General features: G+C 46.8%; 2 protein-coding genes across 2 annotated transcripts; both read left to right on the top strand.

Annotated features, from left to right (window-relative positions):
* Positions 1-12,423: 12,423 nt before the first annotated feature.
* Positions 12,424-42,723, top strand: CADM3 (cell adhesion molecule 3). The gene is made up of 9 exons (XM_052637358.1): positions 12,424-12,639; positions 32,838-32,978; positions 33,500-33,652; positions 34,351-34,488; positions 34,837-35,007; positions 37,418-37,508; positions 37,936-38,105; positions 41,105-41,230; positions 42,546-42,723. The coding sequence occupies exons 1-9, from the start codon at positions 12,558-12,560 to the stop codon at positions 42,662-42,664; spliced, it is 1,191 nt and encodes a 396-aa protein (XP_052493318.1). The 5' UTR covers positions 12,424-12,557; the 3' UTR covers positions 42,665-42,723.
* A 3,726-nt stretch (positions 42,724-46,449) lies between these two features.
* ACKR1 (atypical chemokine receptor 1 (Duffy blood group)) lies at positions 46,450-48,007 on the top strand. Its single transcript, XM_052637714.1, has 2 exons — positions 46,450-46,561; positions 46,986-48,007. The coding sequence occupies exons 1-2, from the start codon at positions 46,541-46,543 to the stop codon at positions 47,955-47,957; spliced, it is 993 nt and encodes a 330-aa protein (XP_052493674.1). The 5' UTR covers positions 46,450-46,540; the 3' UTR covers positions 47,958-48,007.
* Positions 48,008-71,232: the final 23,225 nt, after the last annotated feature.

Here is a 71,232-nt window from a genome sequence, read left to right as displayed (position 1 = left end):
TATGGCCAAAGTTATGGTTTTTCCAGTAGTCATGTAGTTCTGTGAGGGCTGGACCACAAAGAAGACTGAGTGCCAAGGAATTGTGGTGCTGGAGATGACTCTTGAGAGTTCCTTGGAGTGCAAGGAGATCAAACCAGTCAATCCTAAAGGAAATCAACCCTGAATATTCATTGAAGGACTGATGCTGAAGCTCCAATTCTTTGGCTAGTGAACAGCTGAATCACTGGAAAAGACCCTGATGCTGGGAAATATTGAAGGCAGGAGGAGAAGGGGATAACAGAGGATGAGATGGTCAGATGGCATTACCGAGTCAATCAATGGACATGAGTTTGAGCAAATTCCTGGAGATGATGAAGGACACGGAAGCCTGATGTGCTGCAGTCCATGGGGTCAAAAAGATTTCGAATACAACTTAGCAACTGATCAACAACCTAGACCCAAAAAAACGCTTTCTATTCAGACAATGGGCACAGAGCAATACTGTATTGCACACCAGGTAGAACAGAAATATTCTGCACACATCTGCTCTAAGGTGAAGGGGCACAGAAAGAGGTAACTAACATGGGTTGAATTCTTAGCTAGGAGTTTTGCATAAACGTCTTCATTTAATCTTCATGACAAGATGGAAAATAACAAAGTGGAACGCTTAACAAGTGAAAAGATTGATCTCAAATAAAGGAAGTGGCACAGTTGATATTCAAGCCCAGGAAAGTCCAACTTCAAAAGCCATGCTTTGTCCTGCACTATGCTATAAGAAGTCAGGAATGGCTCCTTGCAGCTGGACCCAGAGCCTGTTTAACTTCCTTAGAAGGACACACAGCCACTACTGGCCTCCTTCATCCACACCACACTAACCAGGGTTTCAGGTGATAAGAGGTAGTGGGGTACTAGTCCACAAAGAAACCTTCAGACTGGAATCTCTGCTGGCAAATCTCATTAAGTGTCACCTGGCCAGGGAACGCTACTGGAGGGGTAGCAAGCTCCGGAATTTCAGGGCTTAGAAAGGTCTTAGGACCAACATGGATCACAGATGATCATGAGTCAGCCAAGGAAGACAGCTTAAAAATCAAGGGGAGCAGAACAATATACAAGAGAGCCTGGAACAGTGTCTGATGTTCAACTCATAAACATCAGCCACGGCCTCTCTTACCTCCTGGGACCTGTTTTGAACTCAACTATCTAAGAGGAAAGAATCAGGGAAGAGGTTCTGAAATGGTAAAGGAATTGGCAGAAGGTTAAGAATTCGGACACTTTACCTGACATATAGGAGGTTGAGGAGCAATTTACTAACAGTGTTGCAGCCTCTAGAGAGACGTGTCCTAAAGGCTAGGAAAGAGAGAGGTCTTCTGTCATGAACCAGAGGGAAAAGCCTTATATGATAATAGGAGGTTCTTGGTTGTAAAATCAATGTGTCAAATGAAAGAATGTGGACACTCTTCTCCAAATGTGATGAAGGAGAGCGTCCTCTTCCATGAATTCATTCAAACAACACTTAATAAGCACCGATTACGTGGCAGCAACCTAACGTGCACCGTCCTTTCGGTTTCTGCCAACACATCTTGGCAGATAAATTGACAGGGTTTCTTTCCTCATGAAGCTTATATCTACTGGGAGAAGGAATACAGACAACAAATAAACCAATGATAAATTATTTTTAAAAACAGCAGAAAACGCTAACTGATCAGAGAAGGAATCCACTTCAGTATTCTTGCCTGGAAAATCCCATGGAGAGAGGAATCTGGCAGGCTACAGTCCAAAGGGTTGCAAAGAGTCAGACACGACTGGCAACTGAGCAGAGGAGCTAATGGATTACAAGGGAATGGGAAGGCTTCTCCGAGGAGGAGACATTCAAACTGAGATGTGCAAGCAAGAGCAGCTTTGTATAGAGCAGAGAGGGAAGTTTAAGATCAGGAGGACCAGCCAGTGCAAAGGATTAGGGTGGGCATGAGCTTGGGTGTTAGAGATACAAAAAGGACAAGCTGGGAGTGACAGTGTGGCCAAAAGGTAAGACGAGGTCAGAGACATAGGCCAGGGCCAGATTGCAGAGGGTTTTACAAACACCGAGAGGAAGGGTTGAGGAAATTATGTGTTGAAAGATTCGGTGATATGTTTTGGTTTTAAAACTTAACACAATAGACTATTTACAGATACAGCTCTCTCCGGAATTAGTGAGTTCCTTGTAAGGATCCACAAGCTGTGGTGTGCTGTTTCTCAGGAAAGTCAGGACTGAGACCTCTTCTGGGAGCCCTTAGTAGCAGTGAGGTCAGGAATTTATATTATTACCCTATGGAATGAGAAACTCCAGGATACCTGTGTTATTTTTAACCAGTGCCCCCACCTCAGGGCTTCCTTGATATCAGGACTTCTCTGGTGGCTCAGCTGGTAAAGAATCCACCTGCAATTCAGGAGATTCCAGTTCAATTCCTGGGCTGGGAAGATCTGCTGGAGAAGACATAGGCTACCCACTCCAGTATTCTTGGGAGTACCAGCTCAGCTGGTAAAGAATCCGCCTGCAATGCGGGAGACCTGGGTTCGATCCCTGGGTTGGGAAGATCCCCCGGAAAAGGGAAAGGCTACCCATTTCAGTATTCTGGCCTGGAGAATTCCATGGACTGTATAGTCCCTGGGGTCGCAAAGAGGACTGAGTGACTCTCACTTCACTCTCCACATAAGTCTTATGATCAGGCACAGGTGGATGTATCAAGTTTCTCTGGATGACCAAGAACTCCATCAGTTAATGTGTAACTTGTAGGAAGTTACCAAATTTCCTGAGCCTCATTCTTCACCTGTAAAATGGAAATGCTAATACCTATAAGATACAGGGCTAGCGTAGAAGACTACAGTGATGTAAGCATATGCAAAGTTCCAGGCACGCAGGAGGCGCTCCATGGATATCGAAGGATTGTGTGACCAGTCACCCTTCAGTATCCACAAGGGACTGGTTCAAGGCCCCCGCCCCCACCCCAGCATACCAAACCTGCAGATGCTCACGTGCCTCACAGCTGGCCTCCGCATGGTCAGGTTCTGCATCTTCCTATACAGAGGGCTAACTGTATGTTTGTTGGGAAAACTCCACATGTAAGTGGACCAGGGCAGTTCAAATTTGTGTTGTTCAAGAGTCAACTGTATATGAACTCCATGCATGAATGAAAAGCTAAATATATACACCCAATTCATTCTCTGCAATCCTGTTTTGAGCCTGCAGAGAGCTCTCTTACCACCAGCAGAGAGCCCGGATCTCAAAGAACGGAGGTGAGATATGGTACCAAAACCTAGTCTCCACCCGCTGCCTCCTACTTAGCCTTTCCTCTTCCCTCCTGCTCAACTGGCCTAGTTATTCAGACTCATGACTACCCCATCCCTTCCCACCCCTTCCTTCCCCTAAAACGAGAAAGAGCATGCTCAACTTTTCTTCCTCTCCAGCCTGGCCTGAAGATGACCCCAACTGCTTGCTGGGGAGATGGTCTGAGTAACGGTTGCCCTTAAATGCAGGCTGTTTCTGCCAGGAACTGTATGGAGACCAACCTCATCCCAGTTTGTCTGGATTTTTCCAATTTCAGCACTGAAAGTCCTAGAAAATGCCTCTGGCAAGCTGGGACAGCTGGTCAGGGTACCTAACCCCTTCTGCATACAACTTAACGTTGCTTGGCGCCACTGCTTGGGTCTGTATCCTCCACAGCATCGTCTACGCATTGTCTACATATTGGCCTCTGGGTCCAACTACAGCAGCCTGGGGTTGTCTCCACACTACCTACAGGATCCGACAAAACCACCCTCAGTGGGTCCTACTCAATGTCATGGAGCTGGCTTGGTGGTCCCCAGAATGGTCAGGCTTCTGAGTCAGATGCTGTGTAGCCTCCAGTCCACCCATCCACTACGGCCGGAGTTACCACTCTACAGCGCAAATCTGGCCCTGACATTTCCCTGCTAAAACCCTTCCGTGACTCTTTGTCATCAGGATAAAGAGCAATCTCCAACATAAACTCCCTTCACAATCTAGCCACAACAGACTATTCTGTTTCTTGTTTTGGACATGCTATTCCCTTTCGTAATACCTTTCATCCTTTTCACAGTTGGCCAACTCCCTGGTCATTTATTAAGGTTTTCCATAAATTTAATCCCTGCCTCTTCCCCGATTCTAAGATGCCTTATATATCGCTGCACTGTAGCATTTATCACACGGTATAGCGATTCTGCACTCGCCTATCTTTCCTACTGGACTATCAGTTCCTTGAAGGTAGGTTTCATGACTTACTTATTTTTGTATTCTCTAGAGGCCAGCACTAGACATGGCATCTTTAAAATATTCACCCTTACTTTATGATTCTAAAAAGAAAGCCATTAGTGTCAGTTTGGTCTTTATAATCATGGACTTTGCATCCATAAGTATTATCCTATCCCTGACCCTTGCAGGATTCCTCTTAGATAAGATAAGGCTCAAAACCAGGGTGGGAATTGGAGATGGGGTAAGAGCATCCACTGATCATTTCGTTTTGTAATTATAAAAATGAAACCTGGGTTTATAGATTTTTTTTATAGACTGCAACAGAACAGCTGGGTCAAAACAGCCACTTTGAACTAGCACCGTGCACTGCACATAAAAGCTCAATAAACTATAAATGCATGAATGAGTGATGAAAGAGTTCTATTCTGGACAAATGATTTTTTTGTCTTCTTATACTTCAGTGTGACTATAAAATGACAAAACCCTTATTTGATTTTGTTTGTACTAACAAATAGATCAGAATGCCACTGCTCAGAAATTTTCTAGGACTCTGGGAACTGCCTTCAGAACCAACATATTAGTCAACCTTTAAGCCATTACTATTACTTAATAGGCAACTCTCGTCTTTGTATTACCCAGCATGAACTGTCACTTATCCATAAGGCTTGGATCCCAAAGGCCTTTGGCAATTTTCAAAATTAAAAGCTAACCTCCAAGGATGGAAATTTTCCACAACTGAAGATAGGCAAAAGGAAATGGCAGGCTCTAAGTCAATTCCAAGAATTAAGAAATGTTATCTTAAATAAGTGGATGAAAATATGTGTATTAGAGTCATTCACCTAATTTGGGACACACTGTATCTATATGAACACATACAAACTCAGGAAATATACCAACAAAATTAGATTATATACATGTTTTTGTTTCTGAAAAAAAAATTGATCAAGCCTGTGTGTTTGTAAATATATCATTGCAGCTTAATTCAATAGAATTAACTGAGAATCAACTACTTTTTCTCTTTCTAAGCTAAGCACTGGGAATAATAAGATTCATGAAATATCATTCTTGCCCTCCGTGAGCTCACAAAAGAGAAAAACATGTAGACAAACTATCACAACACAGAGGGAAAGGTGTAACAGTGGAAGGATATAGTCAATACAATGGTAGCACCTAGCAAGGAGTGATTAACTCTGTATAGGAGGCTTCACAGAGTCAACGACACCTAATCAAAGTTTGGATGAATAAACACAAGCACAAGTTTCATCAGGCTTAATGAGATGGGCAATGCAGGTATAGAAAATGGTATGCGTAAGGACACCGAGGCATGAAACAACGCAGAGAGCTCGGGAAATTACAAGCCCTTTGATATTGCTGGGACCCAGGATGTAAGGGGATGGGTGCAGAGATCGTTCGTTGGAGAGGCCACAGATATCCATGCACCCAAAATGTGTATTTTCATTTGTGGATGATTATACGTGCCTACTGTCTTTCCAATATACATCAATCCTCCTGTAGCCGAAGCAACAGTGGCACACATACTTATTACCTGATTTTCTTTTTGCCTGAATTCATCACATAAAAGTTCCCAGGTCTGCACTCATATTTGTTCTATTCCCCTATTGCGCTCTCCCCTTTCACTCATTTCCCCCACATTTGCTAGCTATCTTGCTCCTTTGTATAGTCTCCTCCCATATCGATCTGGGTCCATCTGTAGTCTTATGGGTCATCCTCCTTTCTAATATCAAGCAACTCCCCTTCTCTCCTTTAGAACAAAGCTCATGTGACCTCTTCTCTAACAAGCCTCCTTGGCTAAGTCTAGTGGTTAAAAATTGACGCTGTGTAGTAAGACCGATCCGTCTTGGAAACCTGTGTCTCTCATTCAACATTTTTGTGATTTTGGCTTCTCTGGGCCCTGCTGTCCTCATCTGTAAAATAGGGGTGAAGGCATACCACACACGGGGAACTTGTGAATATTAAAAATGACAATAAAGAGTTTAGCATGGAACCTGGCAGATCCTTAGCCTTTAATAATTATTGTTCATGATAAATTCAAATTGTCTAGAGAGCTTCATGCTTAAGTCACATGCATATATACGATGATTTCACTGGTAGGTGTTTATTTTGACTTTAAGTGCTTTCCCGATGCACTGTGGGAGGTAGGACTGCTGTGCTGCAAAACTCCAATGGGAACAATGCCCCCAGGGGTGGCTCAACATGGAAAGTCTGGGGAGGAGAGAAGCCTTTTCCTTTTAGTTTCTTTCCATAGTTTGATTATTTTAACTCTGTAAACACATGACTTTAACGTTTTAAAGTGGCAATGGGATTTCTGGGCATGGAGAATTTGGGCTTTTTGTTGGCTTGTTTGGTTTCTATTTTGTACCACTATTTATTTTTTTTTTAAGCTTAACTAATAATACACTCTCAAGACATTCAGTAATTTAGAAGTTATTCAAGTCAAAATTAGTTAGGATTTTGGGAAAAGCCCAATCAGAAAGCATTTGTTAGCAGAAAAAGAAATGAACACCAACAGTAGGTTTGGATTCACTGTTTACAAATTACATAATCTCATTAAACCTTTGTTTCCTCATATCTGTAATGCAGCTAATAATCTCAACCACATTAGGGTATTTCAGGTATTAAATGACATACCGTGCAAGTAAAGGACCCAGTGCAGTCTGACGTACAACAGATTCTCCAAAAAATGGTATGTGCTTAGTTGTCAGTTGTGTTCGACTCTTTGTGACCCCATAGACTATAGCCCACCAGGCTCCTCTGTCCATGGGGATTCCCAGGCAAGAATACTGCCATGCCCTCCTCCAGGGGATCTTCCCAACCTAGGGATTGAACCCAGGTCTTCTGCACTGCAAGCAGATTTTTTACCAGATGAGCTACCAGGAAAGCTTCCCTCACTCCCCTTCCCCCCAAAAAATGGTACCTACGACCATTTTTATTATGTATAAGTTGCTGTCCCAAATTGGTGGCTTACAACAGGTTAGAATTAAGATGCTGCTTAAAATTAACAATTAAATTGGAGTTGGTATTAGGATTAGTAGTTAGAGTCTATAAAAGATTAGGGTTAGGGTTGAAATTGGAATTCAATTAAGGTTAGAATTAAAACACATACAAAGGTTTTTATTAAGGATAGGGTTAATTAAATCTGGATAATAGAAATAAGAAGCAGTATGAGGAATCTTGGGTTACTTGGGTGGAAGATTAAAGAGGAAAGCAAATGTGGAAACCTGTGTAGAATTTACTGATAAAGAAAAAGTCATACAGAGGCCAAGGGTTAGAGGGCAAAGCAGAACTGAGCCAGGGTTCGGAGGTTTTTTCCTGCAGGTGCTCTCACCCCCCCCCTCCTAGATGAATATGTAGTATTCACCCCACTCAGGCCAAGTTCCTGCCCTCCTCCATCCCCAAGAGGAGCCACGTGGAGAAAGGAATGCCCAGAGCCCACACAGCTGCATCCAGCCCAGAACCGGTGCCAGAGCCACATTCCTCACCCCCAGCCACCCAGGCTATTGCTGAGTGGACAAGGGCACCCAGGAGCCAGCCTTCTCTCCACTCCCCTTCTCTGCTCCCCCCAGTTCTCACTGCGGTGACCAGTTCTTGAATCCCACAGACAACCCACTCTAGACTCTGTGCAAGTCTCTGGGGTACACTGACTGTGTATCATAGCATTTTACAGTGAAAAGTAACCATAGTGATCACAATGCAACATGGATACTTTTATTTTACCTGTTTTCCAGCTGAGGATAATCCTTGTAGTTCAGGCTTTCTCTGTAAAACTCTATTCCTAGGGAATGTGCTGCCCCTAAGAGGCTGGGTGCCCAGGGACAAAGAGCATTAGAATGGTTAGAGGTAAGGAGCTATTCCAAATGGATCCATCTGCCTCTGCAGGAGACATGACCCTTTCACTCTGAGATAGCCAGGAGTGAGAATTCCTCAAAGTGGACACTCCCAGAGAAAAGTGATTCTCCTTATCCCTCCTGCTCCCATGGGTATATCTGCCTTATTTATCCAATACTGTAACCCCTCTACTCCACAGCTGTGTGAACACAGAAGTCACCTAAGTCCTCTGTGTTTCATTTCCTTTATCTGTTCAACAAGGGGTATTCATTAGGTAATCTTGAAGGTCCCTTACAATTCTAATACTCTTTTATCCTGTATTTCTAAAAGCCAATGACTGCTTCATATTCCCAGACCCTAAAGTGCTGCCAAGATGATGCTGATGATGCAGAAAAGAGAGAAGAAACTAGTAGGAAAAGAGCATTCCAGAGTCTCATTTGCTCACGCTTAATACTCTCCACAAAAGCTCTCCCCCTCTCCTCCCACCCTTGGTTCTCTTCCCTCGCAGTTACAGTAGAGGGTGGGGCCAGACCAGCAGAGTCATTAGAGAATTAAAGGACAGGCAGAAGCGGATCAGCAGAGCAGCAGATGGAAACGGTGATTAGTTACAGAAGCTTGGGACCTAATCCTACATCCTAGCGTCCCAATCCCACCCATCCCCACTCTCATTCCCCCCAACACTAACCTGTCCTCTCTTAATCCCACTTAGATGATCTTTAAAACTTCTAGCTCTAAAGATAATACTCTTTATCCATCAAGACTCTTTAACTAGGATAGCATGATTCTTCTCTGAAGCTTCTTTCTCTCTTTGAAAACACACCCACTCGTTCCTTTTTGCTGCATGACTAAATTCACGCCAACCTAATCCCACCTTAGTCAGAAGGTCCATTTTCCCCTGTATCTTCCCTCCTGCCTATCCCATAGCACAGTCTCTCCTCTTTCTTACACCAGGTGTCCTTATTGTATCTTTCAAGCACGCTTCCCCTTCCATCTCTGACTCAGAGATTTCCAGGTATCAGAGAACCCCCAGGGAGACAGAGAACCCCAATGCAGCAGGACAGTTTGGAGTCACTGCGATGAGTCAAGGCAGACAAGTCAGACAACCCAAGGTGGTCAAAAACTGTCTTATAAATATTTCTTAATAACCACCCAGACACTGAAGAAATGTTCAAGAGGTAGGCAGACCTCCTCTTCCAGAAACCATGAGTAAACTCCATAAACAGTTAGAAGAAAAACAGAGGGGCAGCTTTCTGGCTATCCTTAAGGGTCTTCCTGGAGAATATTCTCTCTTTTCCTCTCCATCAGTGACTAACATTTATATAGAGCTTTACTGATTACAGAGTACCTTCCACATCCTTGTTCCCTGGTGGCTCAGAGGTTAAAGCATCTACCTGCAATGCGGGAGACCCAGGTTCGATCACTGGGTCAGGAAGATTCCCTGGAGAAGGAAATGGCAACCCACTCTAGTATTCTTGCCTGGAGAATCCCATGGATGGAGGAGCCTGGTAGGCTACAGTCCATGGGGTCCCAAAGAGTTGGACATGACTGAGCGACTTCACTTTCTTTCCACGTCCTTGTCCTTGAGTTACTAGGGGACAGAGACATTAAGTCCATCACAGACAGCTGCAAAAGCTGTCTGAGAGGGAGAAAGATTCAGTTCAGTTCAGTTCAGTCACTCAGTCGTGTCCGACTCTTTGCGACCCCATGAATCGCAGCACGCCAGGCCTCCCTGTCCATCACCAACTCCCGGAGTTCACTCAAACTCACGTCCATCGAGTCAGTGATGCCATCCAGCCATCTCATCCTCTGTTGTCCCCTTCTCCTCCTGCCCCCAATCTCTCCCAGCATCAGAGTCTTTTCCAATGAGTCAACTTTTCGCATGAGGTGGCCAAAGTACTGGAGTTTCAGCTTTAGCATCATTCCTTCCAAAGAAATCCCAGGGTTGATCTCCTTCAGAATGGACTGGTTGGATCTCCTTGCAGTCCAAGGGACTCTCAAGAGTCTTCTCCAACACCACAGTTCAAAAGGATCAATTCTTTGGGGCTCAGCCTTCTTCACAATCCAACTCTCACATCCATACATGACTACTGGAAAAACCAACAACCTCAATAACCTCAGATACTCAGATGACACCACCCTTATGGAAGAAAGTGAAGAGGAACTAAAAAGCCTCTTGATGAAGGTGAAAGAGGAGAGTGAAAAAGTTGGCTTAAAGCTCAACATTCAGAAAACGAAGATCATGGCATCCAGTCCCATCACTTCATGGGAAATAGATGGGGAAACAGTGGAAACAGTGTCAGACTTTATTTTGGGGGGCTCCAAAATCACTGCAGATGGTGACTGCAGCCATGAAATTAAAAGACGCTTACTCCTTGGAAGAAAAGTTATGACCAACCTAGATAGCATATTCAAAAGCAGGGACATTACTTTGCCGACTAAGGTCCGTCTAGTCAAGGCTATGGTTTTTCCAGTAGAGAGGGGGAAAGATTACTCAAACATTAAAGATTAGCATGGTGATGCAGAGTCAGTGCAGAAAGGGGAAGGACCCAGAAGTTAGAAGACAGGCACCCAAATCTCTCATCTAGGGACAAAACTGGCCTTCCAGGATTGGTTGTTGTTCTGTTGCTAGGTTGTGTCCAACTCTTTGTCACCCCACGAACTGCCCTGTCCTTCACTATCTCCCAGAGTTTGCTCAAACTCACATCCATTGAGTCAGTGATGCCACCCAACCATCTCATCCTCTGTCATCCCTTCTCCTCTTGCCCTCAATCATTCCCAGCATCAGGGTCTTTCCCAATGTGTCAGCTCTTCAAATCAGGTGGCCAAAGTATTGGCACTTCAGTGCAATATCCAATGAATATTCAGGGTTGATTTCCTTTAGGATTGACTGGTTTGATCTCCTTGTGGTCCAAGGGACTCCCAAGAGTCTTCTCCAACACCACAGTTCAAAAGCATCAATTCTTTGGTGTTCAGCCTTTTTTATAGTCCAACTCTCACATCTGTACATACTACCCAAGAGACTAGAGGGCATTTCAAAAATCATATTATTCCATGTCCTGGCCAACACTTGTGTTTTCTACTATTGTCAGTCTAATCTTGGATAGATCAGTTCATACCCTTTGAATCTCAGTTGCACCTGTGTAATAAGGATTGTACCAAATATTTTCTAAAAAATACTCATATACGTAAAATTCTTTGATTCAGAGATTCTAAAATTTAGGAGTGTATACCTAAGAGGTAAGTTGGAGCAAAACTGACTCAGGAGGATCTCATTCTGAGATCTACCAAGACTCCTCCAGAGATCTTCAATCACAATTAAAAAAAAAAAAAAAAAGAAAGAAAACCCTGGGGGCTTGGAACTCTTGAGCCAAGAGCAAGTACAGACACCCTACTTCTCTCATTCATCTTATATCTGGCCTCAGGGGCAAGAACTGCATTAGCCATGAAAGGTCCTTAAGAGAGTAGCTTCCTGAGAATCTATAGATCGCACCATTCACCTAGAATCTTACTCACTAAAACTTGAAAAAGGAAGGATAAGACCCTCTGAAATATAAAGAAGAAACATATTGGAAAAGGTAGGGAGTAAAGTCGGGGCATGGAAAGGATTAAGGGGGGAAACCACTGAGTTGCGTTGTAGGCTGCTCAGTTCGGCAAAATCTGAAGGGAAACAGCTGTTTTTAGACTGGGAGTAATTTCTTTGAGGGACTGAGGGAAGTGTTGATTCCCATGGCCTGGGGGCTTGCTGAAAGATGCCTTTCAAAGGAAATTGCCTGGGGCCGCAAATTATTGCTGGACGTCTAAGTAGGGGCTCTTTCGTCAGCGGAACTAGGGATGTTAGTGCTTTGGAAAAAGACCAGGGTAACTGGTTACCCATTGTAGAGACGTCCCTGGGCACACTGTTGATAGGGGCACCCTAGGGGCATCCCACTCCTGGGGATCCCCAGTTGCCAAAGGAAGGAGGGCGGGGCTGGAAGCTCTCGGGCTAGTGGGCACGCCCTTGCCCAGGCCTGCAGTGGCAGCTCCCGCCAGCTGGCCCCAGGCCCTGCCCGACTCCCCTCCCTCCACCCCAAGTCTAGGAGGGGTGGGCGCCGGGTCCCACTGCTGAGCCAGCTCGCTCCCTCTGCTCCACGCCCGAGCCGGGCTGGTGGAGCTCCCGGGGGAGAGGGTGGAAGGCACCACGAAGGCGCGGAGGGGGTGCGGCAGGCGGGGGGAGTGGGGAATGCGGCAGCCGGTCCCCCCCGCGCCCAGCCCAGCCCCCCGTCACCCCCCCTCCACCTCCAACCGAATGGTTTGCTCCGAGCGCCCTATTTAATCCCCGCGACTGCAGCAGCGCCGGCTCCCTCCCGGTCCCCGCCTCGGCCCCGGGCTCCTAAGCGGCTCGGGGGCGCCCTTTCGGTCAGTGGCGTCGTCTACCCCCCTCCCCAGCTCCAGCCCCCAGGGACCCAGGCTCGCCAGCGCCCTGCCAGGGAGCCGGCCGGGAAGCGCGATGGGGGCCCCTTCCGCCCTGCCCCTGCTCCTGCTTTTCGCCTGCTGCTGGGCGCCCGGCGGGGCCAACCTCTCCCAGGACGGTGAGTGAGGGAGGGGGCGGCGCCAGGGGAGGTGGGGAGGGGCCGGGGCGGGGGCTCCGACCGGCGGAGGGGGCGGAGGGAGCCCGTTGGCTTTGTTTGGAAGCGGGGGTTCGAGTCGCCAGCCGCTCCTGACACCCTGTGTCTGTCTCCGAGCATCCGTGTCTCTGTGGATCGTGGGGTGTGCTGCGTATGCCCCCTCCTTGTACACCGTCGAGTGTGTCTGCGTGTGAAGTCGCAGATTTGGGTCTGTTACAAGCCGCCCGGGGTCTGGTTGTGTTGCTGTCCGTGTGCGTCTGGGTGTGCGCGTCTGTGTTGGTGTCTGGCTGCGTTTCTGTGTCAGTATCTGTGTGTATGTCTGTGTCAGTGTGTGTTGGGGGCGGAGTGAGATTTGTCGCTGTTTCAGTCAGGGCGTGTGTCGGCTGTTTGTGTATGTATGTCTGGAGGGGTTGGGTAGCCAGTGCGGTCCCCTGAACTGCTGTATGCAAACATTCCTGCTCCCTCGACCGTCCCCCCACCCGCGGCGGAGCTCCAAGTGGGCACGGAAGGGGGCCTGGGTGAGGCTGTGGAGGGGGGCGTGGGCAAGGAAGTGGGGGGCTTCTCTCTGGAGCAAAACAACAACACTGGGCGGAGAGGGCCCCCGGATGGCAGTGTCCCTAACGGTGGCAGAAGCTGGGAAAAGAAACCCAGACGGGAGCGGAGGAGGGGGAGTAGCGGGAGGGAGATTGGGCAAAAGGAAGGCTGAAGATATTTGGGGAGGAGGATGCATGGAAAACCCAAAGCTTTCCTGGGCTGAGAATTGAATTTCCAAATTTGAGGTAAGGTGTCTCGCCTAGCCCCCTCTGCTTCAGTCGGGAACTCAAACCTTCTTGGGTTAGTCATGGGAGAGAAGTGAAATAAGAGAGTGGGGGGAGAACGGAGGCGGGGCCAGGGGTGAGGGGGCTAGGGGCCCCCCTCCCGCCCTGGACCGGGCTATGTAGGTCAGCGCTGTGGGGGCACCTCAGCTTTCTTAAAGGTTGCTGACGCTTACTGGGGTGGCAGGGGACAGTTTGTAGGGAGACCGGGAAGAGAGACACAGCTCAGAGCCTCAGGTCCCTGGAGGAGGGAGGGCAGGCGGTGAAGGGACTAAAGGAATGCATCCTCCAGTCTCCTCCGCCCCAGGCAGAGGCGGACTGGGCTGGGGGAGGGGCAGGGGGACCGGGACCTCTGCGGAGCCAAGGGATGTGGGGAGAGTGAGGGGGAGGGTGGTGGCCTATGCCCGGCCAGATGCCAACGAAAAACAGAAAGAACCGCAGGGGAGGAGAAAGGGGAGGCGGCTCCTGGGCGATGGACCCAGTGGCCAGCAGGGATGGGCACAGGGCGGGGCGGGGGTGGAGAGGGGAGGGGTTGAAACTCGGGAGGATGATGTAGAGAATTTCATCTGAAGGAAACAGGCGAAGAGCCAGGGTGCTGGAGGAATACTTGCTCCATCTCGCCTGACCTGCTCCCCAAGTCCTATCTCCATCATGAAGATGGAGCTTCTGGTGTTACGGGGACACTGGGCAGCTTGCAGGCTGGCTCCTTCTACTCTGTATCCACTCACACTCCCCAAGGGAGTTCCTACCCAAGTCACCACAGGGCAGAGGCCCCTTCTCTCCCCTATGTGGAACCCCCCCCTTCCCCTGGATGGCTGTAATGATGACCCTACTCACTGAGGAGGTGAAGAGAGTCCTGCAGGAGGGCAGGCTAAGTGCAAGGCAAAGGAGAGGTTGCTGGGTGCGGTGCACATACCCAAATAAGGACTCTCTACTAGGCCTTGACTTTCACCTGCAGCCCCTGGCCTTCCCATTCTGCTACCTGTGTTTAAGAGAGACAAGTGTGACCCAAAATGCCTCTGTTTGGCAATGGGAACTGATGGGGCAGGCTGGAACCTCAACAGAACGAAGTCATCCCAGAAAGCTGTCAGCTCTTCAACTCTAGGATATAAACAAACACTGGAGAAGAGAGTAATCTGTATATTAGCCAGGTCTGTCTTCACCAACTGCACTCTTCTTTCTTAGTCCTCAATCTGGGGGCTCAGCCCCTACTCAGGCTTAAGATTTAGAGGAAAAGAAATGATTTATCCTTATATATATATATATATACACCTCTCATAGCAGTGGCTTGAGGGAAGAGTGGAAGCCAATACATTTTGAATGGAGAATGTCTGGAGGAGGGATTGAGAATTCGGAGATGGTTTAGAAGATCTGTTCCCAAAAAGTCAATCAAGCATCATTGTCCTTCTAGAGCATTATCTGTCCTGACAGTGGACATATGTCTGGTTGTAATGTCTCAGGATGCACTGATGCACAAGAGACACAACCATGTACCATCTTCTATCCAAATTAATTCTACTTCCTAGCTTTGGGGTCAAAACAGGCCCACTCTGATGTGGGAAGCAGGTGTATAGATTTAATACCCCCAGGGTGGTGGTCCTGATGACCATTCTGGCCAGGCTCATACAGAAGGTGTGTCTAGGACCCCTGACTTGGGGTTCCTGAGGGCCCTTGGCAGGGAGCTCAGTGGCAGCACACAGCTCCCTGGAGTACAGCATACACTTTTTTAGATTTCATCAGACTGAACAGAGATTGAGAGGCTGGAGAAGGGCAAACAATTGTTATCTGAACCTGACCATTAGTGCCGTGGCTTGAAACTCAGGAATGGTTTAGACATTCTGAGTGAGCCACCTGCCCCTTCCTTCTCACATTTCTCCCCTAGTGTTGGCAGAAGTTGGCAGTTCCAGGTTTGGGGGATTACAAGGCCCGTGAACTTAATGTATCCTGTGGTCGTCTCTCTGGTGAGCTGTTCGACATTCAACATTGCGCCCAACCTCCCTTGGTTTTTCTTTTTCAAATTTTTTCCAGCACTCTGTGAGTTGATCTGGTACAGAAACAGACAGGTGGGCAGCTTCCCTTTCCTTCAGATCAAGATATAGCAGTTTAACCTTGGAGTGCACTGCCTCACACATGAACATCTTTCCCTTCCCAATGACCTTCTGTCCACTGCCGTCCATTCTGCAGCCCCCTGGCCAGCTGCCCAGTGTAGAGATCATGCCCAGTGTGCCGGAGAAGTCCAGCAGGCATCGCTCTAGAGCTGCCCACGGATCTGCTTGGCAGACCTACTGCACCCAGTTTCTTTTCCTGGTTGCAGCTGTAGCTGTTCTCATTCTGTTCTCTTCCCAGTTGCAGCTGGGAATCCTTGGGAAGGAGATGCTCTCCCTTCAGACGTGGCATTTTCTGGCACAGAGAAGCTTGAAGTATCAGAGAGACACTGGTATCATAGAGTTTAGTTAATTCCATACAGAACCAGTCTGTCTGATGTGGGACCCAAGCTGTACATATCAACTGCCTATTCCAGCAGTTACACCAAAGACTCTGTCCTGAGTTCTCCCTGGAGCTCAGCAGCACTGCTGGGCTCGGTAGTTCCGCTGGCACAGTGGTTTTCTCACTTTTATCTTTAAAGATGTGAAGGTTCTTTATCAAATAAATAAAACAGATCAAAGGAAAACTACTCTTTTTGAAACAGATAAATAAGACCTGAAACCCTCCTGCCCTTCTTCTTGACTTCCCCTATATTTCCCCTAATCCTTAAGGCACAGAGGTTCTGCTACATACAGTTTGAAATCCTCTACCCTAGACTGACAATAAATGAGACAGTTCACTATCCTTAGGGTCTTGTTCTCTCTCTTCCTCTCTCTCCTCGTCCAACTGAGCAAGAAAGGAGGTCCAAATCTAATTTCAACAGTGCCTTGTTGGAGACAGTCACTATTCACTTGAAGAATGACTCATAGTTCTGCAGCCATAAAATTCCACAGATGGCATCTTTTTGGTGTTCTGGTCACTCTGAAACAGCAGACCAGGTCGTTGTGCCATTGCTCTGAAAATTCTTAGATGTGATTGTGGTAACCCTTGCCATCGCTGCTTTCTTGGAGTCCAAATAATATGTACTGGAATCAAAAACTTCTTGTCCTTAGGTCACAAAAAATAACCTAAGGAAAAAACCCTCACAGTTATAATCGGAGAAATTAAACCCCGGGGGCTGAAGCTAGTCACATTCTTTGTTGTTTCCTACTCCAACAGAACCAAGTCAACAATCCCTTTTTTGTCATCTATTTCTCAGTAATGGAATTTTACTGAAGAATGGTAATCTAGGCTCCAGGTTTTCCATGAATGCAAGCTGTAGAATGCACCAATTCCTAACTGACTACTGAATGAAAAAGCCAGGGTATTAGAAAGTTTTGGTAATTATATCTTCTCCTTTCATCTTTTATGCTACAAGTTAACACTTCCCATTTCATCACTGGCTATAGGTCCATGCACTGGAACATTTTGTTTCCAAGATGAGGTCATGTCCTAGAGACCCATCCATAAACTCTGAGAATAGCAATCCTCATGAGAATGCTTATAAGAGATAAGAGAAAAACAAACCACTAGAAAAAAAAAAGCCTGGAAAAGCAAGCCATCAGAAAAAGATTCAGGTCCCTAAGAACTCAGTCAAATTAAGAGCAAATACTCCATGTAACTGAAAAATAGGGAAGACCAAGTCTGGGATCAAAGACCTGCCTCTTTCAGCAGTAGAGATGATTTTTTACCAGGTCAGAACCAGCTGGTGCTCAGGGATTTTACAACCCAAGTAGAAACCCAATCCAACCCTGTTCCCACAAGGAGATACATCCATTCTAGCACCGAGATAGGAGTCTTGAACACGTGAAACTGCTGAGATTTTTCTTTTTTACAAAATATAAGCTCATTAAAGCTATATATTCTTCACTGAAGCAACAGGCACTGAAAGAGAGAGCTATCTGTCCCTTTACCAAAATTTCCCTAAGTCTAAAGAAAGTGGCCAAATTTCCCAGCTAACACAAAGACCTCTAAGTCCTGAGGACAATGCCCTTTTTACAAGGCATAACCCATTATGCCTTTCCATGTATGATCAAGATTGGATTGTTCACATCAATCTGGGGTGCCTTAGAGCATTTGACTGATACATGCCATACCCTTTGCTTGTTGTTTACTCTTTAAATCCTGTCCCACTCTTTTGCGACCCCTTGGACTGTAGCCCACCAGGCTCCTCTGTCCATGGGATTTTCCAGGCAAGAGTACTGGAGTGGGTTGCCATTTCCTTCTCCGGGTCCCATACCATACCTAACTATAACACACATTTTGGCTTCCTTATGTCTGTTGTCTCTGAGGAGACACAGGCTTTGTGGCACTGTTTCCCACGTTAAAAGATACTCTTAATGTCATTCATAATTGGTTGCAGCAAATCAAAACTCTCCCCACCACCACTGGTTCTTATGTAGTTTCTATAATTACCTAGGCGTATGTTGACAAACTCAGTCCGGTGGCGGTCCTCACTTTTTTAGCACCATCTCTGGGTTGCATGTATGGTAGGTTCAAATAAAGTACTCGAGAAGGCCTTTGAGAGCAAATGATGGGTGTGGTGTGATCCTAGCAGAAGCCCTGATGTCTGCTCTTTCTCTTTGAATTGTTTGCGATCTGGCTGCCTTAACCCATGATCCTGGTTTTCCTGTTCTTTGTGGAACAAACCACAGGTGCTTTGAGCTCTCCATGGTGCTAGCCCCTGACAGGGACACTCCAGGCTCTTCTTGCTGCTCTCCGTGGTCCTGCTCCCCATCCAAATTCCTAATCTCTTTACTCTCCACAGTGCAGCCCTCAAAACAGACATGGGATTTCCCTCCTCCTACCACAAACACACACATGATCTTGGCTCTGACTCCTGACTGGCTCTACCAGCAAGAGGGGAACAAGACCAGATCTGGAGAGTCTCCATAACCACCTAATCGCCTATAGGAAGGGGACAGAAAACAAACAAACAAACAAATAATTCTGAGGTAGAAAAGTGTTGTTTGCAATGTTCAGGAGATGAGGGCCTACAGTGACCTCAAATGGCCTCAAAAGAACCGGATGTTTTGCCATACATGGACTCATAGATTTAAAACAGAACTACAAACAGTCGTGGCTTAGACTGAGACAGCATTGCTCATGGAGTTACCACATGTACACTATACATGTAGAATGCAAAATGAGTCCTACTCAGTTATGAGCACACACCTCTTAACACCACTCTGAGCCTGACAACCGACTCAAACTGTCCTGTCGTGATACTCATTGTCCCTTTCCCCTCGGCCTTAGCAGTAAACGTAAAGACAATATCTAGGTTGGCGCCTCAGAATAGATAATAGAAGAATGCAATATGGGAGAGGCATAGAAAATAAATACCAAATCCATGACTCGTGTTCCTCATCATTATAGCCATCTTGTATAGACTAAATGGCCTTAATGTAACCATCTTATCCCAGAGTCCAAGTCCTTGGCCATATCTCAGAAGATGCATCTTTAAACTGGACTCTGCTACTCTTTTGGGTGATCTGCCAATAAGCTGATGACGTCAAGTGCAGCAAGGAGCCAAGAATGCTCAGCCCCTGCCAGTCTGAGACTAGACAGCCTGTTCCTCCCATCACATCAGAGCTATACAAGCTTCTCTTCCCCTCAGTGATGGTTTTCCCCCTGTCAATTCTGCATAATAGTTCATATAATAGTTAACACTTATGAATGACCTATACAGAGTGAAGCTGGAGAGACAGGTTTCCAGAATTAATTTCCAGTACCCCCCTTCCATTTCCTTATTTGAAACAAGGAGAAATTTCATTCCTCAAGGACAGGTAATGGAAGTGATTTATCTCCATGAGTGAGCTTTCAAGAAGACAGAATTAGGGTTATGGTAACAGCTGGAGTATCTCGCATCTACTCATCTCCCTGAGCCCCCTGTTCTCATAAAGAGCAGACATGTTTCTGAAAGGATTCTAATGCAGAGATTCCAGATTTTTTTTCAATATGTGTATCATTCTTCTGTGTGAGCGCTTACCTCTGGAGTTCTTTAACCCTCTCATCTCACTCCATCTTTCTCCCAGAGATCTCCAGGAGAATGATAAGAAAGCTAAGTAACATAAAGAACTAAAATGTTATTTTCTCTCAGGATTCATTTTTCCTTACCCCAGCTAGACCTACACTAATTGTGTATTGATTGCTAATTATAAGCACCTTTGGCTCATTTACTTCCAGTTCAGGGTCAAGAAAGGTCAGACATATCACCTCACCCGAGGGGAAAAAAAAAAGAAATGAAGGCTGGTATCTCAGCCATTCATCTCTAAGCTAACCATTACTTAGCCCTCTACTTCCTTCATACAGCTGCAGATATCAGCAAGGCAGAATGGACAACTAGTCCTTCCAACACCAGGTTTTACTGGGAATATGCAGATCCTTGCTTCTTGCCTTCATTTTTTCTTCTGGGATCTAGCTCTTTACTTCCCATTTGGATTCTAGAATTCCAGCCAAAGCCTCAGAGTGAAAAAGCTTCGGAAGGTGAACTGGTTTATTGAGTCTCTAACTTAAATACCCAACCCTCCTTGGACACCCAGCAAGAGTCTAACAAAGACCTAGACGACAAGTTACTTGAGACTTAGCCTAGCCTAGGTCAGTCTTTGAAGAGCAAGGTTTTTTCATTATCATAAAATGAGAGGACTGTTTTACCATCTGCTCCTAATCATTTGTCCCTCTGCAAACGTAAACAAAGCATGAGACAACTGCACTCACTTGTTCTTACTAGTTCTTACGCTAGTTCTTAAGGATGAGATATTTCCAAACACATATTATATGTTTCCTCCACTCATCTCATCCTATAATCTCAACCAAATATAAAAACCACCATCACTAGCCCATGGGCCTCACACATTCTCATTTATCCTCAATTGGTGCTTCATGCCAACTCTCTTCTGGTTTCCAAACCCTGGAGTCCAGTGTCAGTGACAGATGGACTGAGCTCAGCCCTGGGGAGAAGAAGATTCTGGCCCTCTCCTGGGGAGTCTGAGCAGGATTCTGAATTCTGCTTTGAGGAGAATCTCTGAGTTTAAACCATATGGTTTGCTGGACAGACGTAAGGGGTTCTGATTAATAACAGGCTTGTGAAAAGGGCTCTGTATCTGGGTCATAAGAAAAGCTGTGTTTATAACAGAAAAAAAAAAAAAAAGGAAAACAGAGATACAAAGAGTGAAAACTAGTCATCGTGTGTGTGTTGAGGGACACGTGCTGAAGGGGAAAAAGAGAGCAACCAGGTTGAAATATATATGTATCTTGGGGAACAGAATAGAATGTACATCCACTTTAAAGATGAGACACTCAATGATAAAGAGAGGAGAACTTTGGGATGGCAGAATTAATGACCATTTCAGGGACTGTGATGTCCGTAGGCTTGAAGGAATGTATCTGTCTCACAAAAGAGGTAAATTCCCAGGAAGTCACAGAATAAGGCTAATTGAATAATGTGCCACTTGCTGCAAAATACATTTTTAGGTGAGAAAAATGAAGGGAAGAGACTAAATCTCAGCTGGGATTGGCAGAAGAGGGGGACCCAGAGCAGTGTGGGTGTGCAGAGCAGTTTTTTCTCCATGTGATGCTCCTAATCACTGCCCTGAACCTGTCATCCACACCCTGACTCTGATCACCCAGTGAAGAGAAACAGTAAAAACAAGTCAGTAAAATGAGAGCCGGCAGAGAGCCAGAATGCTCTCTTGCCTGACTTCTAACAAATTAAACTTTTCCACAGCATTGTCATCCCACCACACCAAGCCCTCAGCCTAAACTATCTACAGTGCGACATTAAGAGCAAAGGAGAATAAGATACAGCCTGTTAAGAAGGGAACTTATTCATCTGTTCAGACAGGTTTTGTGGCTCTGGACAATTGGGAGCCAGGCTTTGGCACCTGGATGAATATTCCTTAGGGAATCTGTTCTTTACTTCTCCCCAATGTTCCTGGGCTTTTCTGCCCATTCCCAGTTCCTGTTTTCTCATGGCTAAACATATTTTCCAACAAGTTAAACTTAATTACGCTTTCATTTACTCCACACTGACTCTGTTATGTTTCCTTTCCCAAGTATTTTCTTAAGATGGGGCAATTCTTTCCCAATTCTATTACAGACGTGTGAGAGCAATTACATACATTTAGAGAAAGGGTATGGACTTCCCTGGTGGCTCAGATGGTAAAGCGTCTGTCTAAAATGTGAGAGACCTGGGTTCGATCCCTGGGTTGGGAAGATTCCCTGGAGAAGGAAATGGCAACCCACTCCAGTACTCTTGCTTTGAAAACCCCATGGACAGAGGAGCTTGGGGCAAGCTACTATCCATGGGGTCGTAAAGAGTTGGGCACGACTAAGCGACTTCACATTCACTTTCAGAGAAAGGGTATAAAGTGCCTACACTTGGCTCAAGGGACATCTAAGAGTTCAAAATCTGGCCTCCTGACTCTCTGTTGCGTTAGAACGCAGACCCAGGTCATACTGTCCTGCTTTCTGAGGATGTGAACATGGTGGGAAGGGAACGAGGAGACGGGGGTGAAAGGATGCTTCTAAAATGTTTCAAGGTTGATTTCATGCCCGACCTTAGGGGCTCGCTTGAGAAATAAATGGTAAGAGTCAACCCCCTGCACAGAACCTGTGCTCCCAGCAGCTCTTACAAAGCCATCCGCTCTGCTGTGTCTCATCAACCCTACCCAGCCTCTTAGTACAGAACACTAGATGCTTGTCTGGAGCACATAGCCCAGTCCTGGAAGGCAGGAGCTAAGGCAAGGAAGGGGCTCTTTTGGGATTAGATCCCCTTCCTTTTTTGTCTCCCCACTGCAGTTCTCGCTACAACACTGTGTTGGCTCCAGAGGGGCTTGTTTGTGTTGGGGGCCAGCCCGGGGCTCCCTCCCAGTACTAATGCACTGAGAACACTGACTCAATAGCAAATCAAAGCAACAGCTGTCCCCACCTCCTTCTCTGCCACCCACTTCCCAGTCTCTGCTCCTCAGAATCTTAACTAAGTCTCTGAGGGCCCCCCCTCAGCCTACTGCAAGCCCACTTCTGCCTCCAGATTTTTTCTGTCACTAGCTCAAGAATAGGATAAGCTCCTCTGCGGCTTTCTCCCTTCTAGTCTCTGTCTCCCACATCACAATCAGGTTAGCATCCCCCAGCTCTCCACACAGATGCTAACACTCACACAGCCCACCCTCCTCATCACCCTTTTAATTCCTAAGGGCATGGAAGCGGCTTCAGTCCCATGGCCTCCTCTTTTGTAAGAATCTGCCAGGAAGATGGTGACATCTGTAGGGTGACATTATTCACACCTTCTGTTTCTTCATTTCACCCCAACTTCTCTAACCTGCCCAGCATTTAGCAGAGTTACTTCCCTGGAGGTCCAGTGTCCTAGGGTTCCTCACAGCAATGCAGAGGGAGATGGGAGGCAGGAAGAGTGGAAGTCACTGGAAGTAAAGTCACACTAAATGGTAACTTCACTTCCAAATTAGCTAGTGCACAGGACTGACAATGAGGACAGAAGACTGGGCATATGAACCCAGCTACCACTAACTGCCTATGTGACTATGCTGAGAAGTTTCTAAGCCTCTGTGAACCTTGGTTTTTCGTCTTTAAAACAGAAAGTGTGCACTAGACACTACTTGGGATTTTTATCAACTCTAAAAGAACCATAGTGAAAGCGAAAGTCGCTAAGAATCATAGTGAAAGTGAAAGTCACTCAGTTGTGTCTGACTGTTTGCATCTCTGTGGACTGTAAGCTGCCAGGCTCCTCTGTCCGTGGAGTTCTCCAGGCAAGAATACTGGAGTGGGTACCCATTCCCTTCTCTAGGAGGTCTTCCCAACCCAGGCATTGAATCTAGGTCCCCCGCATTGCAGGTGGATTCTTTACCATCTAAGCCACTAGGGAAACCTAAGAATCATAGACGGGAAAATATTTTGGGAAGAAAGAGGTGCAAGAAAAGAAGGTAAGGAATTATTGAACTTTGGTAGTGGAGTCAGAAAGGACATCAGTTACATTCTCGTCTGGAAGACTCAAAATGATCTTAGGAATAATCAACTCAGGCCAGTAGGGGTCAGTAGAAAATGACCAGAACATGAGAATTGATTGCAGGGCTTTAGCAAACAGATATAGTTACTCACGGCATCTTAAATGTGGGTTTTTTTAAAAAACACTTGGATATGAGAAAACATTTGGGATAACTGTTTTTTGTTTGTTTGTTTGTTTTTTAGTGAAAAGAGGGTTAACACCACAATGTGCTTTTTGTTTTGACCTCAACTTCACACCCTCTGCAGGCAAGCTAGTCAACTAGCCAACCACCCTAAAGATCCCCTCCTCCTCATTCAGCCTGGAAAAGCTAAGTGCCACACCATTCCAAGGCCAGGAAACAAAAGCCTTTCATTTCTAACATCCTTGGATGCAACCAAAAGGTGTCTGCCAGCCTACAGTAATAAACCTGTTTGAGCCCAGATTCGTCCCTTCCAAACCTAAGTCTCTTGGTTCACCTAACAGAATAAGATCCCTCATTCTATAAAGATCCCTTGCTCTCTTGGCTACACTTTACCAAGCTACTGTGGCTAATCAGTATGTTAGAGACTCCGTACAGGGAAGGTGCTCTTCCCTACCCTATTCACCATCCAGTTTGACTTATATCCTGTATGCCCCCCCATCCCCCCTCTCCCCACCCCAGGGAGAGTAAAGCAGTGCCCAAAGGGTAGTGACTTCTTTGGGCTAAGAGGCTGTTGGGAGCCAGAGAGAAAGTAGATAAACAAGACTCCAGAAGGGAAAGTCAGAAAACAATAGAAATAACAGAGGGAAGGAAGGAACACTGAGAAGCTAAGGTCTCAGCAGGCCAGCCAGAGAGAGGGTGGCGGGGGCAGTGAGCTGGAGAGGAGGTCGATCAGGAGGCAGGCAGCTGAAGCGTGACTGAGCTCTGAGGCTCTGAAGTGGATGTGAGCTGGAGCATACCTGAGCTGAGTGAGGAGATCCATTAGGGGATCATGTTGTCTGTGAGGGGACAGGAGCCTGCCCTGAGGAGCCACAGGAAGGGAAGGAAGTACACCTGAAAAAACAGACAAGCCGTGATGACAAAGTAACGCTTACCTCTATGGCCCCAGCTTTCTTTCATCTGACTGCTCTGTCATATTGGGAATAGAAGCGAACTGGGGACTTGGGGAAGACAAAGTTAAAAAGGAATGTAGAGCAGGAAGTGAGAGAGAACATTTTGACACTCATGCCCTCAGAGTCTTCGACTAGGAAATTACACAGTGCCTTCTGCAGAAGTAACGGAATTCCTGGCAACCCAAGAGCAAGCGTGAAAAATGATGTTTACAGAGAGTTCTTTGTGATCAGGATGTTATGGTCTAAAGCTACGTAGGTCAAAGTAACTCCCTTCCCAAATCTTGGAGTTATGGATTAAATTGGGCCTCAGATGAGATTGGTCCACTTTCTTCCAAATTCAGAAGGAGACATTCACTATTAAAGAAAAATATGGCTCTGGGCATAAGGAAAGGATGCAGGCACTGAGTTCTAGTTCTGAGCTTGTCATGGCCACTCCCTTCAGAAATATCTGTAAGAATCCACTACAGAGCTAGGGTCAGGGAAGAATCAAGAGTGAGATCACCTGGCCGGGGAGCCCAGCAATGGGGGTGGGGAAACCCTTCTAAAAGTGGGTCCCTTCAGCATTCTGGGCCACAGCCCCCAGGGTGTTTTTCCCTTGGAGATAACACTCCTCCACCCACCTGCCATGGTAGTCGTGAGGAATAACAAGTAGGCTGGGATGAAGAATATTTTTAACTCTGGAGTTAGAGAAATGCTGAATCATCACCATCACCATCACCATCACCATTAACTCCTACGCAAGGAGCTGGCGTTCTCTATAATCTGGGAAGTGGAGCTCTGGACCCAAGCACTGCAAGGCCAGCAATGGTTATGCAGGGGAGCTCTGTTCCCTTGTCTCACTGTCCCAAATGTGCACCTGTGACTTTATATATGGCCCTAAGGCCCATGCAGTGTGGATTCCCAAAACAGACAGGGCAGAGAAAATACATCAACCAAGCAATAAACTTTAAGCACATAAACTTCCCTACTATCATCACTTAAATTGGAAACATAATACATTTTTATTCATTTCAGTTACTCATGTATTTATTCAATAAATATTTATTGAGTACTTACTATGGGTAAGGCCCTGTACTATGGGTGAAAGACAAAATCACAGGTGTCAATGTATGCTTTAAAAGGCACATTAGTACGTCTCCAGTTTCCACCTCTGCTTCTCTTAATATGAACAATCATTCAGAAGGAATCAGAGTGAAAGGGCTACTTAGTCCTTTAAAATGCTGGGAGTCCTGAAGATACTGGAACTCATGGGTAAATAGGCCAAGCATTAAGAAAAGCCCCAGACAACTGAGAGCAAACAAGAAGGCAATCTTAGTTCATAGCCTAGAGCTAGAGTGCCATGAAAATGTGAGGGGATTCTGTTTTAACCAGACACATCTATTGCTTGCTTAACTGAAGAATCACCCCAGCTCTCTGAGGTGAGCCCCCAAAGGTATAGATGAAGATGCACTAAGGAATCCAATTGAAAATATAACTCAGTGGGTATAAATCATACCAACACCACAAGCTCCCACTTCCAACTTGCTACACTGTTAATTTTTCTTGTATTGCAGGTGACTGTTGTGAATACTGTTTAGGTGAACAAACCTTGGCTAGCAATGCAGGAATGCATCTTTCCAACTATACCTTCTGCCCCCCACCACACACACAAAGCACATGCTTCTACAAAGGGAGGCAGTGTAGTGAAGATGTGCAAAAAAATGTCTGGGCTTTGTGGTCAGAGATATCTAAATTTAAAGGCTGCCCTATCTCAGTACTTATTGGATCTATCATATGGAAAAGTTACTTAAATTTTCTGAGTCTTAGTTAACTCATCCTTAACATATGCATAATAATATCTATTAAAGGGTTGTTTACGCTTCTCTGGTGGCTCAGGCAGTAAAGAATCTGCCTGCAAAGCGGGAGACCTGGGTTCGGTCCCTAGGTCAGGAAGATCCCCTAGAGGAGGAAACGGCAACCCTCTCCAGTATTCTTGCCTGGAAAATACCATGGACAGAGGAGCCTGGCAGGCTACAATCCATGGAGTCCCAAAGAGTTGGACACGATTGAGAGACTAACACATACACACAGGTTATTTTGGAATAATGAAAACAGAGCACTTGGCTTGGATAATGACACATATAAGGTAATCAATAAATAGAGATTCCACCCCCCCCCCCCCCCCACCATCTTGTAACCTTCTAGAGCTTCAGCCTCTGGAATATCTACCATCTTCCTTGGTTCATTTCTTCCTAGCCTGTTTAATTTGCTCTTTCCTCTTCATGGACTTATGTTGAACCTAGTTACCCCAACTGAAGGTGTTCAGCATCTTTGATTCATTCATTAAGGAAATATTTATTAAGCACCTTCTAAGTGCAATATGCTCTAATAGGGCTGGTACCAAATATAGAGATGAATCAGATAACAACACTACCTGAAGAATTATTATAATTTAGGAGGGAAGCCAAACTTTTAGCTCAAAGTAAAGATTGATGCATAATTTAAGAAAAGCAGATAAAATGTTGTAACAACAACAACAAAATCAGAAATGATTTCCACCTGAGGCAATCAGGGAAGCCTTCTTAAAGGAAGTGCCACAAATAGGCTTCTAAGGATGTTTAGAGCTTAGATGTGTGCAGATGGGTGAAGGGCATTATCAGCAGAGTGACTATGGGAACGTGAACTTTGCTGTAAAGCAAAGGGTTTACAGAAAGAATTCCAAATAGCATCACATGTCTGGGATATGGGCTGAGTGAAGTAAAGAAGAGACAAAGCTGAAAGGCACATTGGCATCAGACCACAGGATCTTGTGGATGTTATGTGCAGACGATGGGATGTCAGTGGAGGTTTCTAAGCAGGGAAACAACATGACGTATATGACTGAAGCTCTCTCTGTTGTCAGTTTTCCTATGTGAGTAACCTGGGCCTCCCCTTTCTAATGGGCTTATGGTCTCAAAGTCTACATTTCCTTCCAGTGACCCTGCCTGAAGAGAACTGTCACTATTTCCACTTCAAAGTGCATGCCACCTTTTCAGAGCCCTCTCTTAAGTTCTTTCTAGTCTGAGCCCATTGAGGGAATTTATGCTGATGTCATAAACGATTGGCAAGATCTAAATCCAAAGAACAAGGCTTTCACAATCCAGGTTATAATTTCTGCCACTTATCCATGTTTCTATGAATAACATTATATAATCACTCATCTGCTCCCAGGAGAGTGGCTATTCAGAATTTATCATTACAGGTGTACAGTTTTATAAAAACAGCAAGAAAACTTTCAGGCATATTAACAGACAATTCTCAAGAGGAGGCAGGAGATCATAAGTACTTCGGAGAATTAAAGGGGAAAAGATCACCCCTCGCAGGAAAAAAAAAAAAAAAAGCTATTTCTTAATGAGTTTCTTAAAATATAGCAAACCAGAATGAGTTCCTTATAAACCTACAGAGACAATATATCAAGCATATTCCCAACATGCCATTTATTAGAGATTATTTGTTTAGTTATCAGACCCCTCAACTAAACGATTCAGTCTGGTTTGAATGACCAACATCATCATTTCACTTATTTATCCTATGCAGGAAAAAAAAAAAAAATGCCAGCAAAATGCAGGAGGAGGGGAGGGATGAATGTAATGTAAGCAAGGAAAAAAGCAATGGAGGAGAAGGCCGAAAACAGCACAAATGGAATAAGGAGCAATAGAATGAAGACTAAATCCATGCTGTTTGGACAGAAGACATGCTCTGCCTGAGTGGGAATGGACATAGCAGAGTGCCAAGTGTGATTGAATGAATTACCAGAGGCAATTAAATGTATTGAGGGCCCACTATAGGCTAAGTACTGAAGACACAAAGATGAGAAAGGGAAGGCTCTTGCCCTCTTCACCAACTCAAAGTTTAGATAAGGAGGCTGATAACCAAAGAAAATTGCAATACAGTGGGCTGAAACATTGTAAGAAAGAGAAGCTGCTGAAAAGCTTTAAGAGCACCAAGCAGCAGGAGAAAGAGGATCCTTGAAAGGGGCCCTATTTGTGTGCCTTTAGGTAAGTCACTGAGCCTCTCCAGACCTCACTTCTAAAAAGGGACCCTATCCGGCAGCCTCTCTCTCAAGGTTGTTTTGACATGAATTCATGGTTGGAAGTCCACTCTGAAAACTGAAAGCCTTTATGCCAACGTAAGAGAAGGCTATTTTCTCCATTTGAGCAAAGGTCTGTTTAGTGCTTACTTTGTACACTGGGTACCAATACTGTAGGGCTGAGCACTGACCCCTCTCTGGCTTTCCTTGTCCCTCCACCATGCCAAGCTTTAGCACAACCAATCTGGGTTCCCACTGAAGGACCCACAAACAGACTACTTGGAAAATACCATGAAACACTCACCCACTTCCAGTTGCCTCCATGCTTGAGGTCCACAGAAGATAGCAGGGTGAGAGCCTGGCCCTCGGGGAGAGTCTCTGAGCACCCTCCGCGATCTCATCCTGGCCGCCTTTCTTTCTCCCATCTTCATCTTTTCTGCCTCTCCTCATCAGCACTTTCCTCGTCCCCTCTCCTGTCGACTTCTACCTACTACGGGTACTTTTTTCTGTTGTACTCCCCCTCCCCATTTGGGCATCAGTGCTTCTCCTGTTCGGGAACAGAGTCAAGTCTCCAAACTCCTGCAGGATGTCTGAGAAAAAGTGAAGAGCGACGGCGTCTCCGAAGCTGTCTTTAGAGCCCTCTCCGGAGGCTAGGACTCCTTCTAACCCCCGCTCCCTTCCCCCGTCTGTCTGTCTCCCTTCTCCCCTCCCCCACGCCCTCCTGTCCCTCACCCCTCTTTCCCTTTGATTCGGCAGATCTCTCCCTCGTTCCCTTTCTTCTCGTGGACCCTAAGCCCACTTCCCACTTCTCTTTTTGGTCTGCCACCCGTGCCACCCCGTACCCTCCCCACCCCACCCCCACCCATCTTCCTGGGTCCCACCACCCTCTTCTCGTCCTTTCCTCTCCCAGCCCCCACCTCCGCTGGCTCCGGAGCCGGCGCCAGGAGGTGACGACTGGCGAAGTTCTGCCGGGACTCCGGCCCGGGGACAAGGAGCAGCTCCGGACTCTGCTCAGCAGCCGATGACGTCATGGAGTTTTGCGTATGTGATTGGCTACTTCTGGGTTTACGACGGGCGATCCTGGAGAGATTCTGCGAATTGATTTCTTTGTCCCTCTGCCTCTCAGGTTGAGTTGGGGGACTAGGCCATGGACACTGTACACTACTTCACAAAAGGGTTTAGGAAGAGAGCCGTGACTCAGGCCTTGGGCGTGTGTTGTGCCAGATGAGGGAGCAGAGTCAGTGATATAAAGTGGTGGGTGGGACTGAGGGCGGAGGAGGAAAACTTGAGAATCTGAACTCCGGATAGAAGGTAACAATCTGGGAAGGCCTGGGGCAACTTGCAGCCCCAACTATGGTCTCTTGTCTTCAGTGCTGAGGGTTTTTCCTTGAAACAGAGCTTGGGCTTTGGAAGCAGGCATTTAATTTCCAGTCTTTGTTCTGTTTGTAGGACCTTGGGCAAGTCATTTCATTCTGTCTCCTCTCTGAGGTAGAAATGATAATACCAATATGCTTATTTAACTGGTTTATTTAAAGGATTAAATGGACTCTTCTAATTATTAAACCTGTCATTGCTTTAGTAGAGAATATGGTGTAGCAGAAAGAATCCTGGATCTGAAATGAAGAGCCTTTGTTATCTTTCACGTTTCTATATGACCTTCACCAACTCACTTTTAACCCTTGTGGGCCTCATCGTCCTCTTCTGTGAACTGGGAGAACTGGACCCGGCGATCTCTAAGCTCACTGTTGGCTCTAACATTATATGATTGACTGCTAAAGCTTAGCATCCTCCTTAGTTCACCCTTTCAAAGAAGGACTTCACTTCCTTTTTCAAGACTCTAGTTAATCTCTCCCCTTTGTGAGAAGACCACCTTCTCTTAGGTACCCCGGTGAACGGGCTTTTCATAGGGGTCAGTCCTCTCCCCCATCCCCAGCAACAAAAGTACAGATCTCAAACGACAGCAGCTCGCATGTAGGGCTCATCCTTGATGGAGACTCTCTCCCCAGGCTACTGGCAAGAGCAGAATTTGGAGCTGGGAACTCTGGCTCCACTCGACGAGGCCATCAGCTCCAGAGTCTGGAGCAGTCCTGACATGCTGGCCAGTCAAGGTGAGAATCCAGGCCCCCTCATCTCAGTGTCCCTCAGTTCCCTCAGCCATTCTCAAATCATCTCTCACTCATGTTGCTTCCACCCCGTGTGCTCTCTCCCCTCATTACCACACAACTCTTCCTCCTCTCCATCTGACATTTTAGTACTTAGTTCTACGCCACCAACTTCTCTGGCACCTACTCCTCCTTCCCTCGCTCCGGTACAGAGACCTCTGTTTCCCCTACACCTTTTTCCAAAAATCAAATGATTCTGGGAGGACACGATTATGCAGAATAAAGAGGTTCTGGAAGGACACGATTGAGGTAGAATTCTTCAAAAGGAAAGGGACAATGGGATTACTAGTCAAAAATCACTATACGGTGAGCAGTAAATGAAATATTTCCCAACCCTTCCGCTGAAATATTTAAGGAATATGTCACTTCCACATTTATTCAGCCCACCCAGTCTCTGGCTCGCTAATATCAGAGTTGCAGTTTTAGTTCTCAAGTTAGGCGATTACCTAAGGAGCATTCCAGAGAAAAGAGCACTGCCTTGCAAGTCAGGAGGATTCTAGTCCTAACTGGAACCATCGATCAGTGGCATGATCTGAAGCAATCACTTCACCTACATTGCCTCATTGTCTCCATCTGTAAAATGAGGGAATTGGATACCATGAGCCTTAAGATCCCTGTCTGTCCTAAATTTTATGATTCTAAATGCTAAAACTGCCAGCCAGGCTTTGGGCTCCCTTCTGGAGACAGCCACCCAGAGCTGTTGGTGCTTGGTGTCAACGCTGGCAGGTCACTTTCACTCCTCAGGGGCCCCTCTGTGCCGGGAGTGCTCATTGAATATTCATTGAAAATGCAACTCTGGGGACCAAGAAAGACAGGAGAAAGCAGATAAAGTAGGGATAAGGTTGGTGCCATAGGGAGTATAGGGATTTTTAAAAATTGCTCAATTAGGGAGTGTAGGAAGTATGTTTCTTTGCTTCCAAATCACAGATGACATTGCTGGTTAAATAACTTAGCAGGATAGAAGAAATTGTGTGGATGTTTCAGAAATCAGAGCTGGAAGGTCAGAGCTATTGGGTCCTAGGAAGTCAGACCTGAAGATGAGGGAATCAATATTGGGAATCAGTCCATGCTGGGGGGGCACATGGGACAATATTGGGTGAAGGAAGCAAGTGTCACACAGGCTGAGGAGCTCATAGGTCGAACTGGTTGGAAGCATATTTGAAATTCAAAGGCCTCATCCATATGTTATCTTATTATCTTCTTTTGTTTAACTTGACTAAGGAGAGAGGGATTAGAAACCATGTCCCTCCATCACATCAAGGGAAAACTTTAATCCATTCTTCTTTAAAATAACATCAGGATGGTGAGTTGGGTTTGTGTGTTGATTTGGGAAGTGGGTAGCACTGATACCGAGAGGAATATGTTAAGGGAGCTGATGACTAAAGGGAAGCTATTGTTGGAGGAATTGAGAAGTCCGTGTCAAAATGTTCCTGTTTTGTTTTGTTTTATCTTTTTTTGTTTGTTTATTTTGCAGTTTTATCAGCTAACTCTTGTGTAAATGAATGTGTAACCCAAGGGCCGACTTGGCCTTTTATTCACCTTTAGTTTGGGGATTAGTAGCCACAATTGCTTCTCCTGTTCTTGCTCTCATATGCAGGTGGTGGCAGGAAGGTAAAAGAGAATGACAGATTTGTATGTGTGTTTTCAAAGGTGAATGGTAGCACTCCATCAGAAAAGATACATGTGGAATGGTGTTTGTAGATTTTGGGTGCCTTTATTCCTCTCCATGTTTGTGGCCCTGTCAGTTCATTCAGCAAATATTCAACAAGTGGCTGTTTTTCTGTGCATTCAAAGCAAGAGGAAGTAAGGTCTGTCTTCCCCTACCCCCACCTTCACCCCTATTCCTTCCCCCGTGATGTGTTAAAAAGAATACAAAGACGTGAGCCTTGGATGGTCGTAATTAGATGAAGTGGACTTTAGCCCAGAAATGGGTGGAGGGGTCAGCACTGTATCTGGAAACTAACCCTCTTCTACTCCTGCAGACAGTCAGCCCTGGACATCTGATGAGACAGTGGTGGCTGGTGGCACCGTGGTGCTCAAGTGCCAAGTGAAAGACCATGAGGACTCATCTCTACAGTGGTCTAACCCTGCCCAGCAGACTCTCTACTTTGGGGAGAAGAGAGGTAGTGTCCTATGAGTTATCTCCCTCCCATGGGCTGAGGAATGGGGCTGCAGAGCTGAGAGGAGATGTCCCTGTAGTCCAGAGGCTAAGAAACATGAAGGGAAGCTATTTGGGGAATCAACAGGCCATGAGCTCCTCAACTGGTTCTAGAGAAACTTCATTATCATGGCTCTGACCCAGGTCATGCATGGTCCTATAGGGTCCTGCCCAAACTAAAGGGCACCCCAAAGGAGCCCTAGAGACAGCTGATGACAGTGTTGCCCCAAGGTAGCCCACATATTCAATCTACTTTTCTGAGTATCTCTGAGGCTACTGAGCCCAAGGGCCAAGAAAGGGACTGAATATCCTAAAGACTGCTCAAACTCAGGAGCAGTTTGTTTTTATTTTTTTCCCCTGCCCCAAACCATGCTAGAACCTTTCTCAGAAAAAAAAAAAAAAAAAAAATACCCTGGCTGGGATTGGAAGATAAAGATGAAAAGTGCCAGTAAAAGTCTTGCTTCCAATTCTCGCAATTTCCCCCAGCCCTTCGAGATAATCGGATTCAGCTGGTTAAGTCTACACCCTATGAGCTCAGCATCAGCATCAGCAATGTGGCCCTGGCCGACGAGGGCGAATACACTTGCTCCATCTTCACTATGCCCGTGAGAACTGCCAAGTCCCTCGTCACCGTGCTCGGTGAGGCTCCCAAACTCCGATGTCTCCACGGCGTGCTTCCTTGCAAACAGATCTCCCTGGGTGGGCCTCTAAAGCAGCCTAGAGCCAAGCAAGTCTCCAAGCATGTTGGGAAAGTTCAGCCTGTGTTCATATTGCAATGTAATGAAATACAAAGCGTGCTGGGTGTAATTCTCACCTTTTCTCCTTTACTTACTGTTTGCTCTGGGACAAATCTTTAACTCTCTTTGAGCCTGAATTTCCTAACTTGTAACAAAAGGATACTAGTGTCTGTTCCACTTACCTCTGAAGACTGTGTGATGAGACACAAACCTGAGAAATATGTTCAGTGTATGATTTTGATTTCCAAGACAAGTACCCTCATTGTCTGCATGCTCTCATCTTGACCCCATGTTTCAATTTCCTTCTTTGCTTCCCTGAGTCTCACACTATGTCTGTGGCTACCCGGTTGTGCTTAGTGAATTGGGTCATGTATCAGCTCAGGTACAGTAAATCTCCCACCACTGTATCTTTTCCCTCTGGGGAGGTCTTTCCTCCTGGTCCTCAGGAGGTAGACCAAAGAGAAAGATTATTTCTCTAGCCTTCTACCCGTCAGGAACCAAAATAGAACCCAGATATCCTAACCCTCTGAGAGTCCATCCCAGCAGGGAGAGCTGAGGGTGCCTCTCCTTCCTATCCTGGCCACCCCCTGTTTGTGGCAGGAATCCCACAGAAGCCTGTAATCAGTGGCTACAAGTCATCATTACGGGAAAAGGATACAACCACCTTAAGCTGTCAGTCTTCTGGGAGCAAACCTGCAGCCCAGCTCACCTGGAGGAAGGGTGACCAAGAGCTCCATGGTAAGTTCCTCCTGCCTTGGGGGCGATAGGAGGAGGTGGTGCTGGGGCAGCAGGGAGGGAAGGGAGACAGGGGTACATGTCTGTCTGTCTGTATACGTGCACATAAGCCATGGTGTAGAAGAAGAGAAGGGAATGATAGATACTCTGTGTACACTTGTGTTTGAATGTGTGTGCGTGTGTTGGGGCCTCCATCCTCCCTGTGTGTACATATCCATTTCACAACTCCCTAAGTCTGTCTAAGTCGAGATGTACCATCTGTATATCTGCGGTGGGGCCCACACAATCCCCGCGTGTTAGGGCCCACTCTGTCTATGTGTGTGTGCGCATGTGTCTGTTTCTGCTCTCTAGGGGAATCTACCCGAATACAGGAGGATCCCAATGGCAAAACCTTCACCGTCAGCAGCTCAGTCACCTTCCAGGTCACCCGGGAGGATGATGGCGCAGACATTGTGTGCTCTGTGAACCATGAATCTCTAAAGGGGGCTGACAGATCCACCGCTCAACGCATAGAGGTTTTATGTATGTCGTGGGCTTGTGGGTGAAGAGGATCTGGTATAAGATGGGAAGTGGGGAAAAGAAAGGGCTTCCCAGGTGGCGCTGGTGGCAAAGAACCCACCTGCCAGTGCAGGAGACTAAAGAGATGCGGGTTCAATCCCTGGGTTGGGAAGATCCCCTGGAGGAGGCGACCCACTCTGTGGGGTTTCCATGGACTGAAGAGCCTGGTGGGCTACAGTCCATAGGGTCGCACAGAGGCAAACACGACTGAAGTGACTTAGCACATATGCATGGAGAAAAGAAACGCGTGGGTGACTGTATATGAAGAACCAGGCACAGATAAATAAATAGGGAAAAAAATAAGTGTGCCAGTGGTAGGCCAACAGTCAGCAAACTTTTTCCAGCAATGGTCCACATTTTAGGTTTCGAGGGCCATGTGGCCTCTGTCTCAACTAATTAACTCTGTTGTTGCTGCAGGAAAATAGCCATAGATCATATGTAAATAGTGAACATAGCTGTTTTCCAATAAGAGTTTATTTACAGAAACCTGTAGCTGGAGGGATTTGGCCCAATAGGTAAATTTACTGTCTCCTGGGTTAGGCCAGTGTTATGCATCTAAATTGTAAATTATAGCAGTAACCGTAGCAAATCAGGAGTCAGGAGACACAGATTCTCATCTGCCCCTCCACCACTTCCTAGCTGAGTGATGTTAGGGAACTTAACCCATTGAGCTTGGCTCTTTATTTGGTAAATGAGAAGATGGACATGGAATCACTAAGGCTTCCTCTTGGTCTAACATGCTATGAGTTCAAGAAAAGAGATGGTAGGAAAACCACTCTCGCTGGCATCATTAGTATTCCCCCCATCTGCCCCAGCTCTATGGTTTGGGGGATTCTGACCTGAAATGACCACTGCCACAATCTCTACTCCCAACCTTTCTAAGGATCCTCATCCCTTTATGGAATCTGCCTTGAAAACAGATAGGAAGTTTAGCAGTTTTCAAAAAGAACTTTTCTGAGTAGATCAATCAAGGGGAAAAAAAATAAAGTACAAAGGCAGAAGATACTGAGTTACAAAATAATGCATTTCTTGTCCTAACTTTTCTAAAGAGTGGGTACTTTTCTCAAAGAACTCAGACCCTTCACCTCTTTCTTATGGAAGATCCAGGCCTGACTCCAGTGCTATTTTAATCAATTGCCAGACCCACTGCTGACACTTGAACGTGCGGTTTGGGGTGGCGTCACTGTCCATTTAGCAGATTCTCAATCTGGAAGCAGACAGCCTGGATTCCAGCTGCGGTGATGGCTGACTAGCTGTCACTGTCACCAAAGCATTTAATCTCAGGGTGGCCCCTGTCTACTTCAGTGAATTTTCATAAGAATAAATGAAACACTATATAATGAAAGAACTTTGCAAACTTCAAAGGTCTATATTGCTCTAAGTTGTTCCTCTGATTATTAGTTCTGAGTGTAAAGCCCCTGACCTTGAGCTTCTTGTCCTGGCCCCTGGCCAGGGCTGAAGAAGGCCCTCTCGTGTCTGAGTCCCAAAGACTTCTCTGTTAGGTACCAGACATCTGGCAGTCACTCTCCGGGGACCCTTTTGGCTTCCATGTGATCAGCAGTCAGTCAACAAATGCTATACTCCAGGTACCACACTGGAGGTTTCTCTGGCTGCAGGGCCCCGGAACACCCATTCTCTCACCTGGCCTGATTCTCTTTGTCCTGTTTGATTGGACTGAAACACGTTCATTAACCGGTTGTTAAGGTTGGCTCTATCCTTAGGGGGAGCTCGGCCTCTTTATCTGTTGTTCTAAACCGGCATCTGGTTGTATTGTTCTATGCGGCCATCTGGACCCAGCCTCCTAAGCAGCCCTCCGGCATTGGTGGCAGCTGCCATTATTCCTTCCCAGAGCCATTCTATATTGTGTCAGTGCCTTTTTGTAGCCAAAATATAACCCCCATCTCTTGCTCTTTCCAAGCTCTCGCTTCATTTTTGGACCGGCCCCCTAAAAATGATGTTTTGCGTTACAGCAGTGCTTCCTGTTTAAACTGCCTTGCAGAGAGGATGGAGAGATTGGAAGCTCAATCAGTGATCAAATTCAAGTTTATTTGTTCTGTCAAAAATACGTATTAAGTCCCATCTATGTGCTAGGCACAGGTGACCCCGTGATTCCCCTTCTCAGCTCTCTGTTAAGACGTCCCTCGGGTCCCTAGCAAGGACAGACATGACCCTACTTCTGCAGAGTTTTTGTACATCCAATGGCCGTAGTTGTCTTTGCTCATAGAGGCGGGGGTGGGGTGGCCTTGGTTGCACAGCCTCTTGGACTCCTAGGCCTTTAGAGGTGGACACTGACATGCATAACTGAACGGTTTTGAGATGGAGGCAGTCTAAATGGCTTGGGAGTTTCACGCTGACACCGTTTCGTTCTCTGCAGACACACCGACAGCGAAGATAAGGCCAGACCCTCCACATCCTCGCGAGGGCCAAAAGCTGTTGCTCCACTGTGAGGGACGTGGCAATCCCGTGTAAGAGGATCCGTTTCCTGGACTTTAACACACCTCTGCACACGAAGACTTCACCTCAAGTCTTCCTGTCTCCTTCGTGCTGAGCCTCTCATTTTCCTTGACACTGTCGAACAAGGCCCATCTTCTGACTGTTTCTCCTGCAAAGCAGCAGAAGTGGGGAGGGGCTGCTCCCCAACTGAGCCCCTGAGGTTCCCGTAAGGAACCAAGCCACAGTTAGATACGAGCTCGGCAGTCTCCCTCGTCCCCAGGCTGGGCCTCAAAGGGTCACCTCGCCCTCCCCCTGAGCAGCTCAGTGTCTCTGGCCCCTTGAACTGCTCAAGCCCCCATCACGCTGTCCTTGACTTCCCCGTTTGCAGTTTTTTTTTCTCCTCCTTTAGCTCCCAGCCCTGCTCTTTCCTGAACACTCCGGATTTCTCTGCCTCCACAGCCCCCAGCAGTACGTGTGGGAGAAGGAGGGCAGCGTGCCACCGCTGAAGATGGCCCAGGAGAGCGCCCTGATCTTCCCCTTCCTCAACAAGAGCGACAGTGGCACCTACGGCTGCACGGCCACCAGTAACATGGGCAGCTACAAGGCTTACTACACCCTCAATGTGAATGGTGAGCCCTCCGTAGCTCTCGTCCAGCAGACCCCTTCTCCTCTCCTCTCCTCTGCCTTCTGGTCCTCTGATCTTTCCGTCTCCTGATAGCCTCCCCAGACCGTGGCTGGGAGTGGTCTAGGGGGGCAACAGTCCACCACTGGAGAGCCCGAGGACTTAGGCTCCGGGTCCACTCTTGGATGCGGAATAAGGAAAAATCGATGGGATGGTGGACTTTCATCTGCCTTTGTTTAGCAGCGATAACCCAGGTGATACCATCCTTCAATCTTTGCACTCACCTGGCAACAAGAATAAGAATTCTGTGTGCCCAGGCCCCAGAGTCACTCATGTGTGAGTGTAGAGACATCTGCCTTTGCAGCAGGGCTATCCTCAGAGTCACTCCTCCTGTGACTAATACAGGATGGACGCTGCTACTGCCATCTCCTTTTCTGAGTATCTTTGACATGCTATAGAGAATCCATGCAGAAAACAGATAAATTTGTACTACGCAGAGAGATAGTTAGAATCTTTTTCTCAGATGCCACATCATCTAGAGAGACAAGATGATGTTCCTTCTCTGAACTCCTTCCCAAAGGTGTGACTACAAAGTTCAGCTTCAAGAAGAATGACAGGCTAGGCCTCTTCATGGAGGGTTTTGTTGAAGACCCCCCCACCCCCACCCAATAACGGTGGAGGTTTCCCAGGTGGTGCTAGTGGTAAAGACCCTCCCTGCCTTTACAGGAAATGTGAGAGACGGGGGTTGATTCCCTGGAAGAGGAAATGGCCTCCAGTATTCTTGCCCACTCCAGTGTTCTTGTCTAGAGAATCCCATGGACGGAGGAGCCTGGCGGGCTACAGTCCTTAGAGTCACAAAGGGTCGGACACGACTGAAGCAACTGACCATTGAGCACGCAGTAACACTGAGTCCCGCTCGGAACTCAGGCTTTCCTCAGAATAGGGGAGATGTGTTGTCAGGGGAACATCAGAGACTCCCTTACATGAAATGTCCGTTAAAGCAGTGTGGAGATAGCAATCAGGGCTCCCAGGGAGAAGAGACCACCGGAGGTCTTGGGCCGCCAGGGGCAAACCTCAGCAACACAGGAGCTGCTCAGCACAACAAACAAAGCTATTGTAGGGTGCCAGCAGCAAGGACAAGGCACTGAGCTTCTGTGTCTGCCCCCAGATCTCTCCAGACCAACTCTGATGACCATTGGCAGAGAAGGAAAGTTTCTGTGCCCTTGCGGTTGGTCTCTTGCTGATCCCGCCACTCTGTGCTAGAAGCCCAGTCCTCTCTGACTGGTCTGCTTCCAGTGCTGACACCTGGTGGTCGAGTTAGTTACTGCATCTGCCTCCAGAGAGAACTCCAAACCGGGCTGACTTCCAACTACCTGCAGTGAAATTAAATGGAGTTATACCTAGAGACCGGAGAAGGCAATGGCACCCCGCTCCAGTACTCTTGCCTGGCAAATCCCATGGATGGAGGAGCCTGGTGGGCTACAGTCCATGGGGTCGCTAAGAGTCGGACACAACTGAGCGACTTCACTTTCACTTTTCACTCTCATGCATTGGAGAAGGAAATGGCAACCTACTCCAGTGTTCTTGCCTTGAGAATCCCAGGGACGAGGCAGCCTGGTGGGCTGCCGTCTATGGGGTCGCACAGAGTCGGACACGACTAAAGTGACTTAGCAATACCTAGAGACACCAACCTGTAATTAATGAACCCAGAGGTCATTTTCACCGTGCCAACCTAGGCTTTTCTAGGGAATTTCCATTCTTACGGTCTTTGGGATAATTATCTAGAATTGATTTTTAATACAGATTATATCTCACATAACCTCACTGTGTTTCCTCCAATTTGAACCATCACACCCACCCCTCCTATCATAAAGCTGCAGGGACCTTCTTCTCCCTCCCTCCCAAGCAGAGCATAAAAACCAGAGTATAATTTTTTTTTTTTTTCCCCAAATAAGGTGGAGACAGGCAAGGAGCTAAAAAGCTGGCCCAGCCAAGCCAGAGGAGACATACGGTAGGAGAGGGAAAATGTACGAGCAGTCAGTGAGGCATCAAGACTCAAAGTGAATCTATGAAAAAAAATAATAATAATAGTAGCTCTCCCATGGATGGGAGAGCCTTAACTACAGCTCGTATAGTTTTGGACACATCAGAACTGTGTCCCAGGCATGCGCACTGTCTCCTCAGACCTGTGGGGCTCTGACTGTGACTGCGGCTTCCTCGGCATGCCTGGCCAAGCCTGTGCTTGAGAATCTGTCCGCTGTAGACACTGCTGTGGAGGACAGATTCTCTGTATCGGATGACAGAGACCATCAGAACTCGGAGGAAGAAGTTCAGTCCTTGTCCTTCCCACAAACCTTTGGATGGTGGGGAAGTGAAGATGGAACCCCAGACCTCTCTGATAAGAGGAAGATTGGGTCTTGCTGGAACTCTAAACTCCCTGACAAGAAGGAACAGTTCTCTTTATACAGGGAATCACAGTCCACCGTCTGTCCACAGGCCACGTGCCTATTCCTGTCTCCGACATTTTTCTCACTGCTCCTTTCCAATCTGAAATCAGGACAATGTGTGATTAGGTTGAGAAGCCCCCCTAGAAAAGCCAGCTCAGAATACCAAGCAGACAGGAGGTAAGAGGGTATGGGGGATAGGGAAAAATATCCTGATAATCCAGAAATTCAAAGAAAGACACAGACAGAGAGAGAGAGAGAGAAGATGAGAAATGATATAGAGATCAAAGTGTGTTGATCTTTGACCAAGGTGAGGCTTCAGGTTCACGAACTCAGAAGGTTAAATGTGAGCATATCTATTTATTCTTGAATGCATTTTTTAAAACACATACTATGTTTCAGATACTGTGTAAGAAACTAGGTATCAAGTGAGACATATCGCTTTTGCTGGATGATGCCGCTCCATTCTCTGTGTGGTGTAAGATGGTCCATGGCCTGGTCAGACAGGCTGTAATACACAGGCTCTTCCCAGATCTGACTGTGTGCTCCCTTCTCCCCCCAGACCCCAGCCCGGTGCCCTCATCCTCCAGCACCTACCACGCCATCATTGGAGGGATCGTGGCTTTCATCGTCTTCTTGCTGCTCATCCTGCTCATCTTCCTCGGTCACTACTTGATCCGACACAAAGGTCAGAGGCACGAAGGAGCATCAGGAGGACTTGAGAGTGGACGGGGAGATCACCAGGGGCAGGCAGGGTAGGAGCGGGCTGAAGGAAGGGCCTTCGGAGTCTCAGTGGGCTAGAGTGTCCGAAACCTTCGGAGCGTTGGTGGGAGGAAGGAACACAGCCAACCTGTGATAACTGAGCACCGCCAGCCCCATAGTCAAGCCTGATCACTTGGTGATCATCCAAGTAAAGTCAAACCTTCCCACTCAGTCAGCTGCTGCTCCCATGCCGCTCTGCTTCCAGCACCGCTTCCAGACAGAACTGCCGGAACTCTGCATCTCCCTCCTGTTTCTCCCTGCACTTTGCTCCTTTTGGTTCAGCCTTGTGTTTTTTGTCCTTTGAGCTCCTCACCCCTTAACCCCATACCATCGCTTTCCTTTTCTCTCCTCTGTTGTATCTCTTGGAGAAGGCAATGGCAGCCCACTCCAGTACTCTTAACTGGAAAATCAAGGCTGCAGTCCATGGGGTCACGAAGAGTCGGACACGACTGAGCGACTTCACTTTCACTTTTCACTTGCATGCACTGGAGAAGGAAATGGCAACCCACTCCAGTGTTCTTGCCTGGAGAATCCCAGGGACGGGGAACCTGGTGGGCTGTCGTCTATGGGATTGCACAGGGTTGGGCACGACTGAAGTGACTTAGCAGCAGCAGCAACAGCTTGTATCTCTGCCATCTCTCCCTCCCCTCTCATATGCCTTCCTCTCAGATTTAGCCCTCTGTTATTTCTTATAAGCTAGCTGCCTGGGTCTTAGTTGCATTGCAGCACATGAAATCTTTTTAGCTGTGGTATGTAGGATCTAGTTCCCTGACCAGGGATTGAACCCAGGCCCCCTGCATTGGGAACACAGAATCTTAACCACAGAACACCCAGGGAAATCCCTGGCCAGCAGCCTGACTCTGTGGACTGGTTAGATGCTAGCCAGATCTCAGCAGTGGTGTTGTGGAGCCGACATCGCAGCTTCCCTGTTACCACTGTATGAGCACACACGTGTGTATACACACATACACACACACATATACACACACATACACCTTTTTTTTTTTTTGGCCTGTGTTATAGACGAGACTAAACGCAAGCTTCATCAATTCTTAGTAGTGTGTTCAGGTGAGAGATATCAGCAGCAAGATGCTAATTAGGGCAGGTGGGGAAGAAGAAAGCTCTAGGTAGGAGAAAAGTTACAGAAGCAAGGTGTGCGTGAGTGGGTGGGAAAGTGGGCAGGGGGGCCTCCGAGATTCGGAAACTGCTCCTGAAAAAAGGAGCCTCTTCTCTCTCCCCAGGAACCTACCTGACACACGAGGCAAAAGGCTCCGACGATGCCCCAGATGCGGACACGGCCATCATCAATGCAGAAGGCGGGCAGTCGGGCGGGGACGACAAGAAGGAATATTTCATCTAGGGGCACCCCCCCAGGGACCCCATGGGGACGTCTGGGGCCACCACCAACCTGGACTTGTACAGAGCGACCCCAGGGCCGCCCCTCCCGCTTGCTCCCCAGCCCCTCCCCCACCCCCCTGTACAGAATGTCTGCTTTGGGTGCGGTTTTGTACTCGGTTTGGAATGGGGAGGGCGGGTGGGGAGGGAGGGTTGCCCTCAGCCCTTTCCGTGGCTTCTCTGCGTTTGGGTTATTATTATTTTTGTAACAATCCCAAATCAAATCTGTTTCCAGGCTGGAGGGGCAGGGGCCCTGGGGTGAGAAAAGCAAAAAAAAAAAAAAAAAACACACACACACAAACAAAAAACCTGGAGTGTTAGGAGGAGGATGAAGAGAGGGTTAGGGCAGGAAGGAGCTGGGTCAGTTTAGTGGGGGCCTCTCACCAGCCCTCCATCATGAGGGCCTCTTCCTCGATTTCTCCGGGGTTGGGGAGGTTGTGAGCAGGAGGCAGGAGGTGGCTTTTCCTCTGTAAGTCGCACACCTTGAGCTCTGCACAGAGAAGGGACCACCTGACGCCCCTCCCCCACCCTAACAGGAAAGGAGTGAAAGGGGGGCAGCCCAGGAGATGTGACCTTCAGGTGGCATGCAGCCGCATGGGGGCCCAGGGCTTCCCCACGTGGGAGGACGCGGGTCCCTGCAGGAAGGGCAGATCTGGAGAGAAAGGATGGCAGAGATGGCCCTCTCTGCCCCCGTGCCCCACCGCCAGGCCCCTAAGGTGAATGAAGCCAGGCCCTTTTCCCAGGAGCCACCCTTGGGGGATAGCAGAGCAAGGCTGCCCCTCCTTGCTCTAGCAGCTGCGGGGGAGGTGCTGCTCTGGGCCCTAAACTGCATCTGCTTCCCCGCCCAGGGGCCCCTGACTCTCTCTCACTGGAGCCCTGGACTGTTGCACGGCAACCACTTGTCTTAGGCACTGCTCAGCAACTTCGCCTCCCTGTCTTGTGCTGCCCTCTGCCCCCTCCTGTTCCCCAAGCCCGCCCGCCCGCCCTCAGCAGCCAGGCAGACAGAACAACAAAAATACTAAAAGGAGCTTCGCTGCACTGAGCTGTTTCCTGCCCAAACGAAGGGAGTAGTAATGTGTGTGTCTGTGTGTGTCCGTGTGTTTGTGCACATGTGTATGTGAGTGAGAGGCAGAGGGGCTCCTGGGCAGGTGGGGGGCTGCGGGGCATGTGGAGGAGGGCTGTGGGAGCTGACAGTCCCTAGGCAGGCTGTGCACCTCACCTGGGATGTCGCTCCTTCCCGGTATTTCCATGCCGTCCCCAGCACCCATCTGTTATGGAGAAAACAGTCCCAGGGTGTGTTTTTGCTCAGTCGTCCATCTCATCTCTCCCTGAAACACAGGGCGTTCAACCTCTGCCTCCGTTTCCCCTTCTCGGAGCCACGGAGTCAGTGCCAAAGCCTTTGCTATGCATCCCTCAGGCCTCCCGCTGGCACTGACCCTGGGATGACCGCTGTCACTTCTTGTCCCCATAGTCTGTACCCGGTGCGTTGAGGGCTAGGAGCAAAACTGCCTGTCTCCTTCCCATCTCCATTCCATCCCTGCTTTTGATTTTCTGTCTTCCTTGTGGCCAAGCCGGTTGCCATGGAAACGAGGCCACGCGTCCTCCTCGCCAGCCGGCCGCCCCGCCTCAGACCCAGGGTGCCCCTTGGCACCCCTCTCACCCTCCTCCAGCATGTCCTGCTGTCCCGACAGCCCAGGGGCGTGCAAGGTGGGGGCAACTGCAGCCAGCAGGTCTGCCCACCCCCTTCAGTTCAGGTAATACTGTCGTGAATCTTCCAGCCGCTGGTTAGGGCCCTGGGCCCCCTCCTCTTACAGCAGCAAGGCAGCCTAGGGCCCCAGGCCTGTGGGCTCCCTGCCTCCCAGCACCCGCTTTTGGGAAAATGACTTTTCCTCTTTGAGCTAAACCACTCTGTCCATATTACACAGAAGCCATATTTGTACCGGGGGGCGGGGGGAAAAGGGCCGTCGTGCTGTGTGTGTCTGTCTGGGGGTGGGGGGCGGGGCAGGGAGCAGGGAGGCACCGTGTATCTTTATAATCTTTCTAACTCTCCTGTGCTGATCTCAGAGGGGCCACCCTCAATATATCTGGATTATCCGTGTCCTTCGGCTGCCTCCTTCTTGCCAGTCTTGCTCCTGTTGGGATGCGTGTGTGTAAGGGCTGTTCTGGACCTGCTGCCTTCAGGGGTGGTGTGTGCCTTGCCAGGCCGCTCTCTCCAGGGCGTCTTGTATGGAAAGGACAGAACTCTTCTGTGGGAGAGAAGAGCGTTCCTTCGTGCCCTTTGGCCAGGTGCTTACATTCCAGTGTTGGGTGGGGTACCTGACTGCTCCCCACTGCCCTCTGCCAGGCCGTGCTGGAAAAAAAGGAGACCGCCAACACCATTCCAGGATCGCTTCAACAGACCCCCAACTCCCTTTTCAATCCCCTTCATGTTGAACCTGAAGCTGAAGCTAGTGTCCCGGGAGAAAGGAGACCATCCCGGCAAGGTGACCATTCCTCTGCGCCTCTGCGTCACCTCCAGCCGCCCCTGAGTGTGCGGGGAAGAGGACCTGGCAGAATTAGCGCTATGACACCCAGCGCCTTCTTGGACAAATGAAGTAGATCACCTAACTGACCCTCTGTATCGTTCCAACTCGGATGCTCTATGAGTCACCCTTCTCCATGTCCAGACTAAGCGTCTCCCAGTGAGGAAATAAAATGCAGGGTAGGGGCGGGTGGGGGAGCAGAAGAGCAGAAGTCATGTGAGAAACGGGGTGCTGAGGGGACTGCACGCCAGAGAGCAGAAATGTCCGTTTAGGGGATCCTCCTGCAGGCTGCTGGCGAGAAATAGCTCTCCCCACCACAGGAAACTTTACATCTTGCTAAGATGCCAGGACAGTGTAGCATTTCCGGGACTTTTATATCCCCCAACAGGAATGTGAATAGAGATTGCCCCACAGGCAACAGTCCCATTTTAAAGTATGCTATCCCATTGTCCCCCAGAGCCTGCTTTAACTTGTCACATCATGTGTTCCTCTTGGTATGGAAGATGCATTTACTGTGCCCATAGGTGGCTGGGCAAAGGCCCAATTGCTCCCTGAAGCAGCTTCATCATACAACCTCAACAGCTGCCCCCCAGCCTTCCCTGCTCTCACACCAAAACACCCAGACCCAGAGAGCAGCACACACTCCCAGACACCTAGCACTCAGCCCAAAACCGAGCACTCAGATATGACACAGAGCACACAGCCATCCATAAAGATAAGTACATCCCTACAGCATGAATGATACACAAGGAGCCCCCTCCCAAACATACCACTCGGGTTGCCGGCATCACATGGCTCCAGCCACAAGCACCACTAACACCCCCTCCCACAAACACGTCGCTTTTGAACTATCTTTCCTTGGATCAAGTTCAAGGGGATGGAGAAACTGAGAGCCATCAGCTGCCCTTTGCCTCCAATTTCCCAGCAAGTCTGTTATCACCGTCTCACACTTCACCTCTGGCCCCCTCTTCCTTCCTTGATCCCTTTGTGCTGGAAAGCCCCCTGGCTTCTCAGCCTCCCTTTCCACCTTCGGAAAAATACCCACTTTCTGGTCCCCACCTTTTTCCTTTCCCGAGTGTGGGTCCTCACCAGCGGACTCCAATCTCAAAACAGGAAGCCCCCGGGGTCAGTGCCCTAAGTGGTTCTGGGGCTCAGACAGGCAGTGGGCGTGGGGTAAACACTTCCTGAATGCACTGCCCGCCCCGTAGCCCTGCCCAGAGCTGATGGCCTTCATTAGTCCCTGGCGCTTATCTTGGAACCACAGCCACTGACAGAACTACCCCAGCCCATCTCTCTGCCGCCCTGCACCCAGCAGCGTCATGGGGAACTGTCTTTACCGGGTGAGTGTGGGGCTGAGCCCACAGCCCCTCCCTCTCTGCCTCCTACCACCCCTTCTGTCTGCCCCTCGGGTCTTATACCTCACTCCTTCTCTCATCTCTTGTCCCTTCCCTCGTTTTCCTTGTCCCCTTCTTCTCCCCGTGTCCAGGGTCCCCCTTCTTTGCCTCCTCATTCTCTCTGCCAGTTGCATCCAGACCTGCTCCTCTCTCCCAGGCCTGCCCACTCCCCGTCCCTTGCTTTCCTATGACTCCTGGCTCCTCCTGAGTTGCTCAGTCCTGTCCTCTCCCACCCTCTCCCCTGCACCCAGCTCTGGCAGCCCCCACTTTCCAGCTGCCCTGCTCTCCCTACCTCCTGCCCTCAGCTCCCAGGATCCCCTTCAGAGGGATAGCTGGAAGCTCTGATTGTCCCTTTGGGGATGTCCTCCAGGTGGCTGATGACAACTCCACCAACTTGGCCTTTAAAGAGGAAGATTGGAGAGACTTTTCAGAGGACTACTATCCAGACTATAATGAGACCGACGTGGAAGCAGCTGCGCCCTGCCACTCCTGCCCGCTGCTCGACTACTCCTCCCTGCCCTTCTTCATCCTTGTCAGCGTCCTGGGCATCCTGGCTAGTGGGACCGTCCTCTATGCGCTTCTCAGACCTCTGTTCCGCTGGCAGCTCTACCAGGACAGGCCTACCCTGGTGCAGCTGGCTGCGGGCAGTGCCCTCTTCAGCATCGTGGTGCCCATCCTGGCACGGGGGCTCAGTGGGGCTCTCATCACCTCCCTGTGCCACCTGGCTCAGTTGGTCGCCTATGGCTCAGCCTTTGCTCAAGCTCTGCTGATAGGGTACCATGCCTGCCTGGGCCCCCAGCTGGGTGCAGGCCAAGTCCCAGGCCTCAGGCTGGGGATTACTGTGGGACTTTGGGGAGTGGCTGCCCTCCTGTCACTACCAGTCATGCTGGGCAGTGACACTTCCCAAGGACTCTGCATTGTGACCTTCAGCGGCAAGTGGGAAATGTTGCGGTATATACACACTGCAGCCTGCTTTGTCATCTTTGTCTTGTTGCCACTGGGTTTGTTGGGAACCAAGGGGCTGAAGATGGTGCTGGGCAGGGCGCCATGCCCATGGGTTGATGGCTTGTGGGTCTGGTTCATTTTTTGGTGGCCTCAGGGCATGGCTCTGGGATTGGACTCCCTAGTGAGGTCCAGGGCCATAGTGCTGTCAACATGTCCAGTCCAGCAGGCCCTGGACATGCTGCTGGATGTGGCAGAAGCCCTGGCAATATTGCACTGTGTGGCGACACCCCTGCTCCTTGCCTGGGTCTGCTACAAGGCCACTCACACCTCCCCACCCTCCCTGCCTCTGCCTACAACACAGACTTCTCATCTGGACACCCTTGGAGGCAAATCCTAGCTCTCTGCCCACCTGTCAACCTGAATTAAAGTCTACGCTGTTTTTTGTTATTTATTTTTATGAAGCTGGTGGTTTCTTATTTTGTCTGGGGACGTAAAGTAGAAGGAGGAGAATGGAGAGAGAGAGACATTTCACACCAGACTTTGCTGTCAGCGTCTGCTTCTCTGGCTGGCCTGGGGAGAAAGTGAATGATGTGCAAACATCTGCAGGGCACACAGATGTTCTCTTGAGGTGTGGGGTTACTGCCATCTCAAAGGACAAGAGCAGGGGGACCAGAATTTGAGGAGAGCAGCTAAATCTTAAAAAAAAAAACCACAGGTAGAAGAGATGGCTTAGCTAGTAAAGAAAGAAGAGACGCTGCTTCAGTGAGAAAAACAGAGACGAGTGAAGATGAACTGAGAGCATGACTCCTCTCTGCCTGGCCTGTCCAGCGTCCCTCTCTGCCTTCTATATGCCTTCTGTCTTCCTGTTGGCTTTGCTTAGAGATCAGGGTGGTGGGGGGCGGGGGGGAGGAGTGGAGGAGAGAAGCGTCCTGGAGGACCTTACTTAGCCTTGGGAACCTAGCAAGATAATTCTGAAGCCACTTCCCAGGAGTCATCTCTCTGAGGCCTGTTGCTCAGCGTAGTCCTAATCCCCACGTGTGTGTGCGTCTGTCTGTCTAAATCTGTTACAACCTGTGTCCATATTAGATGCATGCGTGTAATAACCGATGGGCTTCCCTGGTGTCTCAGATGGTACAGAATCTGCCTGGGTTCGATTCCTGGGTCGAGAAGACTCCTTGGAGAAGGGAATGGCTACCCACTCCAGTATTCTTGCCTGGAGAATCCCACGGACAGAGGAGCCTGGCAGACTACAGTCTATGGGATTTGCAAAGAGTCGGACACGGCGGAGTAATAACAGATGCCTATGTGTATGCGTGCCTCTCTATCAGAGTTTGACTTGCATGATCCTGCCGAATGCTCTGCTCTCTCTTTCTCTCCGGCCTCCCTCTCCACCTCATTCTGCTCTCTGCTCTCCATCCTTGTTCTCAGGGTATGGAATCAGGATTTGTAACTCACTCCTAACTCAAATGAGTTTTCTTTACTGTGAAGCATAAGATACTTGATGAGGAAAGGCCTGATCTGGCTGGGCCATCTGCTTAGAATCCCCCAAATTTCCCTTCTAATACCTTTTATCTCTCAAAATAAGTCATTTTCCCCACACAAATATATCCTTCTGCTTTCCCCACTGTACCCCTCTGCCCTGGGGACCTCTTCCCCACATATCCTCCCTGCTTGTCTGGATGCTTCGTCAGCATCCTGGAGGCTTTTTCTCAGTCAAGTGTAGGTGATGATAGGAAGGACCGTGAATAAGCCCCTCTCCGTAAGGGGGACAGCCTCTTTCTTATAACTGTATTTTTTAATTTATTTTTGGCTGTGCTGGGTCTCTGTTGCTGCATGGGCTTTCTCTACTTGTGGTGGGTGGGGGGCTACTCTCTAGTTGCAGGGCGCAGGTTTCTCATTGAGGCGGCTTCGCTTGTTGTGGAGCACAGGCTCTAGGGTGCTTGGGGTTCAGTAATTGCGGTTCCGGGGCCCCAGAGCACAGACTAAATAGTTGTGGCACACAGGCTTAGTTGGTCCACGGCATGTGGGATCTTCCCGGACCAGGGATCGAACCCCTTTCTCCTGCCTTGGCAGGCAGATTCTTTGCCACCAGGGAAGCCCAAGGGAAACCAATTCTAATGGCACCAACAAATTCACCCTGTACCTGAGATGCCACACAAAAAATATGTCTCTCCCTCCAACCCAATCAAACACTGGGGAGACTTGAGAAGGTACCTTACATCTATCTGAATCTAGGGATGTTGTTGTGTTAGTTGCTCAGTCGTGTCCAGCTCTTTGAGACCCCATGGACTGCAGCTTTCCAGGCTCCTCTGTCCATGGGATTCTCCAGGCAAGAATACTGGAGTGGGTAGCCCTTCCCTTCTCCAGGGGATCTTCCCAACCCAGGGATGAAACCTAGGTCTCTTGCATTACAGGCAGATTCTTTACCTTCTGAGCCACCAGGGAAGCCCTGACTCTAGGTATGGCCTGTCACTTTTCAAAGATGGGCTATATGTGGTTTCTCCCCCCCAAGTCATTTCTGCTTGACTCTTTGGACTTTGGGGATAAGTAGGAGAATGCAGGAGAAGGGCAGAGATGAGTTACAGGATCCTTGGCAGGCGACTTGAAAGGCAGGAGGAATTTTCCTGGGTGGGTGCAGTGACAAATCCTCTCAACCCCCCACCTCCCGTCTCTTAGCAACCACCAGATTAGCTGCTGATTGGTGCATCCTAAATTGAAAGGCGGGATTTAGGGACCAATTGAGATGCGGGAGACATACTGGAACAGAAAGAAAGGCAGAGAAAATAGAGAAAAGAGAGATGACTTACAAACCTAAATCATGCTAAGATCTCCAGTCATAGTTTATGAATGTATCCCAGTGTTTTCTTTGTTGTAATTCCCTTCCCAGCCCATTCTCATAAATTGCACCCTCCAGCACCTGACCACTCTCTCAATCCTTCAGGCACTGGCCAACTCCCTTACAAGCTACTGGATTCGGACGCTGACCTAGTTAAGGGGGAGGAGAGGGCATTTTCAACTTGCCAAATCTTCCAGTGCCAACCTGATGCAAAGGAGGCTTAATTTAAGACCATTTGGGTTGTCTTATCTACCTACCCCCTCAGCCATGCCTCCAAGCAGAGATCCCTCCTTGCTCAGCCTGAGTAGAGAGACCCTCAGATACTCTGCCCCTCTTACATCGCTCACCAAGGAAAGGCTGAGGCAGAAGCCTGGAGCTGATAAGAGGAAAGGACTGGTTGGAGATGTGTCCCCACAACTTTTGCCTTCCCATTCCGTCCCCTCTGCTTTGCCCCAGTTCCCCTGGGTGCTGGCCTTTCCCTGTGTTATCTCCATTGCGTTCGGGTAGCTCTTCTGTAAGTCTAACCCTGGCCTTAATCATTTCTATAAGGCTTTCCTGGGGTCCTGTTATCCCAGTCCATTTAACCCACTGCACACCACCAACCACTTCCAAACTGCTCTGACTCAGGCATCTTTTCTGAAACCCTTCAGGAATACACCTGCTATTTCCTCTGAACCCTTAAGAATTTAATCTCAGGGATGGCAGGGACTTTAGCTCTGTATGAATTATTGGGCCTCTGGCTAAAGAAAAAATCCTCTAAGGAAGAAGACAGCCAGAAAGCAAGCTCTTGGGAACATACACATACCCTAGGGAGGGTTGCTCTGCGTTACTTCTTTATGGAGAGAGACTTATTTCTTCAGGGAAGATGGAAGATCGCATTGATGCCCATAGTTCATTGATTTCAAACTGGAGCCCCTCCCAGAGGATTTCAGAAGCAAATACCTGGTCCTTACATCCTATTTCCCTGAAACCATAGCCCCATCATTACCTTCCTCAAGAAAGAGTCCTCAGAGGAATTCTGATTGCAAACTTCACTGGGATTTCAAACCCAATTCATTGCCAGCTCTAATTGTCAGGGATTTGCATGAAAACCATCGTATGCTACCTAATTATTCTGACAACAGCAGCCCGCCGTCTGGGCACAAGGAGAATCGCAGTTTTAATTAACAAGAATGCACCTTGCAGACGAATGTGACTGTTTAGGTTAATTAACAAGTCCGAGTCCTTCCAAATCATCTCTGCACGTCTGCTAGGTGATTGGGGCAGGAAGGACTTGGGGCATTCAAGGGGTGGCAGGGGGAGGTTAGAAATCCATTCGGCCAAAATGCGTGTCAGCTTTCATCCTCCGTACAGCTATTTGGTGAAGGAAAGAGGGAATCACCAGGGGAAAGAGGTTCTTGAAAAAATTGATTTAGGGAAATTTGAAGTATAGTTTTAGGGTGGTTTTAGTCATTTTTATGTCACCCTTAGACTTTTAGAAACCTTGTAGACATAGTTATGGAAAAGAGAGGAAGAAGTCCTGGTAATTCTTAAATATCTCTGATTCATTGTCCAGTTGTTTGCAAACTTGTTGTCTTCCAGGAGATCTCCGGCACTCCCCAAACTGCCATTTCTTCCCATATTTGGAGGTACGTTCCTACCCCATTTGGAAGTGTTAGTCAGCTGTGTCCGACTCTTTGCGATCCGTGGACTATAGCTCACTAGGCTCCGATGTCCATGGGATTCTCCAGGCAAGAATACTGGAGTGGGTTGCTATGCCCTCCTCCAAGGGATCTTCCTGAGGGATCAAAGTTGCTTATTCCCTAAGATTTTACAGATAATGTCCCAAATTTCACCCTTGCCCTCTTCAAGAATTATTTTTTTTTTCCCCTGAGTAGTTTGTTCTCCACCTCCTAGAAGAATACACTGCATGTGACTTCAAACTGCATGTGTTTGAAGGGCTTGGGCTTTCTCCCTCTATGTCATGCATTATTAATGTATGGAGGAGGAACGTTGCAGGTGTCTTGGAAAATCTGGTGAAAACTGTGAAATCTCTCTTCAGGAAAATAGAATATTCCATCCCAAATTTGGTGTTTAGTTCTCCCGCACTGTACTCAGAGCTAAACTCACATGCCTTCCCTGTACGTATAGGGACTTCCATCAGCTCCTCCACACTCACTAAGCTGGAGGCCCATGGCCTAGGGCACTGTCTGTTCTCTGAACGGGCAAGTCCCATTTCCGCTAAGTGTCTTCACATTTGACATCTCTTCTGCCCATGACTTTCTTTCCTGTGCTCTTTCTGTGACTGAGACTTTCTCATCCTTGAGATCTCGATGCAAATCTCACCTCCTCCAAGAAAGGCCTTCCCTGATATCCAGTGGGCTGTAGCCCCCAGCCACCTCATGCAGCCAGTGATTCCCCACCAGTTCATCTAGGATGTTTCCAGCATGGTGCCATGTACCACGCACTGAAATGGTCTTGTCTCTTTATTGGTTTGCTTACCAGCTTGTTGATAATCTACCCTTCCCCCCACTAGAAAAACAAGCACCAAGAGTGCAAGAACTTTCCCTGTCTTGTGACTGGAACATAGAGCTTGTAAACATATTGTGAGAAATGGTTTCCCTGATAGCTCAGTTGGTAAAGAATTTGCCTGCAATGTAGGAGACCTGGGTTGGATCCCTGGGTTGGGAAGATCCCCTGAAGAAGGATGTATTGAGTGCTTTCTAAGTTAAAGACACTGTGAGAGGTCTCAGAGACGCATGAGCAAATCAGACACAATCCTGGATACCAGCATCTCTCCAGACCCATCTGTTCCCCCCGTCCCTTTTCTTTCTTGGTTCTCTGGCTTTCCCAGCCCTCTTCAGAATAACTCTGAACATATCTGGATCCCAGGGCACACAGGAGTTCCACAAGGCACTCAGTCACATAGACACGACTTTATCCATTCTGCTGTTCACCAGCTACAGACCCTCAGCAAACCAAAGGCCCTGGTCAATGGGTGGTTCTGTCTCACTGTCACATCCAGAATGGTCTTTATGTACAGATACAGAGAAGATACAAAAACAAAGGACATTTTTCCTTCCACACTCTTCCAAAGTGGGTGTGGTGGATTCTTGAAACCAGTGCGATGAAGGCCAGTCATCCAGAAGAGAAGGGAATGGGTGTGGAGCATTGGAAAAGAAAGCTATTTACAAACCAATTGGTCCTTTTCTCTCTGTGACCTGAGAAAGAGGTGAGGATGAAGTGGACTCTCTTGACTCTCAGCATGGAAGCTTCCAAAAATATGACCATATTTCTCCTCTATATCCACTCCTTCAGGCCCCAGAACTGGGCTGCTCAATCTGCATTCTTGATTGATTGACAGAAGGAAGTCTATAGACAGCTCTGGAAGTGTGAAAGGAGTAAGTCGCAGGGGAGGTCACTGAGACAGAAAAAAAAATTCTGCAGAAATTAAATAAAATTTAACAGATTAATGCAAAACCTGTGTTATAAAAAATCAATTGTACAAAAGCAGGATGGAAGAGGCCTGGCTCAACAGAAGTTCTTTTGGAAAAAATAAAAGATTTTAGAGGTTTCACTTGGCCACAGGCTAAAGATGACTCAATAGTGTGCATAGCAGCCAAAAAGCTAATGCAGAATTCAATTGCATTAAGAGACAGTGTCCAGGATGAGGGAGGACACATACCACCCTCACCTGCCCAGGACAGGCCATTCTGGAAATCAAGGGCTCTGGGAACCACATGTTGAGTCACTAATGAATCAGAGCTCTTCCTAGGGGGAGGCCAAGAAGATGCAACTCCAAAGATTATGCCTGTTCCATACAGAGGGGCTAAAAGAACACAGATTGGTACGGGCGGGGCAGTGACATCGGAAAAGTGTAGGAAAATACATAGCTGTCGTTGTGTACCTGAAGAGTTGTCCTTGAGAGGAACATTAGACATATATGTAGCTGTAGCTTTAGAACTAGAAACACAGGATGGGGAGAAATAACAGAGATTGATTTTGACTGAAGGTTAGGAACAGCGTTCCATGACAGGACTGCTGATTTCAGGGATGGGGTGTGGCATTCTTGACAATGTAAAACAATAACAGGTGCACACACACACAGTGTGCTCTGCACTGCTCTGTGTTCCCGCTTCATGGTGATGAGCACGCCAGATGAGAGCCTTGCTTTTGTCAAGTTCAGAGACAAACAAGAGAGGCAGAGACACTAAGCACATAGGTAAATTACAAATGCTGCTGCTAGAGAAAAGAACTGGTGCCACAGAGGAGCATAAGAGGATAGAACTGGTACTGTGTCCGCATTTCACTGTTACAGAAAGGACTCCAGCTGAGGCTGCACAGTAACAAATCGTCAGAATGTTTTCCAGGGATAGTCCATGCTTTGGGATAGACCCAGAGCGAGCAGCTTTTCCCCAAGTTGGCAATGCAACAGGACCACCTGGGGAGAGGTTTTCAACAGCCCTTGACTCAAGGCAAGATATCCTGAATTCAAATAGTTGGGACCGGGAGACTCTGAACACCCTATGGTGATAGGTTAGATGAAAGAGCTAGACTGAAATGCTTTGATTCCGGTGACTGGGCCTCACTTGGGGTGATTTTAATCTCTTTGCTTGCATCCTCGAATTGAAATCCTCTGGCTGAGAGCTGGGGTGCTTTGGTCTCTTCCAGACCTGGCTTGTAGAACAATGAAGGGCTTCTTAGCCAGATGTGCACCTGACCTGAATTTTTCCAGGAGGTGTGTACCTTTCCAGGCATCAATTGCTGCAGAAAAAAAAAAAAAAAAAATTGGAGCTGGCGCCCGGGGTCCCTCTAGTGGTCAGAACTCATCATTTCAGCTCTACTGCTCTCCAGATCCTCGTTTGGCCTAAGAATTATTTTCTGACACGGGCTCTATGAAGATGAAGGGGCCCTATGAAAAGAAAGCAGAGACTCCTAAATACCTATTTTAGAAAGTTATTCACCAGAATTAGCGTTAATAAATTGAAGTGCTAGAGCTAAGCAATTGCTTACCGAATTGCTCTTGCCCCTTGCCATGGCTTCATGCATCTCCTGCATGGACCAGTGTATTTACTACTTTGCCACCTGGAAGGCCCCTTGCCATGTCTTCAGTTTAGTTCAGTTCAGTTCAGTCGCTCAGTTGTGTCCGACTCTTTGCGACCCCATGAATCGCAGCACGCCAGGCCTCCCGGTCCAGCACCAACGCCCAGAGTTCACTCAGACTCACGTCCATTGAGTCAGTGATGCCATCCAGCCATCTCATCCTCTGTCATCCCCTTCTCCTTCTGCCCCCCAATCCCTCCCAGCATCAGAGTCTTTTCCAATGAGTCAACTCTTCACATGAGGTGGCCCAAGTACTGGAGTTTCAGCTTTAGCATCATTCCTTCCAAAGAAATCCCAGGGCTGAGATGATCTCAAATTAGATAAATTTTAAAAACCAGGATTGACAACTCCCTAGGAAATCGGGCTATCAATTAGCGACTCCATGGGTCATTTTAATTCCCTGGGAAAATACAAAATGTATGAGAAATCATCATTTGAATAGAGCATCGGATTGAGCTGGGAGACAAGGCTCATGACATTCTAAACATGTCACTTACCAGCTTTCTGAACTATAGTTTTCCCACCTGAGAAAAAGCAGATAATGACACTGGCTTGCCTAGCTTACAGATCTGACATAAAGATGAACTGGCAGATGTGGAAGCTGTAAAATGAGTTACAGCTAGGAGGAAATACACTGCAATTAGTATTAAAGAAAATCTGCCCTGCAGGCAGTTGGGAAAATTGTCCATTACCTTCTGGGCCATTCCACCAAAATGTAAGTTTTTACAAGAGCGATAGTACACATAACAAGCTGGACTGCTGGGACTCACCCCTCTACCCCTTCCTTGTGTCTCCACTTAGCCCTGTGACCAAAGGGCTAACAGAAGCTGTCTGAGACAGTTTAATAGGAAGCTCCCAAGAAGCATGCCTTCCCTTAAGAGATGCAATGAGTAAGGAAACAAAGGGCAAGTTACCTTAGCAGTACTGCTGGCTCTGGTCCACAGTGTAGGCCATTGACTGGAGTTATGCAGGTCCCGCTTCTTGGGGCAAGTGGAGGAACTAACATTTCCAGCCTTCTGAAGAGCCCATCGTCCGACAGGAAAGCCAAGCCTTAGCATGACACCTACAGTCCTGAACCTCCTCTCCAGCCTCACCAGTCATGCTGAACTCCAGACACAATGCCCAACTCGCCTAAAGCAAACCGCCTTCCCTTAGGTCCCTGTGCCTTCACCTGGGGCTGCTCCACACTTCCCCTTTGTCTGGCCAGTGCCTAAAATTGTTCTTCGAGACTTGGCTCGGGTGTCCCCTTACCTGTCATCATCTTCCACGAGCTCTTAGGCTGGGTTTATGAGTTAGCTGGACCTGGTTCATGCTCCCAAAGTCTCTTGGGCACAATGGTTACTTCACTCTGTGTTACTTCACTCTGTCCCTGTCGTCACTCCTAGACCAAGCATTTTAAGGGCAGAGGTGATGCCTTCCATATTTTTCAATTTCTATAACCTAGCCCAGTACTGGACACCAAGTATGCATTTTAAATGTTAAATATCTGGTGTGTGTATTAACACACGTACAGAGGACAGAAGTTAGGTACCAAAAAGGAAGAATGTAGAAATGTCTAATCAGAAGTTATGTCACCTGTTCAAGCATAAGTTGTTAGGAACCAAAAAAATCTGAAGATTTGAACCCAGGTCTGTGTTTCAGAAGGACTTCAACTTTAAAGCCCTTGCTTCTTTCTCTCTTGCATCCAGCTGATGGTAAGTCATCACAGCACAGCCCTCTCGCTGTATTTTCCATCAGTGAGTCCAGACGTTCAGATCTGACCTCTGGGGAGGGACCTTAAAGTATCTCAGGTTCTGCCTTCTTGTTTTTTAGTTGATGGATGAGGCTCAAGGCTGTGGAAGTTTCCTTGTTTATTGTGATACCGACATCATGATCTGGAACAGGTTGGGACTGGGAGGGGCTGGGGGTGAGGAAGGGGACAGAGAACAAAAAACCCACCTTTTCCACATCAGATCATACTGAATCAGTGCACTATATATTGATTGATCATCACAAGCTAGGTCCCCAAATTCTAAATCATAGCTATAGGAAAAAGGTGGCCAGGAGAACAAAGGATATGCCTCTCCAGACACCCCTGGCCCCTGGCCCACAGGGAGAACTGGACAGACTCCATCACTTAGAGTCCACTTCCTCTGGCCTCGCCACAACAGGCCGTATCCAGATGGAAAAACGAGTTAAGAGGATCTCCTATTTGCATACATTTACATGTATTTGCATATCCACACAAGAACATGTAGTTCATTCTCAGGCAATTTTCAAGTAAATGTGATTATTGCCACCTTCAGGTTGTCATGGATAGATCTTGCTCTTCTCACTTTCGTTCTCACCCGCCCACAGTCCCTGAGCCCTGGATCAGTGTTGTGGGAAGGGCAGCACTGACAGGTTCGGGAATACCCAGCTCCATATCAGCGGCCTAGAGACAGGCAGCATGGACAGCTCCTTGCTCAAGCAGCCTCGACTGAGCCCCTGTCCTCAGCCCAAGCCAGTACAGGCTGTTTAGTCACATCTGCTGTGCTCAGACTAAGGTAACAACTACACTGATCGGATGTTCTTAGCAAATTACATGATTTTTCACTGTTCCGCCAGTGGTGCAATACAGTAAAGCCCCTTCTGCACTCAGGACAGTGGACATATCATATACAGTATATGAATGTAACTGTGAAGTCAACCACCAGGCTCTTGGTCCCTTTAGAATCTTTCCTCTTCACCATGTAATCCCAAGTCCTTGCCCCTTTTCTTGGAGAATCAGTTTTTCCCGCTATTTGGCTCACAGTGGGTTCTTTGCAACAGCCTTTTACTGGTGCAGAGGCTCACAAAGACACAGAGGGGAGCTTATTTGGTCTTTCAGGCTGTAAGACAGGCAGCTGGTGTGGCTTAGAAAACATAGGAAATAAAGGACAGGGTCCTTGCTATCCTCTCTGGCACAAGGAGAGAATCTGAGAAGCAATAGGACATTGGAGCTTTCCTTCTTTCAGTTGGTAAGTCAGAGAAAAGGCTCTCCTTGCTGGTGATCACTGTGCATTTGAATACTCAGGTAGCATATAAGTGAAATGAGAAGTATGTTTACCAGTTCCTTAGAGTCAACATTCTCCTATACTAATTTGCTGATCACCTAATCAACAAAGATGTTGTGTGTGCCTCAGGAAGCCCTGAGCTGAACTACAGTAGCTATTTAAGAAATACTCTAATTTTGTTGAATGCAGCAGAGGTACTGTGCTAACATCAATTATGGGGTTTAGAAGCTAAAAATGTATACACCCTGTCATCTAGGAACAGAGTCTAGGAAGATATTCGAAATATTTTATTCGTGCATGCTTACATGCTCAGTCATGTCCGACTCTTTGCGACCCTATGTACTGTGGCTCACCAGGCTCCTCTGTCCATGGGATTCTCCATGCAAGAATATTGGAGTGGGTTGCTGTGCCCTCCTCCAGGGGATCTTTCCAACCCAGGGATCAACCCCATGTCTCTTATGTCTCTGGCATTGGCATGTGGGCTCCTTCACCAGCATCACCTGGGATGCCCCATTTTGTTCATATTTAATGATAAAAGCATGGAATACTATTGATGAAATTAGAGGCAATGAAGTCAGAGAGCAAAGTTGAATTCCCAGCTGTGTGACCTGGAATAAGTCATAGAACTTCTCTGAGTCGGTCTCCATTGACAGTGGATCAGCAACTACCAATGGCATAGGATTATTTGGAGGATTAAATTGACTGACATGTAAAGAACTTAACACATTGCCTGGCACTGAGAATGCTTTCAAGATGTTAGCTCAAGTACAAGAAAGGCGTAATTAGGTAACAAAGTGTATGATTTAGAGTTGTACAATTTTTAGATTTAGAAAGAACCTTAAAAATCCTCTAATCCAATGTTTCCCAAATAATGCTCTGTGGACTGTTGCCAGTTTGTGACAATTTTTTTTTTTTTAAACCAGTCTACAGCAAAATCTGAACACAAAAAATGCAATGTAATAGGCTATTCTCCCCTTTGTGTTCAGTTTCCTTTTTTTAACAATCAGAACAAAGGCAGATGGTAAGAGTGTTATGTCAGTCCTCCATTTATGATCATTATTGTTATTGTTGCTGCTGCTATAGTTGTTTTGTTCATGAAATTTAAGTCCGAGGCCCACTGTGGTATCAGACCAATCTCCAATCAGTAGCATCATCTTATGAGCCGATCTCTGAACTCTACTTGAACCTTCCAGGGTCAGGTGCCATCCTGCTGGGAAATTCCTTCCCCTTTGAATCCCAGATAGTTAACAGAATAAACCCAATCCCTCTTCTACATGACGACCCTTCAGATAGTTGAAGACAGCAACCATGAGGGAGCCTGGGATAGTGGGCAGAGCCTTTGGCGCAAACGAATTTGCATGTTGGTTTCCTCCTATTTCTGTTGAATAAGCCAAGAGTATCTACTGCTGAAGAATATTACAAGGATCAAGAAAAGTGATGTGTGTGAAAGCACTTTGCATATGATGATATAGCATGCAAATGTTACATCTATAGTTACTAGGGGCCCTGTTTCCTCCAGGAGGTCTTCATACAGCACAGCTTCTACTCTCTACCATTAGTTTTTCCTCCTTTGGACTTGTATGGAATGGTTGACGAATGCTTCCCACAAAACATCCTACCCAGCATTGAGCATAATCTAATCAACTATATGGAATGAAATAAGACAAAGAGCTGAATTGAGTGGTCTTTAAGGTGCCAGCTTCCATGACTTATCACCCTAACCCTACCTGTCCTGGGCACCTGTGTGCTGTGCACATGTACTAAGTCATTTCAGTCGTGTCCAACTCTATACGACCATAGAGACTATAGCCTGCTAGGCTCCCCTGTCCATGGGATTCTCCTGGCAAGAATACTGCAGTGGGTTGCCCTGCCCTCCTCCAGAGGGTCTTCCCAACCCAGGGATCAAACCTGCGTCTCTTCCACCTTGTGCATTGGCAGGAAGGTTCTTTACCACAAGCGCCACCTGGGAAGCCCTCGCATCACAAAGGAGTCTTGTTTCTTTTCTGGCCAGCTAAAATCCCCAGAACCCTACAACAGCTATTATTTTGGAATATCAAGAAACTTTCTACTTTCATTTATTTCCTTTTTTTTTTTTGTTTCCACATTATGACCACGTTTAATCTACCTCTTACAACTTAACCCCCCCTCCTTGGAGGAAATTAACAACTAAATAAGAGTTTAAGAGGACTGCCTTTCCTTTGATATCTGTTCCCATTTTTGTCTCCTCCATTATGTCCAGTATTTCCTTTTTCTTCCTGTTACAGGAACATCCCCTTCAAAAGCCACACCTAATTGTTATTTTGCCAAAACCTATGCATTCTGCTCTCTACCTTGCCTTCAGTGGCCTAAGAAGAGTTGTGGAGTAGATAAAAGTAGAGCATAGAGGTGAAGAGTGCTGACTCTGGAGCAAGCTTGCTTGGATTCGAATCCCAACTTTTCGGTTTTTCGATCCTGGGTCAATAACTTTAACCGCTTTGCTTCTTAGACTCTTTATCTGTAAAAACAAGGTAAATTTTACAGCTACTTCATAAGGTTCTTCTGAGGGATCCTAGAGTCAATTTATGTAAAGTGCTGAGAACAGCACCCGTCACAGAGCACGTCCTCAGTAAACATCAGGCATTAATATTACTGTCTTTCTGGGACTGTGTGCACTTCTAGATTTATTATAACTTACACTTTATTCCTTATACTTTTTGTGCAGGGCTTTGTTCGATCTGAGCTCATCAAAGTACTCCTTATGAAGCCCCATGGGTTTTGTTAGCTGCCTACTGCTTTTTTTATCAGGATGACTTAACAGTAATGTTATTTGAATTTCATTTCTTAGAAGTGCCCATACCATTAAAGAGTGGAGCTCCTTTATTATTTTACATCATGGGTCAAGAGATTACAATCCTTTGCTCTGAACTTCCAGAAATCTGCTCTCCTGGTGTCTGGGAGACAGTGATCTGAATATTTTATCTAATGTATCCACACACTGTTTCCCGAAAGGAATTGATATGGTTGCCATATTTCAGAGGCTACCATCTCATTTATTATTAGTTTTCAGAAATGCCATAGGCACTTTCCTCCCTGCATCCTATAACATATACATCATGATCCAACTCTTCCTTACTGGTCATAATTAAGTCCTGAGTAGCAGTTTCCTCTCACTGCTTTTTCTACCTACTGAGAGATTAAGTTGTCAGCAAGGCAAGGCAAGAACTCATCAGCTGTTCTGCATGAGACCTCCAGCAGATGTCCTGCTAGTGGAAGTCCCTCATCACCACTAGATCTTGCTTCTCTGCCAATTTTTGCAATTCAGAGAAAAGAGATTAGAAAGATATCTCTGTGCCTATTGCACAAGGGCCTGCCTCATCTCCTCTGTAAGAGTGAAAGTTCCCAGAAGACTTCCTATTCTAAACACCTTTCATGTGTTCCTGAGACTCTCCTAGATTTTTTTTTTTTTTCTCATCAGCTCTTCCCTAGACTTTAGCACATTTCCTTGACATGAGCTGCTTTGAAAGAAGTATCTGTTAAACACCCCCTTTGGTATCTGACCCTTTTCTCTGGGTCAGAACACTCACCACTCTTTCACAAAATGTGCATCTCATCCAGAGCCCTGCAGAGACTGTATGATGCCTGGGCTGCTGGTAGACTTCTTACCATAGGCCTCTGGCTGATGCTGAATCGTCACAGACAGTCAGCTGATCTGATGGTCAGGTAAATATGTTTCTATGTGTTTCCCATCTGCACAGTAATGCTTGGCGTGTCAGAAAAAGATCTTCTATCAGGAAAAAAATCATCATTCATAGTAGCAATGATCAATGTTAAATTGGAGTTAAGTTCCTCGAGGGCAGGGGCCAGTTCTCTTATTTACTCCAGTTAGCAAAGGAAGTCAGTGAAACAACAGCAGTCATTTCTTGAGCGTCTAATATATGTCAGGGGCTTCCCAGGTGGCACAGTGGTAAAGAATCGGCCTGCCGATGAAGGAGACGCAATAGGTAAGGATTCAGTCCTTGGGTTGGAAAGATCCCCTGGAGAGGAAATGACAACCCACTCCAGTATTCTTGCCTGGAAAATCCCACGGACAGAGGAGTCTGGCAGGCTATAGTCCATGGGGTCACAAAGAGTCAGACACGACTGAGCCCACACATACACACACTATATGTCAGACACTTCTTGGTATAAAGAATACAAAGATGAATAAGACATAGCCCCTGTTCTCAGGAACTCAGATGTATAGCAGAGATAGGCATATAAACAGGTAATTGCAACACATTGTGATAAGTGCTGTACGAGAGATATTGCTCTGCCTATTACTGGACATAGAGCAGAAACACCCAGCCCAGTTGGAGGGAGTAGAGAAAATACTGCTTGCTAGAGTAGCTTCCGGTCAGCTTCTGGTGATGTTGAACTAAGCCTCAAAGCTTAGTAGAAAGTGTGTGCTTAGTCACTCAGTCATGTCTGACTCAGTGACCCTATGGACTGTAACCTGCCAAACTCCTCTGCCCATAGGATTCTCCAGGCAAGAATACTGGAGTGGGTTGCCACTTTCTCCTCCAGAGGCTCTTCCTGACCCAGGGATTGAACTTGAGTCTCCTGAATAGGCAGGGGGGTTCTTTACCACTAACATCACCTGGAAAGCCCAGCAGAGAATTTAGCAGAATGTAAATAAATGTCACCAGTTTCTTTCTAAGTAGAAAGATACCATTGCAGCACAAAATGAACCCCTTCCTGATTGGGAAAATGATCAGCCTTTGGGTTTAAAGACTGAACAGGAAAAATTGCCAGGTAGCAGTGGAGGCCCAGACCATAACCTCCTAAATAGGTTTTTAAAAAAATGTATGGAGCCTGTTGGGGTCCAATGCCCTATTAAATAAAGAAAATAGAATTGTCCCTTGTTGGAGAGGATCTGCGAGAAGAGGGAAGAGGACCTGGGGGAGACACAGGAGAGAAAAGTGCTAGGGTCCTAAATCTCTGAGAGATCAGTTCAGAGAGGAGAGGTCAGGGCTGGGATACAAGAGAGCAGGCTGCCTGGAAGTAGCACCTACATTCGAGAACCACTCCAGCAGTGGCTGCTGGGGACAATCCTCCCGCAAGGGTGGCTGGCCATCCACAGCTGGAAACCTGGCCACCCTTGCTCTCTGGGGATTCAGCATCACTGTGTGCAATCTGGTCTCTGCCTCAGAGATGCCATTCACAGTTCTTCAGTCAATGCAGTGCACCCAGCACTTGAGGTTTCTCACCTAGGCAATGCTCTTGGAGACTTCAAGTCTGTTTTTGAGCCCTTTTAAAAAAAATGTTTATTTCTAATTGAAGGATAATTGCTTTACAATATTGTATTGGTTTCTGCCAAACATCAGCATAAATCAGCCAAAGGTATACATATGTTCCTTCCCCCTTGAACCTCCCTCCCACCTCCAACCCCATCCCACCTCTCTAGGTTGTCATAGAGCCCTGCGTCATACAGTCATACAGCAAGTTTCCACTGGCTATCTGTTTTACATATGGTAGCGTATATGTTTCCATGCTAGTCTCTCCTTTCATTTCACTTTCTTCTCCTTGCCGATGCCCACTGTCCGTAAGTCTGTTCTCTATGTCTGTGTCTCCACTGCTGCCTTGTAAATAGGTTCATCAGTACCGTCTTCTGGATTCCATATGTATGCTTTGATAGATGATATTTTTTTCTCTTTCTGACTTACTTCACTCTGTATAATAGGCTCTAGTTTCATCCACCTCATTAGAACTGACTCAAATGCATTCCGTTTTATGGCTGAGTAATATTCCATTGTATATATGTATATATGTACCAGCTTCTTTATCTGTTCATCTGTTAATGGACATCTAGGCTGTTTCAATGTCCTGCTGCTGCTGCTAAGGCGCTTCAATCGTGTCTGACTCTGTGCGACCCCATAGACAGCAGCTCACCAGGCTCCCCTGTCCCTGGGATTCTCCAGGCAAGAACATTGAAGTGGGTTGCCATTTCCTTCTCCAGTGCATGAAAGTGAAAAGTGAAAGTGAAGTCGCTCAGTCATGTCCGACTCTTCCCGACCCCATGGACTGCAGCCTACCAGGCTCCTCCGTCCATGGGATTTTCCAGGCAAGAGTATTGGAGTGGGGTGCCATTGCCTTCTCCGTTTCAATGTCCTAGCTATTGTAAATAGTGCTGCAGTTAACACTGGGGTATGTGTGTCTTTTTCAAATAGGTTTTTTCAGGGCATATGCCCAGTAATGGAATTGTTGGGTCATTTTGGGTAGTTTTATTTCTAGTTTTTTAAGGAATCTCCATACTGTCTTCAATACTGGCTGTATCAATTTACATTTCCACCAACAGTCCAGGAAGGTTACCTCTTCTCTACATCCCCTCCAGCATTTATTGTTGTAGATTTTTTAGTGATGACCATTCTGACTGGTGTGAGGTGATATCTCATTGTTGTTTTGATTTGCATTTCTCTAGTGATGAGCAATGTTGAACTTCTTTTCATGTGTTTATTAACCTTCCGTATGAAACGTCAAGTCTTTAGAACCCTCTGGTCACTGAATAAGGTCCTAGAGGGATTGTTTCAGATTTTCTTCTATCACACTCCACTGGGTAAGGAGTTAAAGAATCTACACTCAGTGGGTGGTCTGAAGCAACCCGGAGACAGTGAAATGGGTACCGAAGGACCAGACAGGTGAGAAGAGCAGGGAGGTGAGGATCCAGGCAGAAGGGAGAACCTGAGCTGGCGCAGGGAGGAACAACATCATGGTCTAAGCAGAGGACGGCAGGTGGGAATAACAGTAGCACCAAGTGGGAGGCAAAGAGTGACAGGGGTGGGAGGGAGGAATTAGACTATGGGGACCTTCGAAAAACAAGTTAGGGAGCATACGTTTAATCCTATAGGCTGTGTAGACACATGAAAATATTTTGAGTAGAGATATGAGATGATCTGGTTTGTTTTTAAGATATTGAAGACAAATCACTTTGGAGATTGTATCAGTTCAGTTCAGCCGCTCAGTCGTATCTGACTCTTTGAGACCCCGTGAACACCAGGCTTCCCTGCCCATCACCAACTTGTTCAGATTGTATAGAAACCTGCTATAATCAGCCAGATAAGAGATAAGATGGCCTGAACTAAGAAAGTGATGCTAAGGATGGGGAAAAGGGGATGGATCTGAGGAATATCTAGGCAGTAAAATCAGCAGGACAAGGTAGGAGAGAAAGCAAAGAAATGAGATGGAGCAGTCAAGGATGATGCCTGTGTCTGTAGTTCAGTTTAGTTCAGTCGCTCAGTGTTGTCCGACTCTTTGCAACACCATGGACTGTAGCTCACCAGGCCTTCCTGTCCGTTGCCAATTCCTGGAGTTTACTCAAACTCATGTCCATTGATTCAGTGATGCCATCCAACCATCTCATCCTCTGACATCCCCTTCTCCTCCTGCCCTCAATCTTTCCCAGTATCAGGGTCTTTTCAGATGAGTCATTTCTTCACATCAGGTGGCCAAAATATTGGAGATTCAACTTCAGCATCAGTCCTTCCAATGAGAATTCAGGATTGATTTTCTTTAGGATGGACTGGTTTGATCTCCTTGCAGTCCAAGGAACTCTCAAGAGTCTTCTCCAACACCACAGTTCAAAAGCATTAATTCTTTGGTGGTCAGCTTTCTTTCTAGTCCGACTCTCACATCCATACATGACTACTGGAAAAACCACAGCTTTGACTAGATAGACCTTTGTTGGCAAAGTAATGTCTCTACTTCTTAATATGCTGTCTAGTTTGGTCATAACTTTCCTTCCAAGGAGCAAGCGTCTTTTAATTTCATGGCTGCAGTCATCACCAACAGTGGTTTTGGAGCCCCCCAAAATAGCGTCTGTCACTGTTTCCACTGTTTCCCCATCTATTTCCCATGAAGTGATGGGACCAGATGCCATGATCTTCATTTTCTGAATGTTGAGCTTTAAGCCAACTTTTTCACTCTCCTCTTTCACTTTCATCAAGAGGTTTTTTAGTTCCTCTTCACTTTCTGCCGTAAGGGTGGTGTCATCTGCATATCTGAGGTTATTGATATTTCTCCTGGCAATCCTGATTCCAGCTTGTGCTTCCTCCAGCCCAGCGTTTCTCATGATGTACTCTGCATGTAAGTTAAATAAGCAGGGTGACAATATACAGTCTTGACATACTCCTTTTCCTATTTGGAACCAGACTGTTCCATGTCTAGTTCTAACTGTTGCTTTCAGACCTGCATATAGGTTTCTCAAGAGGCAGGTCAGGTGGTCTGGTATTCCCATCTCTTTCAGAATTTTCCAGACTTTGTTGTATGTATGGATGTCTGTAGTAGTTTGGGTAAAAAAGCATTTGCAGTGTCTGCCACATAATGGATGTTTGATAAATATATAAATTCAGTGCACTGTCATGATGATGTTTTTTCCCATCATTAGTAATGAGTTTTAGTGAAATGAATACTTAATAGGAAGTCAAGAGATTCAGATTCTAGTCTTAGTTCATTCACTGTGTGATCCTGAGAAAGTCACACTGTATCTTCTATAAAATAAAAGGTCTTAACAGATAAATTCTGAAGACGCTTCCATCTTTGACTTTTCTGGCAAGATGTTGTGGACCAATATTGAAAACAGACCACAGTTTATGACAATGTTTTCATGGGTAAGTGTACTCCAAATTTCCAACAACTAACTTAAAATGAAATTTTGGACAAGTCTTCTAATTTAAGCACTGCCAGAACTTTCATATCATTTCCGTTTTTCTCCCTCGGGTATAATTTCTTTAGGAAGATAAGTCTTTGCCTGTCCAAAAATTTTCAAGAGACTATGACATATGTTTTGGATCTCCTATAACATCTGGTAAAGTGCCAGGGACATTTTCACCACTCAGAATTGAGCTGAATTAAATTGTGTCTCTCTGTAAGAGTTTGATTCTGGTCCCAAACACTTCAATCCTTGAAGTCTACATTCATTTGTTCATCCATCCATCGAATCAACAGGTAGTAATAAAGTACAGAACCAGGTGTAAAAACAGTAAGGCAGTAACATGGGACCTCCCTTGTGGTCTAATGGTTAAGATTCTGAGCTCCTGATGGAAGGGGGCCAGCTGCTGCTGCTGTTGCTAAGTCACTTCAGTCGTGTCCAACTCTGTGCGACCCCATAGTCGGCAGCCCACTAGACTCCCCAATCCCTGGGGTTCTCCAGGCAAGAACATTGGAGTGGGTTGCCATTTCCTTCTCCAGTGCATGAAAGTGAAAAGTGAAAGTGAAGTCGCTCAGTTGTGTCCGACTCTTAGCAACGCCATGACTGAAGCTTGCCAGGCTCCTCCCTCCATGGGATTCTCCAGGCAAGAGTACTGGAGTGGGGTGCCATTGTCTTCTCTGGGAGGGGGCCCAGACTGCACTCCTAGTTAGGGAACTGGATCCTGCATGCTGCAATGAGGATGGAGGGTTTTGCTTGCCTTAACTATGACTTGGTGCAGTCTAATTAATTAACTGACTACTTGAAAGCATAAGGCAGAACTTTGCTGGTGGTCCAGTAGTTAGGAATTTGCCTGCCAATGCAGGAGATACAAGTTCGATCCCTGGTCGAGGAAGATCCCATATGCTTCAGGGCAGCTAAACCCCTGTGCCACAGCTACAGAAGCCCAGGTACTCTAGAGCCTGTGCTCTGCAAAAGGAGAAGCCACCACAATGAGAAGCTTGTGTACAGAAACTACAGAGTAGCCCCACTCACTGCAACTAGAAAAAATCCCAAGCGTGCAAGAAGATCCAGGGCAGCCACAAAATAAATAAATGAAATGAAATGAAAGCAATAGTTTATGAAATTAAAAAAAAATAAAATTAAAAAGCAGCAGTGGTTTACTCAATGGGTGAGCAGTGTAGCAGAGCTGATAAGACGTGTGCAGGATTCCATAATGTGGGCTGGGAAGTAAGTGATGCCATGTGAAAGAGGAGCAGATAAAGTGATGCAGCTATTTAAAGAAGAGATGAATTGCTTCCAGTGAAAAGAAAGTCAAGGTAGCAGTCTGTGTACTGGTTTGTGCCCTGCACAGAAAACTCTATAGTTATAAGCCCTGTTCAAAGGTTTTGAAGCTGAGAGCTCTGAGATTGCTAATGGAGCCCTGGGGTGTACTGTCTGACCTACTGGGCAGATTCTGTTGACGTGAAGCTCATCAGACAAGCCAATGGCCAAACTCTAGTCCTCGGTCTCACAGGGAAGCACAGTGTATAGAGAGATCCCTGGATTGGATACTAGAGTACGTGGGGTCTGCTCTCATCACTAGACATTTCTGCACTGGTGACCTTTGGCAATCAGTCCAACTTCAGATACTTCTGAAGGGTCGCTGGACATGCCTCTTCAGTACTGTGAAGAACAATGGAAGCGATCATGGGAATTAACATTGTGGGTAATGGTCACTGAGAGCTTTCTGTGGGCTGTGTGTCTGTCTGAAGCACATTCCTGTATGAATTAATTTAATCTTCACAGTAATCCTGTGAAGTAAGTGGTCCTTTTGTCTTTCTTTTGTGTAGTTGACATCACTGAGGTAACAGAAACTGTCCCAAGCTCATGCAACTAGAAGGTAGTGTAGAAGGTATCAGACCCAGGTGACATGGCTCCTGAGCCCACACTCGTTGATGATTATGCCCTGTTGCCTGTCTTCTAGCCTGATAGCACTACATAAATTATAATACGCTATTCAATGTGAGCAACAATGTTGTTCTAAAGAGGATCTTCCCTACCCAGGGGTCAAACATGCGTCTCTTATGTCTCTTGCATTGGCAGGAGGGCTGTTCACACTAGCAACACCTGGGAAGCCTAAAAGAAGTAGGCTAATCAGTCTAGACTAAAGGTAAATAAAAGTAGCAACATAGTTATATAGAAAAAGATGATATTACATACATACATACATCAGTGATATTGTAGGCTCCAGACCACCACGATAAAGCAAATATTGCAATAAAGGAAGTCAGAGTTTTTTGCTTTGTCAGTGCACATAAAAAGTTATTTTTATATCTTACTGTAGTCTATTAAATGTGAAATAGCATTTTGTCTTTTTAAAAATGTACATATCTTAATTTTAAAAATCCTTTATTGCCAAAAAATGGTAACCTTCATCTGAGCCTTCAGAGAGTAATAATCTTTTAGCAATAGTAACGTCAAATATTACTGATTACAGGTCACCATAACAAATAAAAGAATAATGGAAAAGCTTGAAATATTGCAAGAATAACCAAAATGTGATAGAGACCCAAAGTAAGAAAATAGTGTTGGAACAGTGGGGCCAGTAGACTTGCTGCATGCAGGGATTCCACAAATCTTTGATTTGTTAAAAAATGCACTATTTGCAAAACACAATAAAGCAAAGTTCAATAAAATGAGGTTTGCATATAAATCTTAAGATGTAACTAGTGCTTACACTAGACTCCTGGTAGTTTGCTCTACTCAGGAGATAAAATTATGAATAGTAATAATTTTGAAAATCATAAACTGATTATCTAGTCCAGCCTTTTCATTGAATGTTTAAAGAAATGCCCAGAAATATAAATGCCTTTACTAAGGTCACACTGTTGTCAAAGCAGAGAAAATAAAACTATTTAGTGATTGTAGAATTCATAATTTAAAGAATGGAATGTTCCTAAAAACTAATAATGTGTTAAAAGTTTCTCTTGATTGGTAAATTGATTGCCTCTTGTCAAGGTATATTTCTCAATAGTTGAATAATCGAACTGCTTCTTTAAGTGAATGCTAGAGACATACGCTTTTCTTTTCAGTGCTTCTTGTAGAAGGTAAGGAAATAGAACCTTATTACTCCATTTGTATTATATTACTTGCCTAATGACAAAGAAATTGTACAAATCTACCTTCTTTTACATTCACATTTAGAGGTGGCTACTTCCTCCACGTGTATAAGAACCCATCTACCATGGGTGGGTTGTTGTTTTCTCATCACAGCCTCATTCAAACAATGTTTCTTCATTTAGTCTAGAGAATTTGAACCTCCTACAAGCACCATTTTGATTGCTCTTCACTTTAGGGGTGAGAAAAACCCTTTTCCCTCCCTGGGTTCCACGGTTCTGCTGCTTTGGTCTCTGGTAAGCGGTTGAAGCAAATCTGATAAAAAGTAAGCTATGGTCCTGGCTGATAAGGACTCGCTGTGTGATTCAGATAAGAGCTTTCACAAAAGGAATTCAGGTTCCAGGACAGAGCCCCAGTATAGGTGGAACTCTGTGGAGAGGGTTACAAAACAGAACAAAAATAAATAAAATAAATAATAAATAAGTAAAAACATGAGCAGGGCTCCAGTAGAGGTGGAACTCCATGGAGAGGATTATAAAAGAGAACAATAATAAAATAATAAATAAATAAAAACATGAGCAAAATTGCTGTTTGTGGAATGCTTCATCTGTGCCAGAAATGTGAATTCTGAATGGGATTTCCTTAAATGTTCTTTGAGAGAGTCAAATAGAGATCAGACAATTTTTTTCTGACTTTATTTTCTGCTTTTAGAGTGTTTTTACATGCAGCCCAGGAGACAAGACTGGGTCCCCTAAGGCATTTTCTCAAGTTTTGAGTTTGACAGAAAAGGGAGTTTTGCCTTTGAGTAGGTCAGAGGAAACAGGGGTCTAAATATTGCTTGCATGCTTATTAAGTCACGTCAGTTGTGCCTGACTCTGTGCGACTATGGACAGTAGCCTGCCAGGCTCCTCTGTCCATGGGACTCTCTAGGCAAGAATATTGGAGTGGGTTGCTATGCTTCCCTCCAGGGGATCTTCCAGAG

This window comes from Budorcas taxicolor, chromosome 3 (assembly GCF_023091745.1).
Source record: "Budorcas taxicolor isolate Tak-1 chromosome 3, Takin1.1, whole genome shotgun sequence".
Taxonomy (NCBI): Eukaryota; Metazoa; Chordata; class Mammalia; order Artiodactyla; family Bovidae; genus Budorcas; species Budorcas taxicolor.
The sequence above is the reverse complement of the archived record's forward strand: the minus strand, read 5'-3'. Positions and strand labels throughout refer to the sequence as shown.

Excerpts from the sequence above, each read along its gene's own strand:
- CADM3 (XM_052637358.1), top strand. The coding sequence starts at position 12,558 with ATGGGGGCCCCTTCCGCCCTGCCCCTGCTCCTGCTTTTCGCCTGCTGC. Across the intron at positions 32,979-33,499 it reads CTACTTTGGGGAGAAGAGAG|CCCTTCGAGATAATCGGATT; the intron begins GTAGTGTCCTAT and ends AATTTCCCCCAG. Across the intron at positions 41,231-42,545 it reads CTACTTGATCCGACACAAAG|GAACCTACCTGACACACGAG; the intron begins GTCAGAGGCACG and ends CTCTCTCCCCAG.
- ACKR1 (XM_052637714.1), top strand. The coding sequence starts at position 46,541 with ATGGGGAACTGTCTTTACCGG. Across the intron at positions 46,562-46,985 it reads TGGGGAACTGTCTTTACCGG|GTGGCTGATGACAACTCCAC; the intron begins GTGAGTGTGGGG and ends GATGTCCTCCAG.